We start from the raw sequence: 72,089 nt of genomic DNA, 5'->3' as shown, positions 1-72,089 counted from the left end.
GACAGATACAGCTATGGTATTAAAAAACACATCGCTGTTTACACAGTATAAATAATCTTGATATTTTATTTCTTTTTTAAGGTACCACTAAGTGAATTTGAATTTTCTTGGTCAAAAATTTCAGACATCCAGTCTCAGGTATGAAATGACTTAATACTACAGCTGCTCTGAATATCTGTGTTATAATTTACATGGAGAATGTTAGTTTATAATGACTGCAGTTTAAAAATATGCATGCTTGTTTGGAAAAATTCCTGTAGATTAGTATGGGGCAGTAAATCCTCCTGTTGTATTGTCCCTTGATGACAGTAAAGCGATAAAATGTTTTGAAATTGGAGATTAATTCTAATATCCAGTACTAAATTGTCATAATTATACAGAATGAATTTGCTTGTAAGAATTGGTTTTATTTGCATTACATTGCAAAACCATGGTGATATAAACCGGATTTCAACTTTTGAACAGATTGTTGTTCTCTAGCATAGCAAACAGGGTTTCGGTGGCTTTTATTGAATGGTTACGTATATTCAGATTAATCGCAAGTAGCACGTGCTTTATGAGATTATTTACTCAAAGACTTCAGTGTGCAGAACGAGATCCCATAGCAACACTTGCAGATGCTAGTACATACTCCAGCTGGATTTTTAACTGCCTGATGTTGTTAAAGTCCAGTATCAGCTACACCTGCTTTGTGTTCCAGTGCTATAAATACAGCCATGGAGCACAAAGTTGGATAGAATGACTTAGATATTTCTGTAGTTGTGAATTTCCATTGTTTAGTTCTATGAATCATTCTTTTCATAAGAGCACTGTAAAGCTTCTTTGCATTAATTTAAATTTGAAATAGCAAGTACAAGAAGCAGTGACAGGCCTTGCAGAAAGATGTTCTTAGTTAAGAATAATTAGGGGATAACGATGTCTAATGTAACTTATTTTTCATGTGCTGAATTAAATGTATGTTAAACATCAAATGAGACATTTGGATCTAAAGAGTATTGGGAAATCAGCCCTCAACTAGTAAAACTTCTCAGTCGACACTACTGAATCTGCATTTTTGTCTTAGAATTAATACTGCACATTTTACAATTCATAATAGAGAAGACTATACATAGATTTACATGGAATGGTGCAGTTTAGATGTCTGACTTCAAAGTATACTGTTGCAATCTGTTAATTCTGAATACACATGGTGTCATAGTGTGGCTGCAGTTGTATACTCCTTCTGGACTAACTTGTCTGGGACAACCCAAGTTAATATTTGTGTGAATTTTCGTATTGCTGAGGCTTTGTGCTGTAATTCAGCTTCAGGCTTTTTTGTCCCTCTATTTGTTTATTAAAGCGCTCTGATATATTTATGTGCACTCACCCATCATGGGGCAATTTTTCTGAAGTGAATAGTAAATGTCACTGCAACCCACACAGTAAATAATTTGCTTGAATGTAATTTATACATGTGTTATAGCTATAATTGGATATGTCTTTTGGGTTTGGCTTTTTTTTCCCTCACCAGCTGGAGAAACTGATTGAGAAGAACTACTTCCTTCACAAGTCAGCCCAGGAAGCGTACAAAGCTTACATCAGAGCTTATGACTCCCATTCGCTGAAGCAGATCTATGATGTCAATAACTTGGATCTTCCCAAAGTCAGCCTTTCATTTGGCTTTAAAGTTCCTCCATTTGTCGACCTCAGTATCCTTTTACTGCAGCGTTTCAAAGCTGAATTTCTGCTTTATAAATGTTAAATGCAACTTACTGAAGTTCCTATGCTGCTTCAAATTCTGATTTTTTTTTTCTGTTAATCACATAAATGCATCATGCTCCAACCATGGTTTATCAAAGAAAATGCTAAATAGCAAATATTAAAGCTGCAAAAATGGCCTACAACTGTCCATGGTTTAGTGCATGTACATGCTGTACGTGCTTTAGTTGCTGCAGGGTAGCAGATACTGGAATTCATATGTGTACTTTTCTCCTCCATGCAAAATTATTTTCATTGAAAGGTACAGGCTTAAGTTTAATAACCATGGAATATTGAAAAAGAGGAGAAAGAGCATGAAATAGAAGACTCCATCTAGATTTCTGTCAAGCCTGCCAGGGGATGGAATTTGAAGCAGTAGTATTTTAGCCAACTCAGCCAACCGGAGAAATAAAAGCATTATTTAGAACCACAAGCACAAAGTTCTAGTTTTGCCCATGGTTATGCAACTCAACTTTTTGTATAATGCTGCTATTTTTTTCTCACATTAATAACTCATACCTAAAAAGCAACATTTCAAATGATTCCTTTAAGTTCTTTAACCAATAAAATTCCAGATGTGCACAGCAACCACGGCAGAAGACTACAGAAAAGAGGTGGAGGTGGAGGATTTGGTTACCAGAAATCGAAGAACGTCCACAAAGCTAAAATTTTCAAACACATTAGCAAGAAATCAGACAAACGGCAGTTTTCTCGTTAATCGTACATTCATTAAAACGCCTTTTAGCATTGGAATAGACTTCAGTTCAGGAAGACTCTTTGGAAGGGAGACTAAAGATAGGGAGAATATGGCCTGCTAACTTTGCTATACTTGTTGTAAGGAAGATGGTTGAATGTAATTATCTGAAGTCAATAGTACAGAGTTTTTTATTAAAGAAAGAAAAAGTACTTCTAGGATTTATAGAAGAATTTGCTTTATGTTTACCCTTTTTTCTGTGCACACCTCTGAAATTTTTTGAATAAATGCAAGGACAGATTATAGTGTGAGATTAAAAAAAATATTTTGCTCACATAAATCATTGCAAGGGTTTTTAGTGCTACAGAACTCTGCTTCGTCCATCAAACATGCTGAAGAATATAGCAAGATTCCTTTAGAACAGAAAATACTTATGAATAAAGGCTGTATGAACTTGTGATTGATTTCGGTCATGGTATCTGTATAACAAGTACAGTGTCCAACATTAAACAAAAAAAAATCTCTTATACCACATCTGGGACATGCTTAATACTGTCACTTTTAATGTGATAAAATGGTAACATTCTAGTGAAATGCTTGGTTTTCCTTCATGTTCTCTTTAAACCTAAATTTATCCATCTTGTAATGGCTAGTGTACTCTCTTATGAATATGCAAAGAAAATTAAGAAAAGCAGATGCATAAATTGGAAGCACTCAGCCCAGATAATGTTTGTTCAAATGCTCCATCACTTCAGTGCAAATTTTTGCAGTTGTATCTTGTAAGTTAGAAAATTGAATTGCTTTGTAGTCTTAATTTATCAGATCAGTGATGGGCAAAATCAAAGGTAGTACCACAGTATTGAGCCGAGCTGATGGGCACAGCCAGTGACCACCTGTCTGACCATGTGCTGTGCAGCCAGACCTGCTTGGGCTTAGAAGCAAATCAGAATTCCTGCTGCTTCTCTGTGCAGGTAAAAATCTCCTTCGTCGAGAACTGCTTTGATCACTTCTCATTGTTCTGGGAAGAGAAGGCTGACTGCTTTCCTAGCAGCTAGAGAACCTCCAGCTCTACCTCATTTTTTTTCTTTGGGAGAGCTGATGCACTACCAATTTCTGAAGTCTGATAGGAGGACAACAGAAAAACGGGTTTGGCAGGAGTCTTCACAACTCCCTGGTAATTTTGATTTGCATTTTCTTACATAGCCTAATACAAATAAATCTTTGACATAATCTCATCCAAGAGATGAAAAGACCAGATGGTATTGTTCTAGAGTAGTACTAGCCTGCCCCTCCCCGCCCCCCCCCCCCCAAAAAAAAGGAAGCGCTAACACTGTTACTTAAACATTATTAATGTATAGTGGCTGCAACAGTCTGACGTAACTACATAGTCTGCTATTTCACACTGTAATTTCCTGGTTAAGCAGAAGAGAAATTCCCAAGCTGACACTGAGCATTGAAAGAGAAGAACTTTGGCGTCCTGCCTTGTGCAGATGTAGTTACCTTTCTCTTTGTTTATGGAATCATAAATGAAAAATGGCTTGTGATGAAATATCTGTGTGTATCAGGCAGTATCTATTCTACTACAGTATTGCAAGAAGTTTAAAAGATTGTCAAACAGATTGGAAATCTAACGTTTCCTTTGCAGTTTACCCTGTTATCAATCTTGTGAGCAGTTAATAGACCTCAGCCATCAGATTCTCAAGGCTTGTCTCATAACGGTGACTGATCAGTTGGGAACTAATACCACGTGCCTTGAGAAATCGCCGTCTTTCTCTGAGAACCTTGACAAAGAAATTGGACTCTCTAAACCACTTAAGGGGGTGATCAGAACTGTCCTGCTTGAACTGAAAGATTTTTTTGACAGTTGTTGGAACAGACCCATAAAGGAGAATTCCATTGCCGAGATACTGCTCATAATCATGAAAAATCTTGCCATGATGTGAGTTTCCTGCATCGTAATGCTGCCGAGTTATGGACAAGCACAAGACTAGTCAGAAAGTGTCACCATCAAATTTTTCAAGGTGAGTATCACATTTATTGACACTGTAGAGCAAGAATAATTGAGAACCAGATAATACCTACTTAGGTCTGCTGTAAATAAGTATATTTATATTTTGGCAGTAATTAGCCTTTTTGTTTCATGTATGAGTTGATAATTTAAGTAAGCTGCCAAAGCTTTAGATACTGTAATGATTTGCTTTCAAGCCAGTACACTAAGCTCGGGGAATCAAGCTCTCACAGGAAGGGTGAAAAGGTCTACATGATTAAAAAAAACAACATTTGAGTAGAGGTCTCCAGTTTCTTCCCGCTATGAAGGAAGGCGCAGTACTGACAGGACACAGCACAGGTCTGTGACTTCTGGTTTTAGTTGTACCACTGTCCTCTTTAGGACATAGTTGTCCAGTTACTTCAATCCCCCAAAACTTAAAAGGGATTTTACAGAGATCTAAAAACCTGACAACTAGAAAAGAGCCAGTTATTAGCTCTTAAAAGGTGTGGTTTTGTTTTTTTTTTAAAAAAAAAAAAAAAAAAAAAAAACTAAAATAACAATTCTCAAGCGTAGAATCAACTGGCTAGACATACAGAAAAAAATCTGCCTCTGCTCTTGTGCCCTACCAGCTTGATTTCCTCAGGGTTTTACCTGCTTGGCTTAGCAGGGGAATTCATGCAACTGTTTCTGATGCTTTTGTTGGCTCCAGATTTATAGGAGGTGTTGAGCTGTGGCAATAAGAATCCAGCACTTTGCTTCTCAAAAATTTTCTGGCTTGCATCAAAATCATAAATACTATAATGTTGCTTGTGTCAAATCTCTTTATTGCACTGACACATAAGGAAGATACTACCTTTTTTTTTTTCTCCTTGTAGCCACCACAATAAACATTCGATATGGAGTTGTGAGGAGAGGTAGAGGAAGGATGCCATTAAAAGAATGGAAGACAAATGGAAAATCAGGGAGCTGTCTAGACACACGCTCATTTTGTTATATTGGTGTCATCCAGCTTCAGAAACTGCATGCACCTTCCCAAAAAAATCTGAGCATCCTCTACAGTCCATCTTCCCAAACACTTTTGTAAGCTACAACACTGAAAAACAGAAACAGCTACTATTTTTTTCCCAGTTGTTCAGAATTAAAAAGAAAATAATAGGCTCTGCAAAATCCTGTATAACAGTTTCAAAACCTCTTCCAAATGCTCCTGTCTGTTTTGGCTGGTATCTGAAGACGTTTAGCCGCTCAGGGTTTGCTGAGCTCCTCTGTGAGTGGTTGCAATCACCTATGAACGTTGAAAATTACAGGAATATTAAATGTGTTACTCTACATAACTAAACCTAGCGGTTCCCTCGTACGGATTGACAGACCATGTGAATTTGTAGGAGCTATTGAGTTTTCTTTATAAGCTGTGGATAAGTGTTCTTGAATTACTTTCTCATTAAGAAAACCCTCTCTGTATGGGAAAACAGAGTTGAGTAGCAGGTAAGTTCTGTGCGGCACCTTTCACTACTTGTCATTAAGAGACCTGAAAATGAATTTATGAAGGTATATAGTAATACTAATACCTACAAAATGTAATTTGAGAGCATAAATATAACCTAAAATGATACTGCTTTTTGTTAAAAAAAAAAAAAAGGCAAAAAACCCTACCATAAAGCAACTTAATATTTCCATGGAAGTTGTATTAACTGACATCTTTATATTCCTGTCTTAATTGTGGCAGAATAAGTGTTAGCCAAATGGCTTGTAGTACTATAAGGGATAATTCGTTAATACTAGAAAAAGAATCCTTGACCTGTACTAAGCCCTAGCTGCAGCTGGCCTGTAACAAAAGTATATGAAGTACTAAATGATTACTTAAACATTGTATTTTCAACTCTTTTCTGGTGCTTTGCAAGTATGTGGTACTATAACTTTATGTAAAATCTCCCTAATATTTTTGTTCCACTTTCTACAGAAATTCAGCAAGGGATTATTTATAAATAAGTAGAATAGAATAGAATAGAATAGAATAGAATAGAATAGAATAGAATAGAATAGAATAGAATAGAATAGAATAGAATAGAATAGAATAGAATAGAATAGATTAGATTTTCAGTTGGGAGGGACCTACATTGACTGTCTGCTCAAGGTGTGGCCACATCAATGCTATTTCAAGTGCGATCTAATCAATAAGGTACACAGGTTTTAATTAATCTTAAACTCATTTGAATAATTCTTTGAGTATGCTCATGAAACTTGTCTGTTCAAAAGAATTACACACATAAATAAACCACACACACACACACATTCTAGACTTGTACTCATGATAAATTCACACCAAGACCTTGCTTTACATTCACTCTACATTATAATGGCAGTGGAATTAATTAGTAGTAATAGGTGGCCCCTATGGGGAATGTTTTGTGAACACTTTGTCCAAGGGAAGAAGGCTGTTTCTACAAAACCTGAGACAAATGTGAAGAGTTGCTGCACAAGTTTGAAGTAAGTTAGACTAAGAATCAAAGGCATTTGGGCGCCACAACTGTCTCAGACACCAGTTAAAATAGAATTCAATAGATGTGGACTCGTGAGTAAGTTTGAATCTAACACTTTGAAATATTAAAATCCACAAGTAGAAAGCATGTCTTGTACCTAGTCAATAATTAAACCAGTCTGTCTCCTCAAGATTACAGGTGGTAGCAGAAACCAGTAGTCAAGGTCCAACAAACTAGATTTACTCAATTATAGATTACAGTCTATTAGTTATTGGTCTGTTGTTTTGGGAAAGGGTTGGTTTGGGTGGGTTTTTTTGTTTTATGTGGGTCCTCTAACAGGAGGAAAACATAATGTTAGCAAATCTGCTACTAAATCTCCTTTGTATTAAATTGTTTGCCTTAGCTGTATTAGGGTTTATTATCTGTTAGCATGTACACGCACACCCCAGTGGTAAATCTAATTCACGCAGGTACACAGATCTTTGCCGACTACCTCTTGTGTTAGAAAACCTTGCGATTAGTGGCTCACATCCTCATAGGTTACATAAAACTGATATTTGAATGGAGATCATTCTGTCAAAGATTTGTTCATTGTTAATAAAATCAATACTAGCTAGCATTTATGTGACATATAGATTCACCATCACATTTTCAATCATAAAAATAGGGAACCAGCTGTCAAAGGGCTTCTGAGGGTTTGTCTTCTCTTGAGCTGAAAATCTTTCTATTTATTTATCAAATTAATTGCAGGATTTATAAAAATGAGTTTGCTGAAAAATGCTTTATGAAGGAGGCTGGTTTTCCATTAAAGAGCTAGCAGAGAACAGAGGATGGAATAAAACTGCATCTACTAGAATCTCTCATAGGACTTATATCAAAAACAGAAAATGGAAAATGAGTCAAGACAGTCACATTCAGCCCCTTTGTAACGGTCTAAAAATAATCTGCTTCTATCTCTAACAGATAAAAGCAACTCCTGAAAAATGTAAAATTTATTTAAATTTTATATATTTGCTATAAAAATACCACAACACTTACATAATGAGTTGAAATTTGGTTATCTGGATGAATCATCATCCTCCAAAGTTGTTCCTAAGCAGTATTCTGTCCTTGAAAGTGCTTGAAAACCGAGAGCTGTAATGACATGGGCCTGGGAAGCTGCTGGCCGGTAAAAACAACCACTTCTTTAGCACAACTGTACAGAGAAAAGCTTCAACAGGAATTATGAGGCTGTGAGGAGGATTAAGCTAAATTAAGATCTTTCAGACTGGCAGAAAGGGAAAAAAAAGATGAGGAGACCAAGGAGATTCATTTTGATGTTGGCCACCAGAAGAGTGAGTGTTGCAGGCGGCGTTTGGTAAGGTGATAAGGACTAGGAAATATGCTTTGCAATTCCTCATCTCTGTCAGAAGCCCTTTTCTCAGCCATTCTCAGGTAACCAGGGAAAAGTGAGAAAAGTTGCAAAGGAAGATGTGAAGTATTTCTACTCTTCAACTTCTAAGTAGATTACTATTCCTTTTGTGTTTTATATCCCTCGGGCTGCTCGGCCCACAAAGCTCCAAACATCCAGATGGAACAATGAGGTTATTTTGTATTTACCACTAATTCCATCATATATCTTCAAGTCCTTAGTCACATATTTATTTGCTTATTTTAAGAGCAATGAAACAGCTGGTGATATCTTCCGAGGATACACACTGCTGTACTTTGTTGAGAGAAGACACTGTGAAGATGCAGACTCTAGTTTAAGTCATTGAAGAGTATCAGTGAATCAAACAGGATTTTCATTGTTTTCATTTCACTTTGACAGGACAACTACTTGTAACACTAACTACATAAAAGTAAACTAGGTCCTTTAGAAAATGTATTTTTGTTTTGTCTGTTTCTTTGGGTTGTCTTTGGTTGGTTGGGTTTTGTTTGTTTTGGTTTTGGTTGGTTGTTTTTAATCATTTCATGCAATATTTACTTTCTTTTCTGTTATTTACAATACATTAATACCTGCAAGTCTCCTCATTTTTTAAAATTCCCTCTTCTCTTTTCCAAAGCATGCCCTGGTTTCCAAGACACTGTAACGTGTTGCCATAGCAATCTTTGAGGAGCACTAAGCCTTTGCATTCACAGGACAAGCAGCAGTAGGGTAATTATCAAGAAAGAATAAATCCCTTTGAGACTTATTCAAGCCTCTGTATCGCAGGACTAGGTTATTTCAGCCCAGTGGGAGGAAGAAGTGGGAGATTTCAATGCATTTGATGTGTGAATGGGAATGTGACTATCTGGATGTGGCACATAACATACACATAATAAGCAAGAGTAGAGGGATGGACTCATGGCTTCTAGGAAAGTAAGACTTTGAGATCATGGGCAGCTTTAATGGTGCCCCACACAGAGTCTGCAACTCACACATGAAGTAACTTCACATCAGAAAAAGCCTCAATTCCTGCAGCAGCAAACTGGCCCATTTGGGCCCCTAAACATGAAACTTCTGCAGTTAGTCTGAGTCCTGTATTCTTTGTTTACAAGTCTTTCTTTCATAGCTGAGTTATTCAAATTGTGACAAGATTCTTGTATTCCTTTATTAAGTTCATAGAATCGGACTGACAAATGTTGAAACATTTAGAAGTTAAAGGGCTTTTTTAAACTGGGTTTGGGTGCCTTTTAGAGGAATGAAGTGTTGTTCAGTAATTCTTTTGCTGCCATTTTAAAAGTGGCATTAACTAACGAGAAGAGACACAAATTAGAAAAGAGCAATATAAAGACAAAGCATGCAAAGCTTCTTGTGAAGCAGTCACACGCTGTTTGCCATCTCCAACAAATTTTTACTAGTGTCCTATTGTTTCAGATACTGCTTTAGGCTTAACTTGCAGCAGTGTTGCAAAAAGGCTTTTCTTTATAAGCTCCGTCAGATTCTGCCTATTGGAAGCTCAGGTGGCAAAATGCAAGACATTTAGCACTCAGAAGTCCTTCTAATCATAAAAGCTGATAAGTAATGCAGATAATTTACTCTTTGCTGCTAGCTAACACTAGAGCGCTTGTTAGGAAAGGAAAAACTAACATAAAACTAAAAAGCCTGGGAAATAATTTTTTGCTTTATTGTTCATGTGGTGAGTGAAGCAGCATCCAAAAGTTAACCAAACAAAATAGCCTGATTTATTCTGATTATTCTGTCTCTGTCTTCTGTAATATTTCATCGTTGCACCAGCTTTTGAAGTTGGGCCCTCTGAGTAAAGCCAGTTGGACCCTGCCTGCTCTGGGTAACATAGTGGTGCTGTGAGAGGTTTGTGCTTTGTCAGATGATGCTGTTTCTTCAATGAATGTGAATGCAAGTGAAGAACACTGATTTGAGCAGCATGCATTTAGATGGGACTATTCTCACCCCCAAAATATTCCTCCTCTACCTCAAAAATGAACAACCAACCTCCTGTCCCCAAACTCTGCTTTGTCACAGCCTGTGATTGTAGATGTGCTATTTGCAAGGAAACAAATGTCACTGATCTTTGATCTTATGTTCATCGTCAACATTTGATCAATTTCCAACACCTTTGGAGAGCTCCTGACAGCACCGTATGACCTGGTAAGGGAAAAGAGTCTGTGTTTTGTCCAGCAACTCCAATTGAAATTGTGCTGGCAATGGTCTAAGTGGGTGGAAATGCTTATTATAGGTTGTAAAAGGATCCCAGGAATAAAATCATGCTGGGATAAAGAGTACTTCCCAAAGACCTTCGATACAACCCACTAAGCACACCTTAAATAGAATACCCAGGTTATGATCCTGTTGCAGTACTTGTCACCATTTTCTAGTCAGGAGGTGACAAGGCTCCATGTCTCCTTCTCCATGTCTCGCCATGTCTCCATCACCCTGTTAACATCCACTACAGGCTTTAAAAGACGTTGTGTAAAAGGTTTAAAATTATTTTTGAAACACCCCAATTTTGAGGATAGTGACTGCAAGGAGCGGGGAGGCAGCCGTCTTTTCAGAGGCCTTAGTAAAGAGACCATAAAACTGCCCCAAAACTGACGTAAAGGTGATGTTCCCGGCCACTTGAAAATTTAAGAGATTTTCAGCGATGCTTTCTTTTTTTTTAAAACTGGAAAATAAAAGATCAATTTAAATGCTCTAGACTGGAAATAGCTCGTGTTCAGCACTAACACCGTCACTCACCTTGCGGGCGGTGCTCGGCGCCCCGGGGGCAGCGCTCAGAGGAACATGGCGGGCGGGGCCGTGAGGAGCCGCGGCTGTCCGGCCGCCCCACGGGGGCCGTGGGGAGAACCCAGCGCAGGCGGCGCCGCTCCCCGCACCGCAAGTGCTCCATACCGCCCCCGAGGCGGCCGCTGGGGCGGGGCAGGAGCGGCGGTGCCGCCCTCGCCGCGGTCCCGCCGAGCCTGTTCGCCAGTTCGGCGGCGCCGCAGCCGCTCGCTATGGGCGTGAGGAGCGGCGGGCGCGGGCTGCGCTGAGGCGGCGGCACATGGCGGGCGGCCGCTGAGCGCCGGCCCGGGGCGGGCTCCCACCGCCGGCAGCGGGGCTGGGGACGGGGAAGGGGGAGAGCGCCCGTGTGCAGCGAGGGGCTGTGTCCCTATGCCAGGCATGGCGGAGACCCTGAGTCCCTGCACCCCGCGGGGCCAGTGTCAGGCCAACATGGGTGCAAACACCTCCTCAGCCAACGTGGGCACCAACGCCTCTTCGGCTGCCTCTGCGCTGGTGGGCGGCAGCACGTGGAGGGGCTGGGAGCCCTTCTCCATCTTCACCATCCTCATCCTCACCCTGCTGGTGCTCCTGACTGTGGCCACCTTCCTCTGGAACCTGCTGGTGCTGGCGACCATCCTGCGAGTGAAGGCTTTCCACCGGGTGCCCCACAACCTCGTGGCCTCCATGGCGGTGTCGGACGTGCTGGTGGCCGCCCTGGTGATGCCGCTGAGCTTGGTGAAGGAGCTGTCGGCCGGGCGGCGGTGGCGGCTGGGCCGGGAGCTGTGCCTCGTGTGGGTCTGCTTCGACGTGCTGTGCTGCACGGCCAGCATCTGGAACGTGACGGCCATCGCCCTGGACCGCTACTGGTCCATCACCCGCCACCTGGACTACACGCTGCTCACCCGCCGCCGCATCTCCAACGTCATGATTGCGCTCACCTGGGTGCTCTCCGCTGCCATCTCCCTCGCCCCCCTTTTCGGCTGGGGGGAGACCTACAGCCCCGAGCAGGAGCGCTGCCAGGTCAGCCAGGAACCCTCCTACGCCATCGTCTCCACCGGCGGGGCTTTCTACCTGCCCCTCTGCGTGGTGCTCTTCGTCTACTGGAAGATCTACAAAGCGGCCAAGTTCCGCGTGGGAGGCCGCAGGAGGAACGCCGTGGTGCCGCTGCCCGAGGCTGCCCAGGTAAGGGTGGGGTGCGGGGAAGGGTCCCCACTGTCCCCCCCAGGCACCTGTGCTCTTGTGTCTTGTCTGTCACCCCTGCATGGGTGGTTTCAGCACAGTGAGAGAACTGAGATTGTGCCCTGGGGCTCTCGTGTGAATTTAGCTGTGCTACAGACTAGACATGAGCCATAGTTAGACAGTCCAGAAGTGCCACTCTTGGAGAAGAGTTTTATTCCTTTTTCTTTTAAAAAATGTGCTATAAGTGGCAGGTGCATTCACTGCCAGTCTCAAGAGCCATTTAGAAATCATCTCTTTAGTTTGAATTTACCATTCCTTGGGGTTTTTTTTCCCCCCTGTATCTTTTGACGGTGGTGTTGGGGTAAACGAAGACATAAACAGATCCCCATGTTGTGTACAGAGTAAATGTGTGCACTTTTATCTGCCAGCACAGACTTTGTGTGGGGTCTATCGCTGTCTGAATAGATTTTAATAAGCAGATTATACACTTTATTTATGTGCTTGGGCTATTTTACCTTCAGTATAGGGAATGTACTGCTCGCTGCATAGTACTGAAGCAATGAGTAATGGTTTCTGTTTTTAAATTACTATCTATCTTAAAAACCATCTCCTCCTTCTTCTTACCCCGAACATTGCCTGTAATCCCGCAAAGCCCTGTTCATGGGGGACACCTCATTCATTCTGGGGACACAACTTGTTAAAGGGAAGGCTGTCACCCTGCAGAAGGGTTGGAGTCGGCCCCTTCTGTCCTGTTAAGTTAGGGTCTCTGCGTGATGATGCTGTTACCCCTGCCATGTCACCAAGGTGCTCGGTAGTATTCTCTGTAAACTCTGCTTTCTGTCACATACTCTTACTCTCACACCTGTCTGTGAAAATGATTCTTTAACAGTGTGGTTTTGTAATTGCATGTTGTACTTGGTAAGTCCAGTCCCTTCTCAGTGACAAAAGTTAAGTTGTGACAATTAGTTAGAAACACATAAAGAGACATGGAACATTTTCTGTTCAACTTGGGCTAAACCTTCAGAGCCTCACTCCTCTGCTAAATCCCTCTAACTTTCGTTTGGAGTCATGGTAAGAAACATGTTATTATGGTCATGAATAAAAGTCTGTAGATTGTTTCCCCTGATTCTAGCAAGAGATAACAGCACTGGCAATTATAGGCAGTCAGACTTGCAGATTTGTGTCCTGAAGTTTTGAAGATGTTTACAATATAAACTGATCTATGAAGCTGTCTTCTCTGCAAAAGCAGAAAATGTGTTAGAAAAGGAGAATGTCTCCACTAGTGGCATTTTTTCCCCCCTGTGGCCTTCATCCCCTTGTTTGCACCTAATTTATTTCCAAGTTGTTATAAGTATGATGGATGTATTGCTTGTAGTTAATCTTTCCAAGCACAAAAGCTAACTGAATATTTACAGTGGTTTTGCATGCCTTACCTTTTACATACACACATACTCATACAGACTGGTTGGAATCTAAAATTTTGGGAAGCTAAATGAGCTGACGCGTTGCTGCTTAAATTTTAGCCTGTTCAGAGACACATTGTTGGTATGTCAGTTTCAACAAGAAAAAGTCTGGCTCCTAATTGTCATAGTTCTGTCTGCAAAAGCTCCTGCGTGGGCACAGCTGGGCTGGCAGGTAGGTGCTTTTTGCTGATGCAGTGTCTAGGAACTGGTTTAGGCTGTACTGACAAAAGAGCTCCTGCCACTGTGAGCTGAATACTCATTTTGGAGGGATTGCCAGTATAAAACTATTGCAATACCAGCACATGCTCAAGCCAGTAGTTCTTCATATTCCTTATATTGGTTGTGATTGACATATTAACTTCTTTTATAACAGTGATTCTTGCATCTGCAGTTGGTAAGTTGTGGTAACCCTCCCCATTGTCCCAGCACCTTTATTTGCTGACTTAGGACAGTTTTGTGATTCACATGCACATCTTTACTCAGCATCTAAAGGGAGAGCTGATGCCCAGCTGCATGTGTATACGTGAAATAAACCTGTGGATCAAGGGAGCCGTCATTCACGGTATGTTTTTGCAAGTTAAGAGACTGAGACTTATTCACTTTTACCCTGATCCCATTTAAGCTTATAGGAGCAGGATCCATCATGTTCAAAGAAACAGCGGCAGTTCCCCAGTGAATTCTGGAAAAGAATCATCAGGTACATCACTACTGTTCCTTTGCCAAAACTGATTTGTTTTTTAAGAAGCCAACACAAAGATAATGTTGCCAGGGTAAGTGGCAAACCTAGGAAGGTGATCCAGCTTTGCTCTTCACACCCAGGGGTAATTAGGTGTGTAATTAGTGTCAGCCCTGTCCGCTCTGATGGGGCAAATTCTGTTCAACCTCTCTTGTTTTGCTCATCAATTCACTCTAATTTTCTGTTTCTTTCTCACCTAATGTCTGTCTTTCATCCCCCCCCTGTCTGAGAATGTTCACCCTGCAACGCTTTTCTTTTGTCACTCTCACTCTGGGTGTGAAGTGCCCTCTATATCTACGCCAGTTCTCACCCCAGATGTCCTGTGCTACTTGATCGCGGTAACGTTAGAGCAGCTTTCTGCAGCTGATGCCAAAAGCTGGCAGTGCTTCCCAGGCTAGAGGCAAGCAGAAGCAGCAGTGATCCCTGCTGGGAGACAGGGCTGTGTTGTGCCCAGCAATCAGCTGTCAGTGCTGAGTTGGAACTGTGTGCCAGGGCTGTGGTTTGTGGCCTGAGGTATACCCAGCAGTGTAGCTGGTTAATACTAGCAAGTTAATTTAAGCAGGAAAATATATGAGGTCATAGTATTCATATGCCAGTAGAAATGCCTTGAAGAAACTGATGCACCAAGTGGAACAATTATGCTGATACCTTGATGTTTTTGTGCAGTGATTTTCAGCCAACAGAGACAGGTGCCAAAGTGCTTTGCAGGTTGCCCCTGTGCTGATGTATATATATATTTATATAGAGAGAGTGCAGTTGTCTTTGAGCTGAGAGCTGGCATACGTTTGTTATGTTTCTATACGCTTATAGAAGTACAGAGTAGAGTAGTTACAAAATAACTATTTTGAGTAACTTTTGGTTAAAATTTTACTTGTGTTTTTGAAAAACACTTTTTAAAGTCTGAAAAAACTTCAGGTGAGGGAGATGGACATGTAACATCTGAGGTCTTTCTAGTTTTAATGACAGCTTGTTTCTTACTTTCCCTTGAAACAAAAAAAAAAGCAAAATTGGAACTCTTAAATAAGGCTAGTGCTTTTATAATTATTTGTTTGCTAATAATGAAACTCCTTAAAAGTGAATTCTACAGTCAATACTGATGTCAGTGAACATGTAAAAATCCTAGTGATGTAGCATCACTGACAGCTATATTGTCACACTTTGTTGACAGTAGGTAATAATTCCCTCTGTAAATAGCCCAATTGAAATAAATTAGACTGCTTGAAAACCAGCAGATACTTTTAAATCAATGAAGTCACATGTAGCCTAGGTTTTGCCCAGCAAGAACAAGGATGGCAGAATCTGAATGTCAGGTTTACTTGCATGTAGCAATTACAGTGTCAGGATTAAATCTCCATGTGAGGAGTTAAAAATCAAGTTCTCTTGAGGGTTGGTTTTTTGTTGTTTTGTTTTTGTCTTTCTCCTGTCTCAAAGTGATTAGGTCTGACCCAAGCTTTATCAGTTTTGTGAGAGTCCTTCCCATTACTTAGTATCAAGCCCCGGAGGTCCAACAGTGCAGTGCTGTTCTGCACCTTGGACCATTCAGCCTCTCCAACCCACATAACCAGTCACGACAATACGGGAGAGAAAACAGATTCTCCTTCTCTGAAGAAGTCACGGGCCTTCTATTTCTTATTTCTACCTCTGTACAAGCAGATGGGTCAGGAAACAAAGTGCAACTCTCTGCAAGAGTGGCAGAAGATACCAGATAGGAGAAAGGTGAGACAGGAAGCAAAACAGAGTGGCAGAGTTTCCTGGGAGAAATGCAGAACTATTCGTGTTTACAGCAAAAGAAAAGACCTGAGAGAAAGCAGGTGTTCTTTTCCCTATCAGATGTACTGTTTGTCATATTGGTGGAGCATCCAAGAAAGTGTAGACATTCCTGTGTTTTGATCCTTTGTTGTGCATTTCAGTTTCTTATGTTCTTGTTCAAAGAACAGGAAATGTGCCAAAGCTGTGCTGAGGCAGTAATGATTTTTTTCTTTGCTGGATCACATTGTAACAGGCAAAACTCCGAATTTGTGGTAGTAAGCCAGATTTGATTGATGTTTATTATCTTCACTGTTGTTTAAATCAGAAGTTACTGTAGACCCTGGAGGTATAGTACAAACACATACACAGTACCTGCCATGAAGGACCAGTAATAACAATCATTAAAGCTCTACGAAACATTTCAAATGAAGGGATTTCATCAGAAGCTCCTTGGTGGCATGTTTTTTGTAGCGCTGTTAGGAACACAGAACTTGGGAACGTACAGCTCTAGGAACATACAGCCACTCAATACTAGTAATTTCCTGGGGACAGACAAACAACAGAAGTGGCATTGAACTGTAACTGCTGCTTAAGAAGCAGAAGAATGAATCTGAAACTAAACCAAACTCCTTTGTGTCTGTAGAAGAATTTGTATTTGAGAGCTCTTTTCCTTCATTTAATTCTATGACACTCTCACTGGAAAGCAGCTGTCTCTGCACTTCTCAGAGCCTGTTGTCCTGGAAATAGCTGGTGTCACAAATTCAGAACCTAATTCTGGCCTTAGAGGAGCAGTCCTTTCATACCAGCATCTTTCCCTGCTGCTTCTGACTTGCAGAGGGAAGGAAGTCTGTGCCCAAGGCAGAGTGTGCTGCCAGCCGCTGAGCGAGAACAGCATGTGACACTGTGCAGAGATGCTCACATATGAAAGATGTCCCCGGGATAAGCTGGGACATCTTCATGGATTGTTTTAATTTACAGTCTGTGACCCCTGTACAGCACAGCCTGCTTGTTAGCACTTACCAGTAGGCCCAAAATGGGGGGAAAGGTTTTATATTGGCCTTGTCCTTTGTTTCATGTCGCACAGGGAAAATGGTCACATATCGTGATTTATGTTAGAAACTGGAGTAATGTACAGCCTCCAGGACTGGCACTGGAAACTGCAGATTTGGTATAGTCAGATGTGTTTAGTTCAAGAAAATCACAACTGGCAGGGCTGGGAAGCAGCCACATAATCTTTTTGGCCTGTGCTTTTGTTCAGACAGTGCCAAATTACAGTGGATTACCCCATGCCCATGTAAGGGGGGAATCCTGCAGCATGGTTCCCCTGCCAGCACCATGTACTGCAACAGCATTTGCCTACAGTTTACTTTCCATGTACTTCGTGTGGGTTGGCTCATACCAAACAGCCTTGACAACGTTGTCTTGGGGGCTGATAGCTGTAGCAAGGATAATCTTGTACCAACCAGGCCAGGAAGATGAGTCAGGTCTGCAGCAAATCATAAAGAGAGCAATGAAAATAATTTGAAATTATAATGAAAGGTTGGACTTCCCCAGCTTTGTAGTTGGCGTTGATACATATTTTCTGATATGAACAGCACTTCAGATTAAATCCATGTTTAATTTTAAAAATCTAGTGGACTTGGCTCTTGATCAATCGGTCCCCACAGCAGGGATGAGATGCTGGCAGTCCTTGTAGCAGGTGTATGTGGTGACCAGGCAGGGAAGGAGCACAGGATGGAAAAGCTGATGCATTCACAGGGGCACTGAGTAGAAACCCTCTGTAAAGTCCGGTCCCTCTCATGATGGTGGAGAGCCAACTGAGGGAGGGTTGTTTGTAGCTTATGTGGCTTTCACACAGCTGCCAAGGTTTAAAGGAAAGGGGTTGTCAGGTGTTGGAACAGGCTGCCCAGGGAAATGGTGGAGTCACCATCCCTGGAGGTGTTTAAAAGGCTTTTAGATGAGGTTCTTAGGGACATGGTTTAGTGCTAGAGTTAGGTTGTGGTTGGACTCGATGATCCTGAGGGTTTCTTCCAACTGAAATTATTCTATGATTCTGTGATTCTAAATCCTTCTCTAAGTCCTGTTGAAGATACAGGCTGAAAGACCTTTTTGAGCAGGGATACTAGTTGTGTTTTCAAGAACACCTTGTGTATCCTTTTCAAAGGATTTCTTAGGGAAAAATGACGCAAAATATCTCCAGTCTGCCAGGGATATTCACACAGTTTACTTAATGAAAGGTTCCATGGGAGATCCCATTACTTTTCCTAAAGCACCAGGCTGCTATTTGCACTTTTATTATTATTACTGTTATTACAACATTAATCAGAAGTCCTAGGCAGAAATAGTCAAAAATTAATTGAAACAACAACAACATATATAACGACAGAGAAAGTAGCAATTATGTAGATAGGAAGACAACTGCTGTCCTGTAATTTACAAAGATGCCATGATATGTTTTTACTTGCTGTTTATTATTCAGAGGCCTGATCTAACAACCAGTGGAGTTTGTGGAAATTCCTCTAATTTCAGTTGGGGCTTGACCAGGCTGTAAATGTGTGCTTCATTAGGGAAAACACCAGAGGACTGTGGTACCTTCTGTCAAAATAAATAACTTTTTCTCACAATATGAAAATAAGTGGTAAGATTCCCTACTAGTAAATTCTGCAGTTGTCACAAGCCTTCTAAAACCTGAAGTACTGAAAAAGGTCTGATTTGATGATGGCACACTGCAAGCTCTATCTTTCAAGTAAGAGTTGAATGTTAAATGTCGCAGCAAACTATGCCCAGTGTTAGTGACAAAGTCCTTTGTGTGGCTCTTCCCAAGAGGCATATTTATGTAGCTATTCCTTAGGGCCAAGATGTAATCTTTCAGGGTTGCTTGTCACAAATTTGTCCTCGTGCCATACATTCGTCCCTTTTTGCAGAGTGTGATTAAGGATGTGCAGAGCAAGTCCTTCTGCAGACAAATGGTATGATCCTTGCTACATGAGGGGTGTCCCATTTTAATTGTCAGGACAGATGTCATTTTCATTTTCCTCCATTATTTGCCTGTGCCCATAATTTGCTACTCTTACATTCTGCAGCCGTGTCTCATGTCTGAGGCTGAAGCCAGGGATATCCATCTTGAAGAGTGATTGTGTAGTCATTGCCAGTGTTTCCGTCTCTGAGTTACTCTGCTCATATTAAACAGCGGCTCTCCATCTATTATAAAGCTTGCACAAAGGTGGCACACGCCTGTGGAATATGTAGCTAATTTAACAACAAGCCATCTTTGGAGTGGTGTCAAGGTCTTGCAGTGCCTGTGGATTAGCACTTAGGCAAATTGTAGAGCCTCAGGTTGCATCCTTGAACTATTTATTTTATTGCGCTGTCTTCATAACTGTAGTGCCTAGAAGAACCTTAAACTCACAGATACCTTAATCTGCAGATTAAAATCACAAGGGAGTATAATATTTTTCTGGATAGATTCTAAGCACACCAATAACTTGTGTCCAGAGCTGTTTGCCGTAGTCCCGCTGCCTCCCAGAGCTCTGGGCTGTACCCACTGTGCAGATGAACATCTTGCCCTGAGAGAGGAGGCAAGAGCTGATGTTTTCCTCTCTCCTGTGTAACTTCTGTTGAAGCCAGAGTTTGAACTGAAGGCTGATTGAAATGGAGCTTTTCTGGCAACAGAGTACTTTTTGGGAGAATACCAAGTAGATCTGAGTGAAATAAAGGGCAGCTGACAGAAGAGAGAAAATGAGGACCAGAAAACGCTGCTTCTCCAGCAAAGCTTTTCTTTGATTACTACCAGAGTATTTTATAAGCTAATTCAAAATGGTAGCACAGTACCTGGGGATACGTCATTCCAGGTGCTCCCTTATGCTCCCACTATCATATGCGGTGTTGGCACTGTGGCCAGACTGCAGCTGGTGCGATACGCTGCTCTGTCCCTCTCCAGGAGGGAGAAGTGCCTGTGATGAGGTAGCTTCTGTCAAGGAAGAGCAGAAGGTACATGTGTTCTGTCTTTCATAAGGGACTCCTCTTGATGGGTTTGCTTTCCACTGAAATACTTCAAAAGTATCAATTTTATTTCGGACATTTATTATTTGGGGGGAGGGATAATGAAATATTGGCATTTTCCATAGATCAGGCACATTTCTTAAAACTTTCCTTTAATTGAAATCCCGTTCTTTCATTTTAAAAGGTTCTGATGGAAATTTTTTCCCGAATATATAGCTGAGTTTTTTGGGGGCATGTTCTTCCCCTTCTGCAGAACAAGTGGTAGTGCCAAGCTCCCGCACCCACCAGGGATGAGATTTTGAGCTGAAGAATATAGCTTTATCTTGTCAAAGAGCAAGGCATTTGTTGCAGATCCCTCCCTAATACCTTAGGGAAATGACCCAAAGGGCCTGCAATGGAGTGAAATTAATTTATGATTCAGGCTGGAGAAACTGTGAAGCAGTGTACAAGAGCCTGGATTAGGAATGGGCAGAAGGCACGTGCCCTTGTTATCCTTCCTTTTTCCCACTAGGTATCAAGGCATCTAATAAAACAAAATGAAAAAGAATGCCTACAAAATACATGGCATCAGTTACTCTTTATTTAGCTCTGTTTGTCAGTCACAGTCAACAGCTTTTCCAACATAATGAGAAGTCTGGTAATTTTGGCACTCTGGGGTATTTTCATTCTTTTAGCATGGAAGGAACAGAGTTGGGGCCTTTTGTGGTAGGTGCACAGATGTCGTGCTGTCATTTAAAAGTAATACTTCACTCAAACAAATTGTCTTGGTAAGAATCCATGTTTGCTTTTGTTTTGAGGTGAAGGAAGCTTCGCGTGAACCACAGATGGTGTTTACAGCTCGTCATGCAGCTATCACCTTCCAGACAGATGGAGAAACATGGAGAGAACAGAAAGAGAAAAAGGCAGCTCTGATGGTTGGCATCTTAATTGGAGTTTTCGTACTGTGCTGGATCCCTTTCTTCATCACAGAATTAGTAAGTCCCCTCTGTTCCTGCAACATCCCACCCGTCTGGAAAAGCATCTTTCTTTGGCTTGGCTACTCCAATTCTTTCTTTAATCCTCTCATTTATACAGCATTTAACAAAAATTACAACAATGCCTTCAAGAACCTTTTTGTAAAGCAGAGATAAAAGGGGACACAGGAGACAATTATTATTGCATAACACAGAGATTTCTTGAGGAAAACACGCCTGGGATATGTACAGTTTTCATGTGCAAGAGCTACTTGAGGGGATTTAGGAACAATGAAGAAGAAGATGGAACATGTTTGGAGATAAACCAGTTTACAGTTCCCCCTTGGAAACACATATATGCTGCTCCAGGGTTTGGCAAAGAAGATGGAAGCAGTGAATCCCTCTCGCCTGCTCTTTGAATGAACACGTGCTCAGATCTGCAAGGGAAGGGCTGTAGGTGTCTGACACCATGACCGGCAGATCTAACTGAACTGATCTCATCTAACCAGCTGCAGGTGCCATTCTGTGGTTCACTCATCATTAGCAAAGGCACCAGTGGGAACTGCTAATTGAGAAATACTGAAATGTTTGTGATATGGGCAGGATACTGGCTTCCTTTTTGAGATTTATCTGGAAGGGAATAAACATGCTGTATTCAATCAGTTGTTGAATTGGTGTGAAATTAAAATGGATGACTCAGCAACTCAAAACCACACCCTCATATGATTGAAGGGCTGTGTGTTTTCTAGCAAGCAGCAGTCCTGGATGGGAAGTCTTGGGAAATAAGGTCAGTTATGGGGGTTAAGTGAATTTTTAGAGCTAAGTGTAAAATAATTCAAGAACGTACTCACACCACTTGCACAGGAGGAGGAGGACCTACCGTGGAGTGTTCACCTGCATTGTATTCTCTCACTCTGCAGGCCTCAGGCTGTCCATGTTTTCTGAAAGCCAGGTGAACTCCAGATAGACACCTGATTGCTTCAAGAAGGACCGTGTACATTATTATTTCATTCTAGCATAAAACTAAGTGTGCATTTGTGTTACAAACACCAAAGAGGCTGTTTTCAATCACCAGGTTTGCTGGCAGCAAGACAGTGCCACTTGACAGCAGTAGGTAAGGATCTGCACTCTCTGGGGTCCTTGCACCATAAAGGTTGTGCTCATCACCCTATGTGACTAAATTCCACAATTTGTCAGCCTGCATCAACTTTATCCTACTATAACAAAGGATATTGATGCCATCAGGTCTAAGTGACTCCAAAACCTCCAGAGTGACTCAAACCCAAGCCTAAAATTGTTTTTTTCCAAGATCTAACAGCTCTGTTCCAACAATATATACATAAATAAGTTAAAAGATATTTCCATGCATACTGCTCAGTCTGTCTCTCTCCCTCTTTGTTCCTCTAATGGGTTTTACTTCCTCCTCTTCCCCAAGGGGTGATGCTGACAGTACCTCTGAGTATTTCTGGCATGGCAGCTTTGTACTGTCACAAAGTCCCAGCACCATCCCCCACTGCCTCCTAAAGCTTCTTTAGGTACCATAAGGGCAAGACATCACAGCTCTGGTGGGTCTGGGCAGAATTGCAGGTCCTTTTGAAGCTGAGGTTTGACCTTTTACACTCCCTTTCTCTGCCAGTTTTTTGTTTTCTGATGCTTAAGCAACCCTTTGATTCAAAGCGTACTCCCAGGCAAACCACACAAAACCGCACAGAATGACTTAAAACTCACGAATTGCAGCTCCAACACTATACACCACTGGCATCTTGATCTCACCACACTGCTTCACACTTGGCCTAATCTCTGACAGTTACCAAGCTAATGGGCATCACATTGATGGAAGTCCTGACCATGAAGCTCCTACCAGAGCCTTGGTATCCCGGTGTTCTCTCAGGCCACAGCAGCTCAGCTCAGTGTTTCCCCCAGCTTGGGACTGACATACTTAACAGCCACGTCAGAGAGGTACTATCAAGTCTCTTGTATTCTGAAAAACAGAAAAATGATGCAACTTTTACTTGTTTAACTGTAAAGCAGAGTTTACTGCAGTGAAGCCTAAAATGATTCATGTAGCTGGTGATGTCAGTTTGCACTTAGTGTCAGGTATATGGGCAACTTAGACCAAGGCAAGTTCCAGCACCTTTCTAAATAAGTAATTTTAACAAATGCTGTCAAGGCGTGCGTCCCTCCAGTGTTTCATCTCATGGGTAGAGTGGCTGGTGAGATCAGGTGCTGCTGCACTTCACACCCTGCAGTACTGTGAAATTCCAGTAGGACCTGCTGTGTCTGCAGCCACAGCCACCTGTGTACCTTAAGTACTTGCAGAGGATGCTACTTCTCTCGATTTCCGTAGGAATTAAGAAATTTTAATAGCCCAGAATTTCAAACAATTGTTATATAGTGGCTCTGACTTTTAAATGCCAACTTCAATAACTCCCTTGTGAATCTCAATTGCCTGTATTTGGAATAGCTACCGTTCAGACTAGTGTTTGGAGGTTTAGTTAAACTGGAATGAAGACACATATGTAAGAGTATAAAAGTTACTAAACCCTGCAGGCCTTATTTGGAACCATTGATACGTTTTTCAAGTGAACAGAATTTTTCATCTAAGGTAGTCAGTGCTCTAAAAACTTAAAAATCTAAACAGATGACATGGAAGGAGAAAATGAAGAGGTCCTCTTAAGCTGGTTGTTGAAGAGCATACAAACCCGTACATGGCCACTCCTGAAGTTTCCGATAATCACGCTTTGGCCAATTTTTAGTGCCTGTACCACATCTGCCAGGTAAGACAAGCCATTGCAAGCATGCAGATCTAATGCCGGTCCTGCTGTGCCAAAGTGAAGGCACATCACAGTCTGCGGCTGCAGCAGCAGCGATGCTTGTTCCAACTGTACATGCCAGCTGACTGGTGGAACACCAGGCTCCGCTTCTGGTGCGGGAACCCTTCCAAGAAGGGACACAGAATTTGAAGGTATGTTTTACTATGGCTTGTTATCTGGAACTTGAGGAAACACCACAAAACTAGAAGGCTGCTGTGCAGTTCCCTGTGATTGCACACTTGCACTGGTGTTACTGGAAATGCTGAAGATGGCAGCGGAGCTGTCTGCAGCTCGCTTGAGAACTGGTAACAGGGCTACTGACGCAGCCTCCACCTCCTCAAAGACAAATTTAGCTTCCTTAGGAGGTGAATCTGAGCCTCTGTACTTTTACGGCGAGAAGTGCTCAAGATAACTAGTTTAGTGCTCTGCCCACCCAAGCATCTGTGACAGCAGCGAGTTGTCACAGACTGACAGGCTGCCACCAAAAGCAGCCTGGCTTCACACTCACCCAGAGGCGACAAGAAACAAGCGAAGCTTTCATTTCACTGCAGTGCAGTTTTAGAAAGCTCCTAACAAAATCTGCTTCCCCCACTGGCTCTGTGCACACCTGTGTTCAGAAGATGGGCAGCCCACATTCAGGATATAAAGTCCTGGATTTTTATCACTTCGATCACTCAAAATCTGACCTTAGCATGGGAGGAAGAAATACATTATCTGGGGTTCTGGTCTGACCTGCTGGATGCTGCTGTTTCCTGCCTAAAGCCAGCAAAAGCATTAGCAGCCTCTGGGCACCACAGGGCGTTTTACCTACAGCTCTGTGTGCCAGACCCAGGAACTTCATGCAATGGGAACATCACTGCATATAGTCATTGACCTTGATTAAAAAAAGTTGGAACTGTGGATAATTTTCTACCTCCCTTGGTACTTTATTTCTGTGGTTAATTACTCTCATTATTAAAGCTTGCGACTTTGATAGAAAAAAGAGGAAAGAGTAAAATCAAGCATGCAAGCATTCCCCTTTCTGGCACTTAAAGCATTAGAGTTTAGATCTTACATTACCCCTGGCTTTGAGATGGACCAACAAAAATACAGAAAGTACAACTCCCAGGTGAACTAAAATAAATCATCCAGTATCTTGAATATCCAAATAGAAAAAAAAATCAGGTGTTCTAAAGAAACATCATTTGGCAGTGCTTATATGTACACTCATTTATTTCCCCATATACAAGTTGCCAGTTTGGAGTACACCAGTCATCTCTGCTTGCACACAGTGGACTACTAGTTTTAGTTTTATATCTTGACACTGAATGTGCTCCTAGAACTCCTCACTGGAGCCTACTGCTCAGCAGAAAAGCATTGCTGTACCCTGCAGCAAGGCTCGGAGAACCCTGCAGCTGTAATGAAAATGATCTGTTGGAATCCACAGACTGTGCAGAAATCCAAAGGCTCTGGAAGATGAATGTGAACAGAAAAACGCAAAGAACTTTCTATGCTACTCACTCCATGAAACCCACATCTATGCTACTGCTTCCACAATTAAAGCTCTTCCATAATTTATTATTGGACCCAGGAGCTCCTGATCTTTCAACCAGACTTCAGTGTCTCCTTCCAAATAGCTGTTTGACATGAGAATTCCCAGGCTCTTCCTCCATGAATATTGCTGCAAACAGAGATGAAGGGTTTGGCCCTGAGAACACATGCTGACAAACCCCTGTTAGCAGCACCTCAGGCTACAGGGCAGTCACCAAGACACCAGGTACGACCAGCAGCTGGTGATGGGAACATGCTGCTGTAGACACCACATGAATAAACAGGCTTGTGTTCCTAAGTTTTTTTAGATATAAGACTATCCTAAGAGCATGTCATCTACCACTCAAGTGAGTAAATTGGATAATGCCTTGTACAAGCACCCTACTTCCATCTCTGATTTAGCAAAGCTGATGGGTGTCCCGACACAGCTCTCCAGCTGTTCGGCATGAGTGCCAGGAGCTGTACAAAGTGGGACCTAAAGGAGGTAATACCCTTTCTCTTGTGCAATTTTACATTTTCTAAGAAACTTAGCAAAGTTCTGCTATCTCCTACATGGCTGGGTACACCTGTACCATAGTGCCTCCACAAAGAGTGCAACGTGATACTTTGTTGCACAGTAAAATGCTTTTCCATGTCATCTATTTCTCTCCCATCAAATACTGATTGCTTCAGGAACCTACACGCTAAGGTCACACTTCAATAAGCAGACTTTTCACAAAATAAAGAGAAGAAACCTTAAAAAAAAAAAAAATTGTCACATTTTAACTTGCCTTCAAAGATTTTCTTTTATTCAAATGAGTAGTGAGTTGGTGCAGTACTCTATCCATTCTGAGATACTGTAACAAAAAGAGTGGCTGGATTTTGTCATGCTTGGATTAAGTGTATATCACCGATGTCAATCTCAAAAGATATTTTACAAGTGCACTTGAGGAACTACATCTAGACAAAGCTGTCATGGTCTAAAAGGTAAGTGTATGCCTTAAGCTCGGGACTGTCTCACCTTCTGAAACAAAGTGCAGACTACTTTACAGCAGTTTATTCATTAGCATATCAAAATGATTTATTGAAATGCAAACTAAAGCTCTGAACATACTCTATCAGACAAAAAAAGTTTTGCTATGAGTCCTGTAAATGTTATTTTACAAGCCTGGTAACACCAAATGTATTCAGGGCAAGACCTTTCTTTTTGAACAGTCAAAGAAATTCAGCAATACTGAAATAAAATTTTGAGAAACTCTTCACTCCTACCTTGCAACCAGCTGAAATGGAGAATCAGACAGATTCTGTTTGCTATAGGTTTGTATAGTCCTTTGCATACACTCATCTGTACGTGCAGAATTTAGTGCCTCAGCTGCACAGCTTCAGTCACCAAACTGTGGACATTAAAAATATTTTTCATTCTGTAGATCAAAAAACTAATGCAAAAAGACCTTACACCTCTAGCAAAGACTTGGTACCCATTGAAGCTGAGTGACTTATAGGAAAATAACTACTTTAAGGCACTGCCCTCCTTTCTTTGAAAACTCTACTTAGAATTTCTCTCCCAACATTGCCCTTCACTTGAACAAATAGCTGTCATCGTTTTACTGGCAGCCAAAATTAACTCACTTGTTTCTGTGTAGTAGGACTGTCATGTTTATAGTGTCAAAGCATCTTGGATACAGTTCCCCAAAATCACCTTCCCACGAGTAGCCACAGCATGACGTGTACTTGTTCCTCCATACTAAAACCTACTGGGGACAGCCTGATCTAGTGGTTAAGCCTGACAATCATCAAGTTAAGCAGGAGGAGGAACAACGTTGGCTGTTGGCAGAAGTGTCTCTTTCATTTTGATTCCTCCCCAGGTATGAGAAGCAGGGGTGCCCCCAACATACGCACCCTGTGACAGAAAGGAACTGCCGATGTCACTTTTTCCATACCTCTCCAGCTTCTTTCCTCTCACTTTCACATTGGGATCTGAAAGCAAAGACACTGCCTGGCTGGCCTGCATTTCCATCTATTGTAGAAAGAAATGGCCTCGTTATAGGTAATTATAATCTGGACACTGATTTATTTTCTGTGAGCAGTAACTGGATCTTCACAAGTCCCAGGTTTATATCTTAATCAAAAATCACTAGCTCCTGGCCAGAGCAATGGCTCTAATGTTTTTATATTCCATGTTGAAGTTTCCAGGTTACTGTGTTCACAACAGGTAAGCATGAAGTTTAACATTATACTGAACAAATAATAACATCACTTATTCTACATGTGACTTCATTACTTACCCTACCTAGGAGATTTTGCTTGATTCTAAAGCAATATTGACAAAAACCATAAAACACAAATTGAAATGTCCATTCAAGTTATTTAAAAAAATAATACTTCTAAAAAGAAGGGCATGGTATGCAAATATATCACAGCTTGAATCCACAAACAGGTTATCCTGGTGCCAAAGTTAAATTATCCAATTTACAAATTAGAAAGAGAATTATCATTTTTATAGGGGACAAAGTCTGTATACATAAATAATGTCTCCTAATATCACAGGTGACTAGAGAAATTCTGCAAGTAGCACTCACTGAAAATTTCCTTCTTTGAAGGTACTTGGAACAGAATTTTGCCTTCATTATTTCAGGAGCTCCAGGAAGACTGACTTTTTGAACATATACAGGAGGAGCAGCCTGTATCTGTTCAGTCACTAACTAGTGTGGCAGATTACGGTACAAACCAGCTCAGCAGAAAGATTTTGTTTCTGTTTGTACTGAAGGAATGGGAAGAACATTTCAGGTGGTCACAAACCCATTTATGTCTCATTTATGGGAAGGGAGATCCCACTGAACCTACTGTACCACAGGTGTGGTAGCTCACTGCATCTTACCTGGACAGAACGTCAACAATCCCCTTATGAAGGCTTAACAAATGCATATGCTTCTCCTTTTTCAATGCTACAGGGTCTGCATAAATTCACATGCTAATATCAAACATTCAAAAGGAGTGGAATCTGGTATTGTGGGTTGATGAACCTGTACAGTATCCACTGAGAATTCTGTATCTTAAGTAGATGCCTATGGAAGACAAACACAACCTTCCATGGATCTCCTTTGCATGTACCAGGTTTGATAGTTTGTGCCAAATACAAAACACCAAGCTTACCAAAAGCAGCAAGAGAAAACATTACCGTTTGCTACATGACACACAAAAACATCCTTGTGAATGAATATTGACACAATGCATCTTCAAAATACACTCGTAATTCAAACGCTCCTAAAGCAAGTGCCACCTTAAAAACACAATAGCAGAAGGTCGCTGGATTCCAAACATTCTTTATTTTGTATTCGCTGCCATAGAAAGTAATGGATCAGCACTGGCATCAGCGTTATGAGGAAAAAAGAACCTGGTTTTTCTTCTGAAGATGTGATCTACATTAAGAAGTCAGTCCAAAATCCTGATGTTAAGTACAAAAAGAAACTGTTTGAATTATAAAATACTGTATATACAGATATAAAAATGTTTCAGAAAGTGTTCAACAAAGTTTCTTAACTCCCAAGGGCAAGTCCTCAGCAGGATAAATAGGATGTTGTCTTCAAAGGTGAGCATCAGTTCATTTGAGCCGAATGTCTGAAACTTTTTCCTCCCATATTACAGGTGACACAGACTTTGATTTTCATCCCAGCCAGGGATAACATGATGGTCCTAGTGATAAAGGTGTTTTTTCCTGAAACTATTAACAAGCATACTCTCTCTATATAAAAATGAAATTTCAAATAAATTTATACAACAGCTAGACTTTATAAAAATATAGATTTATAATTTTACATGAAGAATTATCCAAGGTAAGTTTCCTTTTCCTTATCTCTTAACCATTAGAAATTAATTTTTATCCTTTGAAACCTTATCTAAGTGTAGAGTGTAAATTAAAATAATGTGAAGTTACTAGATAATGATGAGAGTTTCAAGAATCTCATTGTGGTGGGTATTTTTGGCCGAAATTAACAAACCACTGCATTCTGCAGTGCTCATGTCATGGTACTGGACATATTACACAGTACATACCTATTTATTCCAGAATTCCAACCTAATTCAGTGTTAAAACCCAAATAATAAGCATCCTCATTGTCCTTACTGTGGGCAAAAAAGCAAACCCCAATAAATAAAATTAGACAATATTCTATTTTGCTGTACTGCGTTAACTCTTTACTGTGTACTGGAGGCAATAATGAATAATACAGCCATGTGTTGAAGGAATGTAAAACTGAATACATACTGGAAAGGAACAGACTTTTACAGCTGTGTGTATATATTTTTATATATATCTATCTATATATATATCTACATTGCAGTTATAAATGTCACCTCACAAAAGAGATTCAAGGGACTGAACAATCATCTGTGAACTTCACCAGCTGGCCTTCTTTCTTCAGGAAGAACTGGCTTTCAGCTTGGACAGCAGCATTTCGTTCTTACGGCATTCCTGTTAACAGATACAGGTAAGCATGTAGTTGCTCTTAACTCTACTAGTTATATCTTCACATCAGCAAAACCAAACCCTTTTATTCTGAAAGACTTCCAAAATCCAAAGTACAGGGTGTTTCAAAAAGATGGTCCCAATTTGAAATACTATTATCTCTGGAACCACAACCTGCCCGTGAATGAAACTCTTACAGCCTGTACAGCAGGTGGAGGGAATGCAGAGCAGTTATAAAAAGGTTACTAAATCTCGATAAATCATTAAATTGTAAATTTTTGTGTAATTGTAACATGCTGGGTCCATGTTTTTGAAACACCCTCTAGTCTGGAGTGAGTGATGAGCTGAAGATCCATCCATGATGTTATTCCAATGGCAATATTGATTAAACTTTATGACATTCAAGCCAAAGAGAATGTTGATTGACCATTCATCTAATGTTGTTACAAGTAGCTAGAGCAAATCCACCTTTTTGCTTATATATTGAATAAATCTGAAACTGAGATTACTTTTAGGTGATCTGGAACTCCACAAGACTGCTTGCAAACAAGTCAGTGTTCATGGAACAACTCTAAGTCAAGAAATATATTTACCTAAGTATATACCGCCCGTTTTCAACACCACAACCATGACACGATTTATTTTTAAGGACAGCAAGGCTGAGTAGAAGTTCCCTCCCAAGGCAGTGAAATAAAAAATGGCTTATTTATGCTTTAAAAAAAATATTCTACCTAACTTCTACAACAAGGACACAAAATTCTCGATGTCAGAAAAGTAGCTGAACAGTCCCTGTCCCTCTCCCAAAGTACATTGTCTGAAACAGGAAGGAACTCTCTCAGAACAAAACAGGACAAATTACAGAAAAATGTTTTTCCTCAGTCATCCAAAGCCAAATGACAGTTTTGCCTTGCAGAACTACTTTGTCATTCATTATCACAGAAACAATAATCAACAGAATTCCATTACGATGAAAAGCTCAGGAAAGGCTGAATCAATGAAGTGTTCAACAGTGATTTCACAGTGCTTAGAAAACAAGGCTGATTCCTAAAGGTATTTTTAACTACTGGCACTGGATTACCTCCCTTATTTACACACATTTCCACAACCCTCTTTGCTCTAATACCTAACTGCTCACGGATCTTCAAGAGAAACCTAAATATACAGCTTGCTGAGTAACAAATTCATCCTTCCCCTGTTCCATGGAGGGGTGCTGGTCTATCAGCAAGAAAAGTTTTCAGAATCCAAAATCAGAGTCCAAGAATCATGTGGCAATAACCACCAAGAGACAGCGCAAACACGGTGCATGCACGAGTCAAGCCAAAAGGGGTCACTGAATATTTGCCAGTTTATGTTAGCAAAAATGTTCTTACCTCTTTAAATTCTTTCACTGTTTTGAAGTAAAGCCGTTGTTTCTCTAGAAGTTCTAAGTATTCATCATTCAACTGATCTCTCCGCATTTTGTTTTCTTGCTTCTTCTTTTCCATCTGTTGGTATACAGGAAAGAGAGGAGATCATACACTGCATAAGGAATACACACAGATGCATATGCTTTATAAGGAACAACTACCTAATATAGGCGATGGGAGACAGATGCTTCATAAACGATACCCCTGGTTTGTGCTTTAAATATGATGAACATTTAGGCCAGCTCTTAAAAACAAAATTAAAAAGCTAATGCTGTAGTCTCAGTACCAGTGGCACTATAGGTAGCATTCAGAATTAAACTAAGGTTCACATTTCTGCCAGCCAAGAATCTTGCACTGAACAATCCTCCCTCAACAATTAAATTGAAATTAATTAAGTTTTTGATGCAACACAGATCTTGATTTGGTTGTTCATGTTAATTGTATCAAACAGGGAGGGCAGGAGACATCTTTACCTTCCTGTGCAATGCTGTACTTGCTCAAGACCCACCCACTAGAAATCTCTCTCCTCCTTGTACAAACATAGCTTAAGACCCTAAAAGTGAAGAGGATTGGCTCTTTATTCTAGAACAGACTGCCTTCCTCTCAGGGGTAGTTCTAATTAAGTTCTTCCATCACAGACAAATTTGCTGCTAGTCTAGAGGGTAAATTTTCCCTCCCTCCCTCTGGTGTTAGGGCACAACCACATCAAAAAAACCTGTTGTTCTCCTCTCCCACAAAGTTATTTTTGCCTTCTCTCTGACAGGCTTTTGCGTCCTGAATTGTGACAGGGAAAACTGCAATTCCAAAAACTGCAAGAATCTCCTAAAGCCCAAACAAGCAGGTACAACAGCAGAACTTGCTGCACTTCTAGAATTATGTATCAGCATTGATTTAATTGATTATGCCTAAAGGAAAAGAGCAGATCCCAGACTTTGCCTGAGTATGAAAACTGCTAACAAGGTACATCTCCTTTACAAAGCCAGCTGCTCTCCAAATCATCAGGGAAACTCTCCTAACATAACTTAGTAGGTTTTTAAACTTATGTTTGACGAAGCAAAAGCATTACGTGTGTTAATGCAGAAATGCTGGACCTTCTTCAGCAGCAGAAAGCAGCTTTTATCAGCTCCAGCTGCCTGAAACATAAGTCTGACTGGAAGAATTTTCCTTGACATAGGTGACATACAGCTGCTTCAAGCATCTACATTACTGCACTGCCAATAATAGAGCTAAGGGACATAAGCTTCCTGCCCAGAGAGAAGCATTATAATACCTCTGTTCTACTCTATTCATTAACACTTCAAGGGTGAGCAGTTTCTTATGGATGTGAAAATAAGTAATAAGCGTTAGTTGCTTGCTTAATTTGCACCTCCCGTAATGGATTTTTCCACACACAGTTATTATCTAAGAGGCTTTTGTGAAATCCTTCCCAGGTTCTAGCAAAGGATGTGAGAAGAGTCTCAGACCTTCATTCGATTCTGTTTGATGCCTTCTACAATCTGTTCCATCTGCCGTAAAAACTGCTCACGAGAACCAGAAGATGCCATTGCTCTGGAAAGGAAAAAAGAGAACTGACAGGGATGTGGGACAACATGCCTTATCTACAGCTGTCTTGCATATTTACCCACATTGGTTAGTGGTCTATGTAAAAACTGATTTCGGGTAACAGCACAGCTCTTCAGCTGGTATAAATTATCAAAGAGATGGGAACAGAGATTACAGAGCTCATCACAAGTGTTCTCCCTATCAGTTCAAGCTGCTCCTTTCTCTCACGTGTCGTACAGAAATAAATGGCTATTAACTAACCAAAGGCACAAACTTTTAAGAAAAGCAGCTGTTGTGAATATTAAGAAGGTGAATAGAGGACTCATAGATCAGTAAATATTTAAAAAAAATAATTTTGTGCCCTAATAGGGAAAGCCCAGAAGTAATTTTAGACTTGTATCTTGAAAAGATTAAGAAAAATAAAACAGAGAAGATATAACCCCTCCTTCAAGTACACCCACCCAACAACAACAACCAATCCAAACCCCAGCTGTCAGTTACAGCATTGGTTTCTACTGACTGGACAGAATCCAAAAGATCTCATCACTGAGCAAAACAGATCTACAGTCCCTGCCATGAAGGAAAACATCTGAAACTCCTTTCATTTTACTTAAAAGTTTTGGATATCACAGGACACAAGTGTATAAAAGAGATAAGTAATTACTCTGAAAAAAAAAACCCAGAAGCTTGTAATTTCACAACAGAATTATAATTGGAATAATTGTTTAAAACTGTTAAACTGCCATCTCCTCCTCCCATGACTCTAATGAATTGTACTGCTCTGACAAAAATTCATACTGGAGCTTTTTTTGTTAAGTCAAAAAAAAACACAGAAAAAAACCCTGCTGGCTGCATCATAGACTGATATTTGATCTCCAGCTTCCAAGAGAACCATGATTTTACCTAAAGAATTCACACTTCCATCAAAACCTTTAAATACAGAGTTAGTCTATAATAAACATGTCTGAAATACGTCAGAGTCTAATGTTTTATACATAATGTAATAACCACAACTTCACAAAATGGAGAAAACTATTTAAATTAATGCCAGGAAAATTATGACTGAATGATTTCTTTCCACAACTACAACTGAAGAGCCAGATATTAAAAACGTATGTTGGCTATAAAAGTTTGGTAATTCCAAGCATTTGATTTCCCAAACATTGGCTTAAACAGAATTAATAAACTACTTTATTAAAACATTTTATGTTAAGAAAAAGGTTTTTTTAGATTCTATAGCTCATGCCCAATCCCATTTTTCCAACCAAACATGTTACTTATTTAAACTATCAAGAGAAAAATGACCATTACTTACTGATGAAAGTTGTCGTAAATGGAATTCAGTAAGTTAACCTGTGAATTAGGGAAAGAAAATATACATTTATCCTTTCTGGTGTGAGTTTTCACAGCAAATAAAATTAAATTCAAGTTGAAAATATGACTATATAGATATTGCCCTGACAAGCAGTCAGCTGTGTGAAAATCAGCATGAGCTTTCTTTTGGAGAGAAACCATGATCCCTCTGTATTATTATAGTAAAATCTGTGCCAGCGAATGAGCCACAGAAAGCAGAACCAAGTATTGGACCACAGCTGAGATTTTTAATTTTATGGATGCCCAATTACACCACTGATAATTTTGCAGTGTGATGACTTCCCAAACTAAAGCGATGAAGTAAACCAGCGCATACATCTGTTCAACATGTGTTGAAACTTGATATACAAGGAACTTCCAAAAATATTCATCCAGCATTCAACAGCAACGATGCGCAAGTGTATCTTGTAGCCATGTCAGGTTTGCATAATTAGTCTTACTTGGAGTGATAAAGTAGAACAGTTTCACTTTGGTATATCCCTGACCCTGCTTACAAGCCAGACAGGATTGCAAATGAAGAAACATCCTTAAAAAAACACCCTGCCAAACAAAAATCAAAACCCCAGCAATAACTCCCCACTGCCCAACAAAAAACCCCAGATTTTATTACCAGTACTGAAGATACAAGTTTTGAAGTATTAGCAGCATAGCTCTGTCAAGGAGCTGCAACTTAGCTCATCAGCCTAAGCAAAACATTGCATAATGAAAAAAAGAAAAATACAACCCTTTCCCCCTCCCAAAAAAAAGAACAGCAACAAAAAGACAACAACAAACACACACAAATTTTTCTCTGAGACTGGAACTAGTATGTCCATCCAGTGCTGTGAAGCAGTGCAGGAGCAGCAAGGGAATTCCTGCCCTGCTTGTTTTTATTGTACCGGTGAGTTTTACAGGTTCCCCCAACAGCCACGCATCATTACCCGCTTTGCTGATATGTATTTTACAGGCTGTTAAAAGATGAACTTCTAAAAAGTCCAAAATGGCACTTCACGTACATAGCTTCTACTATGAGTTACTACTAACATTGCACTGAATCAAAACAGAAATGGAAATGTATAACAACATCGCAGGAATATTTTTTTGCTCTTGGTATAAACTGCCCATACTAATTAAACTATATACTGAATATTTTCTGTGTAACCACCTTTGATTTTTTTTTTATTGCTTTCGACATATTGCTGAGAACACTAAAATTCACCAAGTAGCCATTAATGTGATTCTCTCTCTTGGCTTTGAATACTTCTTGCAAGTCTCCTGTGGTTAAACCTTCCAAGCAGTTCCTCCTTTTGATGAATATTTGAAAGCGTTCTGCACTAAACAGACCTGAGCGTTGCAAACACAATCACCTGCCCCCCTGCTCCAGAAAGCTAAACTTTTAAGTTCCTTAAGAATTCTTGTTACTTAGAGGAAAGAAATTTTTGCATGACCCATCAATATTTGCTGAGCCCACATCCTTGCCTCAACATACTTCCAATAAGCATGTGTTTAAGGACTTAATTATACTTTATACCACAACACATTCATGCAATGAAAAGAAGTACTGCACAACTGTTGCATAGTAAGAGTACTGGTGTGTTACATTACAATCAGTAAAATCAGTGTATAAACCCTAAAAATCAAAGACACCATGAAAATAATGAGTTTAAAATCATTTTAAAAGTGAATATTTAAAAAAATATTATTAAAACTATCAAACATATGCACAGAGGCCTTTCATGTCAGAACTATAGCCTTTATAGCCAAAATTCCACTGTATAACAATTCCTGCTCTTGTTATTTTAAAGTAATTATGCTCAGTGTATTTTATGAAAGGGTTTATTTGTGGGGAAGAAAAGAAAAAGGAGGGGGGTGGGGCAAGAAAAAGCATAAGCATATTCCAGAAGTCTTTGTGATGCACAGATGCCAAAGGCATCTTTTGTATGTTACTTAACAATATTTACTTGCTGAAACCTTGGTTCTAATATTAAAAGCAACACAAGGAAACCTCAACTGTATTATCTATTTAACAAAGTTAAGACTGCATCAGAAGACATTCAGCCTTCTCTTTCTTGTGACTGACATCAAGATAAAAGAATCCCTTGATCAGTTTATTTGCCTTTTAAAATTATATCCACAGAAGTGAAGCTTGGAACCAAAAAGAAAACCAAAAACAAAAAAACACCCCAACCAAACCTGTAAAGCAGGTACTGAATTATATTGGCAAGAGTACTCCCAGTTCATACAACAATGCAATACATCTGCTGTCTATTCTGTCAGATGTTTGTTATGTGCCCATTTCAAAAACAATCTCTAAGCTTTTCAAAATTGTTGGCTTGCCCTCAAAATAAGAAATAATTAAAAAAACACAACCAAACATGTACTGAACTCGAACCTAGGGGAGAAGTTTAAGTTAAATGAATTCCACAGGTGCTACTTAACGTAGTATTTTAAATCTGGTATATTGTTATCTGCAACCTGTTGTATTATATATTATGAATAAGGAAATAAAAACCAATGCTATAACCAGTAAAATAAATTGACCAAAAAGAGGGTAACTTGGTCCTGTGATACCAAGACAGAGATCTTTGCTAATCAAATGTTACTCATTTTGTGAACACAATCAGTAGTTTAAGCATGCTGTACTAAGAGCAATTCTTTTACACCACAGACAATTTTGCCTTCAGCATTAGAACTATTCCTAGGAATCAACTGTTTAATATTTACTTACAAAGACTGTTAACTCTGCTGTGATATGACTGAATATGGTGAAAGCCAAGTAAAAACTCGATCTCCTCCACAGACTGAATATTTAGAGAACAGTAATAACATTTTCTTACCTCCTTTTCCAAATATACTTTCTTATCATCCAGTGTATTATAAAGAGTAAAGAACTGCTTCGTTTCTTTGTGAGTTGCTGAGACTGCAAACAAAAAAGGGTAGAATAATAAAAGAGCATGAGGTGAAATGGAATCTGTAAAAATACATCGCAGGCTTTATATACTTTCCACTATCAGTAACAGAACACGCGCTTTAATGCATTCTGGAAGAGTATTCCCTCTGCATGTAAATCTCCAGCAGGGTTTAGCGCTCTCTGGTTTTACGAGAACACCACAGCTTAGTGTTTAAATTAAGCCTCAGCTGCTGACAGTCCTTTATGTGAACATATGTTGGCACTATCAGCTGGGTTTCCTCACCGCTGTCTGTTCATCCTTCCTTCAGAAGCTTTATCCTCTCACCACACAGATAATCTGATAGATTCCACTGCTTTTACTGTTTTAAAGCCTTTTTTCTCTTCTTGAATTAATATATATGCTGATAGGATTAAATACTACTTTCTTTTCAAATAACACTTTCTGGTTTAGGTGATTATAGCAGATGTTGGTCATAGCTCAGTGAGGAAGGGAAGGCTCAGACATGCATTCCCTTTGGGCCTACAAGATGATGACCAATACTCAAATCTGCTAAGTGTTCATCTATTCTTTAGTTCTTCAATGCCTAAGGACACCTAAGATGCTTCAAAGAAGGAGTTCAACAGCAACAGACAATTGGTAAAAGTTATTATGGCTAACATATTAAGCACTGTCTAGAATCCTGAACATGGCAAAAAAAATGTACGGGTTAAAAAAGATCAACCTGAGTGAAATCATGCTCATTTTATTAAACTCTAAAGGCTAACATGTTTTCACCTTTAAATAAAACCTTTCCTGAACTGATACGCTGGACTAAGCTTTTGAATGGAACCATTTACCAACAGCATGACCTCCGTCATGACATCATTGAACATCCAAATTCTTAAAGAAATCCCAGCTTTTGGTTTGTACAATCCTGGTCGCCAGCTGAAGCCCAGAGGCAACCCACAGCTCAAAGTTAAATGTTTTAGTGACAGAATGCCAGCAGTGGCTACTTCTGCAGTAGTCAGATGTTTGGGACCAAAGAGCTTTCTCATCACCACAGCATGACTGACACATGTTCTGCACGTGCTGTAGCCTCGAGAAACACACCAAGTACCAGGAGCCTGAAAGCACTGAGAAATTCAGGAAAGCCTGAGATAGGCTGTTCAATGTGTTCCACAAAGGTTTTCCAAATGCTGAAGTCAGGCTTCTTCCTGAAAAACTGCATGAACACAAGGATCACCAACAGGTTTACTTCAGGCGTCCTCTCTTAATTGGTGTGGTTTTTGCAGGACTGCTGCCAAACAGAAGAGGCTTTTCCCAAACCATTTCCTTCACGTAGCTCTTCCCTTTCTTGCAGCACCTCTGGGAGTCACAAATCCTCTATGAGTGAATTCCATATACCAACTCAGAAGAAAACTTTTCAGGATTTCCACTGGGTTAGAAAGTTGTACCAGCTTACAGAGCCTTATCGGCACATGTAAGGTAAGACAGACAAAGAAAGAATAGGAGGAAGCAGCCAGTTGACTCAGTGATTCTCTTGAAACCACAGCTTAAGGTTTTCAAGGTTCAGCTAGGTCAAAAACAAAGCAGGGAATATTGGAACTTAAAAGCATTCTATTACAGAATTACAGAATTGCTGAGGTTGGAAGGCATCGCTGAAGATTCTTTTGTCCAACACCCCTTGGATCAAAGTTAAAAAAAAACAGGTCTCGGCAACTCTGAAAATCATGTGAGTCCAACTAAATGAAAAGCCTCTAAAAAATATCACAATTCACAGAAAGATTTGCTAGGGATTTTCAGCTCATTTTTCCAAAAGCTTAGCCTGTGCAATGTAGGTTCCCAGCCATGACTGAGCTGTGTGTTATACTAAGACCCCTAAAATTCAAAGCATCTTAAATCTACCCCAAAGCTACACAAGTCTCTTTGACCATAATCTTTCTGTACTTCATACATAAATGAAGCCCCCATCTTCTGAGCAGGCAGATGCTCTGACCACAGGTTATTTGTCTGAATTCATTTCGACATGACAGAGAAAATGATCTGTAGAAAACTGAATGCAAGACAACAAAGTTGTCTTTATAGCTGGACTTGATTAAATAAACTGCATGGCAGGTAAGAAGGAAAGCGGGAAAAGGAAGTACTGGGTCTGTAGTCACTGCAAAGTCCGTCTGTTCCATGCACTGAGTCAGACAACACGTGCGGAACGTAGCACAAGACTGTGTCACTAGAGATGCTTCAACAGGGCAAGGGGTTTGAATTGAAGTTAAATAACAATTTTAGAACCGCACAACCTTCAAGAGCTCAGTTCACATACATATTTAAAATGTAGAATATCTTGAAAACATTAGCTAGTTCTTGATAGAAACTTATTTCAGCTTATGCTAATACATAAGCTACATTAAACATACATTGATGAGTATACTGGTCTGTTATCAGTCTAATGGAACAACTTTAACATTTTATTCAGTTTGCATGTTCCATTCCATACCATCCATGCACAGCAAACAAGTCAACCGAGCACATTTCCTCATTTTATAACTTTGTATCATAAAAAAAAGTGAAAGACAATTTGTACTCTGATCCTGCAAAGATATTGCTATTTATAAATCAAAAATGAAAGAAAACAATCCCTTGAAGAAATCGCCTTTACTTTCTATTTTTTGACACAGTTTGGTCAATAAAAGCAAGGAAAGCACTCTAATGTTAACAGCAATAAATTAAACTCAAATTTACAGCAACCTCATTTGTAATCGGTGAATTAAGGACTTTATAAACATACTGGTCATTAACCTAAGTGACTGAACCTGTTGCAGACAAAACTTACTCCAGAGATCTTGTGCATTAAAGTTTCACCCTCAGGAAAATTCTTATAAGCAGCTTATAAAACCTTGAAAATAGGGTCTATAACATGAATACCAAAAGACCCTTAAAATACCACAAAATTAGTAAGTGCTGTTGTTACATGCCATATGCTTAAAATGCAACTGCCCTCCCTTTAGGGCTTTAGCCTTCAGCAGGATCGTCCTGCTTGATATACATACCCTGACTGTAAAGTTCAATAAATCTCTTCTGATACTGTGTTAGCTCAGCTCGGCTCGGTACTTCATCAATCTTGCGCTGTAAAATGGCTATTTCTCTGTTTCTTCGTGCCTGAATAGAAAGTTAGGAGGGGAGAAAAGAAAGCCTCTTCTTGTTCTCTTCTTAAAATGGATGAAGTCCCCCCCAGCAATATTTTGTTACTAAATAATTAATTTTAAAAAGTGTTGGCTGAGGCTCAACCTTTTTTTTAATTGATTTGTGACAGATTTTTTTTTTAAATTAGAACAATTAAAAAGTATTAGAAGTTACAAGGAAAACATCAATAATTTTGTACAAGAACATTTACAGAGTTACTCACCAATAACAGGCGGATCTTTTGAAGTTTATCTTTCTCAGTTTTGTACTGTCGTTCTATAATCCTATTCGGCTCCTAGAATTTGAGAACCCAAAACAACTGTGCATTACAGTAGCATATGAGAGCTGCAGTGCAAAAATGTGCAGACTGGGTTTGTTTTCTATATTTGTCTGACTTCCATTTAATGGCTTCCAAAACAACACCACCACTTGCTGTTATTTTTTTTTTAATGATTCATAATCACTATTAAAACCTGAAATCTTTTACTGTAAACAAGTGCATTTTGCTAGCTTTTAAGCCTTTGATATTTTACCTTTTAAGATTTGTCACTAGTTTTTCCTCTGCTTTACAACAGGCCCACTTTAAATGAAGATATGTAGCGGAAGATTGTCTGTACTCCTTGTCTGAATGTTTATAGTTTGATTCAGTGGTGGGGCTAAGGATAAACGTGGTCCAGGAGAAAACATAAACCCTCTGACACACATGCTAGATATCCTGAATTGTAGACTTTAAGATAATTCTTTCTTCTTTAAAAAATTAAGCTTTAGGTTTACATTTTAATTTTTTCATGCTGTGTTTAGGACAGAAGAATCATGGAACTTGTAATCCACCTCATTTCAGAGGCATAAATGTATCAAGTGCTTACTCACTGAAAATACATGTAACTCAAGCTTTTCCTTTTCTGTTCATTCATTATTCATTGCCATCAGTCTGGATGCACTTGTGTCATAGCCTAACTTCTGACAGCTGCTCATGGCATACAATGCACTGAGCCACTCAAAACTTGTGCTTTCATCCTTCAAATAAATTCACTTTTAAGAAAAACACAACCAAAACAAACATGCTTTCTGAGGAAGACCTGGTTTTGTCAGAGGTATGCACTGCTCTTAACATCCAGAGATTCTTCTCCAGTACTACAAAGAAGTAAATAAAAGGCACAAAAGCAGCTACGAGTTAGCCCCATGGGTTCTGCAAGAATAATGAAGAACACTACAGCTATTTTCAGTTTGCTGTATTTCTATGTTTATTAGCCTGAACTGTGGCTTTAACAGTGTGGGAAAATAGAATGTTTCAGAGATTACAACAGATACCTTGATGCTTATGAGAATGCGCCAAGTCAGAAGGACCTAAAACAGTATTTTAAAACACGAATTGAAAATAAAAACTAGATTTTTGTTATTACCTGTTCCTCCCCATTTTCTGCTGCCTCAGCTTTCAAATTCTCAATATTTTGTTGAAGTCTCTCCATTTCTTCCTTTAAAAAAAAAAAACAACAAACCACACTTTAAATTTGTAAGACTGAACAGCATTCCATGCTTAAGGGTAAGGCATCCGTTATTACTCATTACATAAAGCTGTCTGCTTTCAAATACAGGAAAAGATTTGTTTCTTACTTGCAAATAAGATCCAGCTAAGACAATCAATGAGTGACATGGAGAATTAAACTGAGGAAGCAAAGGAATATTACAACAGCAATAGCATGACATGGCACTACAACAATGGCTTTTGTAAAAATGAACAAAATTACTTGCAAGTTAGTTTCCACTACAACCCTTTAGAGCTTTCCAAGGATTATGTATGGGAAGACGAGGTTCCTGTGCTCAGTCTCTGCCTCAGGGCGCTGTTTATTTCTTTTCGTTCTATTAAATCTCATCCATTATTGTTTAAATGGAAGAGAATGAAAACAATTTGCTCTGATCATATTTCTAAGCAGTCCATAAACACAGCAGTAAACCAGAGAGCAAAACATAGTAATTAAGCAGTAAAACTGAAACATGCCCTCCATATTGCAATAGCTTCATCTCAGTCTCATCCCTTATGGTGGTTGCTCCAAAGCTCAGGGCCTTCAGGACCCCCGTATTTGGCACGGAACCCCTCCCCAGCTCACTGTTGGCTGCACTACCCAAGCACAGACAACCCATTTCAGACTGAACAGCACAGAATGGTGTTCAGCACAGCCCAATCTCAACCTTACGTTTCAGTGCTCCCTAACAACCCAGCCCAAGTTGCTCTCAGCAGACTGGGAATGAGAAGAGCCATTGCTGTGAGCAGCACAGGGCTGATCTGGCATTCTGTGTCTAGGAACTGCCCTTTATTAAAGAGCCCCAGCCACAACAGAACATTGACCATCACATTAATCCAGATGCTTTGGCAGCTTCCTTACAGCTCCTGACTCAGGGCAGACGGCAAGGCCTGGTGGTCAATCCAGCTCCGACCTTCTTGGTCATCAACCTTGTTGCCGATATGATCCACTGCAGGTCTGGGCAACTGTCTGTAATTCTGCCACAAATCGTGCTTGTGGCAATATAAAATATAAACCCAGAAATACCAGTAAATGGGGGAGAAGGGAGACAGATGATGGACAGGGACAGATAACACGATGACAAATCACGAACAATTATAATGCTTATTTACCAAATTTTACATGAATTCTTAGATAAGAAACTAAAACTTACTCTACAGTGTGCTTTGAACTCTTGCTCCTGGCTTTTTAGGTTTTCATTCATGGCCACCAGTGCTCGCAGACTCTGTAATACGCTAAATTTGAAGATCCAGTAAACCCCATTAGATTTTTAGTTCTAATTTAAACAGATGGAGAACTAAAAGACATTAGAAGAAGCTTAGTTCTAAATAAATTTCCAATAAAATCTGTGTAAACCAAAAGAAAAAAAAAGTATCACCACTGATATACCAAGCTCAAAATAAAAATGCAGTATTACACTGAGTATTTAGATGGTTTTGTGATGTTCTGACTTCATTATGGTGAAAGTTTTGAGACAGCGTCCTATTTAATATATGTGAGATGAAGGCTTCAAATATGAATAAAACCAGGAAGGCCTCATCTACTTATCAAATGTGTCTAGGATCCTTCTTCTTTAAACACCTGCAATTATTTTCAACTAGAGATCGATGTTTTTCATTCTGAGTACTATGCTAGTATTTTCCTGTCTTTGGAAAGCAAGCTGGAGAATTGTTTAATTTTTAAATTCTAGTTATTTGTTTAGATTGACCAAAAAAAAGAAACATTGTATGATTCATTTTAAACCCACAATTTTCCAGAATTTCAAAGATGACAAAGAAAGAAACTTACCTAGAATCTGCTTGGGATTCTATTGTTTCTAAGGCTGCCAATTCTTTGTCCAGTTTTTCACCGTAACTCTTAACCTAAGGGTTGCAATTAATAATAAACTGAAATACACTTCCACACATCAAATGATTAATTGTACTCAGCTTTCCACACGACAGCATCAGGGAGTTGTCAAACACCTTCACCATTTAATACATCGCAAACTTCTCAAAAATGAATCAGTTGAACCAGCGCACAGAAAAACAAAGGAAGATTACCTCAGTTAATGTCTTTTTTGCTTCTGTACATTTTGCCTGCAGATCAGCACATTTAGCTTGCAACTATTACAAAAGAGAAAGAAAAGAGTCTGATTCTATATTCACACTAATTACACCTGTAATGAAGAAGAGCAATATTGGAGCTGTTAACATTGGTTGTCTACTAAACAATAGGTCAACCATCACAAACCCTGTCTGCTTGTCACCAACTCTCAGAGCATCTGATTGCAGGAATTCTGATTGAATATTTAATTAATAACCGCAAACATTTTCCACCTAACCTTCTAGATGTGTTAGGCCTCAGAATAAACAGCAGCTTTTACAAAATGGATGCCCACAGATGGTAACTTAATGGACAGATCTCTGCAAAATTGCTCAACGATATTTAGCCCTGTTACACCAGCTTAGTTTCACTGCAGGCTCCAGAAGAGCCACATTTTGTGCTTCTCCAAATAAGTCAGCGTGACTCAAGACTTGCATAGAAGTGCCATGGCACCATAACAGTCATGCCCATACCAAATAAGCAAGCTGGTTTATGGATTTTCTTTTGTCTTAATTATGAGAAATCTAATAAGAAGACAATTAGCAAAACACCACTAAATATTTCACTTGTCAAATAATTTACAGAGGTTAACTTTAGAAGAACATCCTTCTCTAAAGTCCTTATGATTTAAGATAACGCTGCAAACAGTAAGAACAAAAAAAGGACACGGGTTACAAAAGTGGAGCAGAAGTGCTGCAAATAAAGAAATGCACATTTGGCTTTCTGTTCATGCTGGTTGAGTTTGCTGTTCACAACACGGAGCTGTGACTCAACACTCCACTCACCTCTTTCTGCAGCCGAATTTATAAAAAGAAAGCTTTTTCATCGTTTTTTGTATTATTCACCAATAAGCTGAAATATAAGTAGTTGTAAAAAAAATAACTACAACTTAATCCTGCAGTCCACATCTCATGAAAATTGACATAGAAAGAACTATTTGTTATGAGAACTCTTGCCAAAACTTATCGCAGTATTGAAGTCAGAACTTCACAAAAATTTTTGAAAGGGGGTCTTGACTGTCTCTCATTTCAAAAGCTGCCTTTGGCAAGAGGGGAAAAACAACTAAAAACCACAAACACCAGCCAGGACATTTTATTTTACTGAAGTGATAAAGGGATTATATCCGGCTTATAGGTGCCAGTACTTTCTTCCATACAAGAACATAGCACTGAGACTGTTATGTATGGTAAACAAGCAACACAATTAAAGGGCCTCAACTGTTCAAATGTCAAGTAATAGGATACCAGATTTAGAAAATACTTAAGTTTTCCTGTGGATTATGAAGCTTGTTTGGCAGTTAAAGGCAGATCTGTAATGAAGTAAGGACTCTACTATTTTTGTGTGGTTTACAACCATGTTTCCTCCCCACCCTGAACAGCTTTCTTCTTCTCAGCAGTATGTGGAAAGCAAGCAAATATATTCATTCATATGCCAGGGGAAAATGCTAAAGGAAATTACTTGCACCAGGCATGAAAATGGAATCCACCAAATGTATATCTAGCTACAGGCATATTCTGTATTACTAATTCAGCAACCATAGAATCTACAGAATTGTAGCACAGTAACAGCCATCTGCTATAGAAAAAATACTTTTTGAACATGTCAGTCACTGAGACTGCATCCAGAAATTGGCAGATCCTTTCTGCTTTGCAGATCATAACGGCACAACACAGAACAGCTGCAAAAGCCACCCACAACTGCTCAGCTCATTTACCAGCCTCTCTTACTCCTCAGCTAGGCAAGAAAGCTCAAGGAAACAGAGAAGCGTGCTAGTGCAACGTTGAAGCTTTTCATTTTCTGAAACCTGAGCTAGCTGGTGCAGTTATAATAATGTAATAACGCTATTATTACTACACAATTATACCCAGGTTGTCCTCCCCAAAATGAAGCTCGAGCTGACTGCCTCCAAGAGCATAAACTGCTGCCGGTCATAACAACAAAGCTCCTTATCTGGGACAAGTTTGCAACCCACTGGCTCAGAGGGGATGAGGAGAGACCCCGCATCTGTCCCCATTCCACAACACACACACAGCACATCTGCTTCTCCCTCCATATTTAGGTGTCTTAGAGCCTTGGTGCTTTCAAGGAAGAGTTAAAGTGTGATGGAAATGTACTGAAATGACTTAGGATACAGTGAACATCCTCTTTTCCCCCCACTTCTGAAATTCCAAAGATTTCATTCTGCAATGTGTCTTTCTACTTCAGGAAAAAACCTCAAACCAACATGGGAATTCAGGCAGGATTTAACTGTCTGTAAAAGTCCATATTATGATTTTGAAAGCCTGACACTTCAGCCTGCATTTAAATGCCAGGTATTGTCAATATTTTCTTACTAACAGTTGTAAGTTGTTTTTGACATAAACAGACATAGAAAATTCATATTATCAAAGTGTTGTAAGAATACAAACTCAAGTAAAAAAAGAAGTATGATTAATTTCAGCATAGCATAGTATCATAATTCTAATATATCGTAAAACTTTCCAATATTTCACTCTAGAATGGAGCTGAATTGTCACACATGCAGTTTACATTCAACATACAAAATAATCATTGTAGAGTTACCATGAAAACCTGCTATTTTTAACAGATGGGGCATGCCAGAGGGCAAAGAAACAGAAAAGCATCTGTTTAAGAAGAAACAGACTAGACCAGCACGTTCCAAATGAAACTCATTCTAATGTGTACCAGTTAAAACACTGTCATAGTCTATCCTTTCAAGGTCCTTTTTTTGTGAGAAGTAAATTAAGAAGAACCTGTACCCATTCTTCACAAAGCTTTTTATTAAACTTGGAAAAAAGCAGAAGGCAGAAACATAGAACAGGATAGTCATCTAGTCATTTTTGTGCATAAGTTTTATTTCTATCCTTTTATTTAAACTTAGTATTACTTGAATGTTAGTCAGACTGCAAAAAATGTTTCACAACATACACTTTACTGAAAGGGAATTTATTTAAAGGACATTCATCCCCTTAATACGTAAAGACTTTAATGCACTGTTAGAGACTATTTCATTCTCCTTAAAAACAAAACAAAACAAAAACCCAACAAACCAGCAAACACAAAGACAGGTCTGGTAAGTGGCTGAGCAGGCAGGTTTAATATCTAGTGCTCTCATAGTTATGCCATAGTACGTTAAGCTTTCAAAGCCATCATTCTTTTACCTCTGTTGTTTGTAAGACTGGACACATTGCTGTCTCATAAGATGCACCATACAGATACCTATCTTTTGAAGCCCCTGTACCCCAAACAGTCAATGTGTAAAACCAGTTAAGATGTGAGGGCTTAGGATGTTTCTGACAAGAGCAGAGCAAAACAAACCAGAAAACAGCTGAAGGCTGCTGGAGCAGTGCTGTACTTGACAGAGGATCAGCCACAGAAGTCATCACCAACAATTTTTCCTCAAGTAGTGTTTGTTTTTTGGCAAGCTCTTCCCATTTCTGACTCTGATGCAATATGTTTTCATCAGATTCTGCAAGCTAAAGATGGCATGGTGCCAATTACAGCAGCATGCATAATTAAAAGCAGCATTTCATTAAACGCATAGCTTTTCCACTTTTATACTTTTCTGGGTTTAAATGCCAATAGCGTAAGTAGGTTTAAATACAGGAATGGTAGTTCTTATACATAGTGAACAGAACAGTCACAAATTCAAGAGCCTTTTCCCCTTAAAACCAATGTGATGATGTGAACCAAGCAGTGACTGTGCAAAAACCCCTGCAACAAACACACACCCTATCTTAGTCACTGAGACAAAGTGGCTCATTTAAAAGGGCAGGAAGGGATAAAGTGTCATTTATACCACACTTTAGAGTAACCCCTAAATTGTCTCTTGAAACTGTGAAAAGAGCATTCAGCACTACAGCTAGCAAGTCAAATGGAGACGCTTCCTCTGTTTTTCTTCAAGAGATGTATGAAAAAAAAAAGAAAAGCAAGGTTTCCTTAGCTAGCCCCCTCCTTGCAGACAGGGCTACACAATTTTTTGAATATAAAACCAGCCACGTTGTCTTAGTAATAAATGTGCAAGCAAGACATTCAGAAATGCTGAGATGAATGTTCAGCATGACAAATTGCTGGTACAGAAGATAGCTTGCAAATCTTTTCTGGACGGCAAAAACTTTGTGATCAACCACATTCATCAATGTTTTCTTCTTTATTAGACACACAATATTTACCTCTTCCAGGAGTTTGGTTTTCTGCAAAATCTGCTTATTCAGAGATGCCACCTTCCTTCTGTGTTGTTGGGCAGCTCCAAGCCTTTCTGGTCGCTCCTCAGCAGAAAGCTCAGATTGCTAAAACAAACCATAACAACAGCCCGCTGAACCTCCTGCCATTACTTGTTGTTTCTTTAGTAGCTCAGAAAATGCCAAAGTGGGACACACCTGTGATATTCCTTATCAAGGACTATGTCCCACTGTCCAACAGGAAAGAATGACTTACCAATTTATCTTGCAGCAAGACAAGGAAGTAGCCAAACGACTGAATTATAACCCAAAGATAACAGGTAAAGTAAGCTAAAAATAAAGTCAGGTGCCCTGGGACGGGTGGAACATACTAGTGTATACTAGAAGAAAGATAATTTTTTGCATCAGCATTACAGTTACACCTGGCAGAGTCCTTAAATGGAAAGAATACAAACATACTAAAAAACACCTTAAGCATTGCTGTTTACTGAACTTGAATCAGAGCTGCTCCATACTCCAAGAAGTAGATCCAGAACTTCCAAAGGCCTTGAACTATTGTGTATTTAGATTCTGAAATACTGGCTTTGATGCATCTTTATGCTGAATGACAATTACATACTCAGTGTGGTAGATACATGTGCCACTCTAAGCTTTTTTGTGTGTGTGCTCATGCTATGGACACCAGTCTTTGAACAGTACTCGATCCAGCATGCACTGCCAAGAAAGTGTCACAAACACATAATGAAGACAGCAATCTGCATCCAGTCTCCTGTTCTCTCTGAACTGTGAAAGGAAAGCTGCCAGAAATATTCTTTACCAGGAGTAACATTTTTAACAGAAATTGTATATTTGCAGTAGGCAAAAGAATTATTAAAAAAAATCAGTGAGAGAAGTCTATGTGATTATTTGCCTAAACATTATTTTTACCTTTTGAAAGTCCTCACTTTAATACTTACATCCACCTGTTTTGGTAATTTGCCTCATGTACTCAAACTTCTTTTTCCAGTTAATCCATTTTCTAATATTTTGTTACAAATACAGTTAATTTTCAACTAGTTCAGGTGCTAACGTGCATAGTCTGTCCTGTCAAGATTTTTGGGAAGCGAGGAACAACACTGGAATCTTCCAGTTGAGCCAGCAAGTTAACACAGCAGCAGAAAGGAGGGGCAAATGCAGAAAACTGTGTGCATTGATCGTCTGCAAAAATACCGTCTAGTAAGAAAGCTCCTGGCACACGGCAACATCAGATACTGCTTGCCAGTACCTTCACTGGGCCTGTGGATTCTATTAAGACTGGTGGACAAATAAGCACTGCTGTATTCTTCAGACTAGGTAAAGTTACAAGGGATTAAAACTATTGGAACTACATCTAATCATTGCTGATGCTTCACTAAACTATTTGATAACATCCCTAATTCTCTATTCCTGGTGCATGCACGCACACACAGAAATCTTTTTTTTTTTTTTGGTCACATCCAATAGACTTGAAAAACGATATATTTTTGGTTTGACTTAAATCAGTTCTCACTTTCTAGAGTATTAATCATCGTTCTACTATAATAGTCAAGGTCCTGCTGCCTTCTCTCAGAACAGAAGAAATGTAACATTGAAATATGATCCTTGGGCTTCTGTTCTTCCAATCCTTTATTATAAAAGAAAGGCCAAGAATTTGCTATAGACTCTGTTGAGTTATAGGGTTTATCTCCCAAATGGGAAAGCTCCATGCCTCATATGTGTCAACAAAAGGAAAGAAATATGAGAAGACTATTGGACAAATAAGAGCGGCCTATAACTCATATCTGGCAGTGATGTATTGTATGTATTAATTGCTTGAAGAGCCAGATTTTCATTTCATATTACTGTAAAAACAATCACAGCTGAACACAATAAATGGAGCTAATGTATACAGTTAATTGCCTTGACTTCTAAAGCAACCAAGGTTTGTTTTTGATGATAGTAGATTCAGAACGAGAGATGCAGGGCATGACTGATACTTGGAGCCCAATGTAACATCCCTGTGTCTGAACATCTGAGTGAAGGAGGTCAAGATTTTTCTCTGGCTTGGCCCACAGAACTGTATTTCTGTGCTTAACACTGAACGTTTTAAACTGTTTAGGCCTCTGGTTGAAACAGGTATCAACTCAGGTCCTTATTTATTCATGAAAATATTTAAGCAGGTGCTTAAACCCAAACTACTCATGAATGCAATTCACAAATATGTGCTATCAAAGCAGAAGCTTATGCATGTTTAAATCTCATTAAGACACTTTCTTGAATCCTGACTGTGCTGTTATCCACAGCATATGTGAAACAGTGTTGTTTCAAAAGAATCATGTCAATTAAGTTGGAAGCTTAAGGCCTAAATTCACAAGCTATCAAACACAACTTGGTAAAACATAAGCAGGTAACACACTCACCTTTTCAGCATATTCTGACACTATCTGCTTGATCTCATCTGACTGGAGTCCAACAATCTGGCCAACTGTGCTTGCTGTCAACTTGCCCTGCAATTGTATCAAGAAAACAGTTGAAGTTTTGGAACTGCCCGTGCTTTTTATGTGGCAATTTCCCCAAGCCCTGATTTTAACAGAAATGAACAAGGCCTTTACACTGGGTAAAAATCTCTAATGATTAAAAAAACAAAAAACACCAAAACATTCCACTCCCCCAAAAAAATTTTGCTGATGGAAATTACTTACTCACAACCTTTTAGGAAATTTGAATTCAGACTTTCAAAAACTTACTTCTACTTGTATTCTATATACTGAATTTTTCATGCATAGTAGTAAAACTCACTTTTAGACCATATTTTTAGCCACACTATAACAATGCATATGAGTGAAAGAATGGACCTTTCAAATCAGATGCATGTAAAAAACAACTTTCAAGTAGAACTGAATTCTACAGTGGATTTCAGTAGAAAGCATGTCAATCAACTTTGAGAATAGATTAATTACCACCTTTTCTTCTGTGACTTCAGCATAAACAGAAACAATGCTTAACTACTGAATTTCTTCCCAGTTCTCTCATTCAGAAATCAAAATGTAAGAAATTTCAAAATTGCCACAGCCTGAAAGTTCCATCGTATCATTAACTACAACCAATTACGAAAACAAGATACATATCCAGTATTTTTGGTGTCCTAGACTAATGGTAATGTTTATAAGTATTTATGAGTGCTTTGAATAACACCTTGAAACACATACAATTTTCCTCCACTCTCCCCAATAAAATGATTATTCCTCCAGATATCTTCACAAGATGAATAAAATAAGCCCATACTGCATCTTGGATAGCTGCACTGTGATGTCTTCCCCTTGAAACTCTCCTTGCAGAAACCATTTGAAAGAGGCACTTATTTATATATAATCTTTGCAAGGCAAATTATTAATTCATCAGCCTCATGGAAACTATTGTCTTCTTAATTCGACCATCTTTTCTTGCGCTCCCTTCACAAAAATTCAAATGCAGTCATTCCAAGACTTCAGACTCACCATTAACTCAATTTTAGGAATAATTACCATAACCATCATTTAAACAAAGCTGTATCAGTTTTAATTGCTGCTTACCTCTTCTGTTGCCATTGCAGCCATTCCAGTCATCAGAGTTTTAATGCGAAGCTAGAGTAAAATATGAGAAATTACATATAACAATTTATCTTTTATTATTTAACTTATTTCTGCCTCGTGACAGGGACACACATATACAATTAGTATCCTATAACATGTGTTTTAATGCATGTAATGGGACACTAAGTCTACAAAAGTTAAAGAAGAGGTGGTTAAAGTTACCAAACAAAGGACAATTCTTTCTAACAGTACAGGTTCACTCAGACTACTCAGCTCCCACTACCAGTTGGAAACTGACCTCTTAAAATGCTCAGATTCCAAAACAAAAGTTGAATTTTTGGTATTAAACATCAACAAACATTTAGTGCAGCAGACCTCTTCAGCAGCCTGAAGGTCATCTTCATCACAAGGCTCAGATTTTCCTGCTGTTCCAAGTCCTGGAGGTAGCGCAATTTTTTTATCTTCGGCCTTTTAAAGAAAAATTAAGAAAATTTTATCTGTAGTTCTAGTAATGTAAAGTAGAAAGAAATGCAACAAGTAGAAAACTGGAATACAGCTGTTCTGTTTTTATGAAAATATTTCAGCTACTCTAACATCCTCATATTCCAAATCATGCCAACCGAGGCGTAACCCTCACAGATTTCCTAAGTATTCCAGCTGTTCAAGTCAGCGTCTCTGGCTGCTACGGACACATCTGGTGCAAAGATCCCTTATTCCACAACCTTCTAAGAACTACCAACCTCACAAGGCAACTGGTTACTCCAGAATATGATGTCTGCTATACATGAGAAAGCTGATTTTTTTTTAATAAATCATTTTTTTATAGCTTAATATAGTTCAATACTGGTATGACAACATTAAAAAGTGTAAAACTGCCTAGTTCAGCCAGAAGAATTCATACCACTAAAACGGTGAGAACTACTGACAGACAGACTAGGTCACTCTACTGCACCACTAACCTGACTATTTAATCTTCCACTTCTGCCTCACTGGTGACTCAATTCACACAAAAATACGATAACCTTCTAATACACAATACTCTAAAGTCAGTAAAACTTTGGAAGAAACAAATTAACTCTATAACCATGACTGCAGCATGGCAGTAATTTTGAGGGGGAAAAGATGTATGCCTAGATTAGGAAGCATCTCCATTTATAACATTTAAATGCTAAATTTGTATGTAGAATATTCACATAATGAAGAGGGTAATCTTAATGTACTCAATGTATTGCTGTGTCTGTGACATGCTTAATGCATTTCTTCATTATCTCTGTCTGTAATAAAAACTTTCAGCCAAAGTAATATCTGCGCTGAAATAATAAAACTGCAAATACTCTGACAAGGACATTTTATGATTCTACAGTCATTAAAAGCACAGCAAGGATGCTACTTTTCAAGAGGCACTGTGATTTATTTGTGGCATGCTCTCATGTTTCTCTATCACATTAAATAACTTGTTATGTAACAAATGCCTACAAAATTTCTTACCAAGCTGAATAGCTCTTTAAAAAGAAAAGGAAAACCCCTTTAACAGAACATTATAGATCACTTAATTAAAAGATACTCACTAAACAGACAGAATATGTCATTACCTCACATTAAAAAAGAAACAAAACACCCAAAGCCCCTTCTAAGTGAAAATTTTTTGCAAAATGTGATCTCTGAGTAGAGATGAATGAAACCCTCTAAAAAAGGAGATAATAATCAATTGCATCTTCGGTGGTATGCAGATCTTTAGTTCCAGTTAGCCATTTTTAAGAGATGTTAATAACAGAAGGTATGGCTCTTTATTCTGTTGTATTCCTTTAAGATCTTACAGTAACCAACAGTTCAACAAAAACAATGCCATTCTTCCCACAATTTGAGTATTTAAAATTAGTGTATTTTTACCTGTTCTGTTTTTCCTGCTTGTCTACTAAATCCGTATCTCCTAAAAGAACAACAGGAACATGAAATAAATACATTGTTCTTTACAACTGCCACAAATACACTGTTTATCAGTTGCCAATATAAGAAATAAACTAAAAAGTGAATTATTTATGAAAACCAACAGCCAGGTTCAAGTTAGTTTTGGAATGCTTCAAATAAACCAAATAAACAGGTACTGCAGCATATTTACAGAATAATTTCAGCTCCATCTAATCCTTCGATCACGATTTGTAAATCCAGACTGGCCATAAAATATTGTCACATAAAGCTCATGAAAGGGAAAAGCGATGCCCTCTTTCCAGTCGGAAGTCAATCCTGAGCTATTAGCCATATACTCCTGAATTCTGGAAGTGCCTCAGAAAGCTGTCAGTGTAATCTGTACACCCAAAAAAACATTCATGCTTGTGTGCTGTGAGGAATCTGCAATTTCTTTCTGAAGCATGACATTCAGAGCTTTAAATATATACTCAAATAAACATTTTTACATCTGTTTTTGTTCAGGGAGAGGAAAAATTGACATTTGAGTTATGTTGTTTGGAAATATCTTAAAAAACAGGTAGAAAGAAATTTTGGATATGAGCAATTATCTTCAGTATTACGAAGCACTAAATTACATTGATATGAAGCGATGTTTCCAACTGACTTATAGCTACAATTGTCTAAATTGTAGAAGCAGGACTACTTACAAGCCTTTTATGGCTAAAAGTTAATCATTTGTATATGAAGTTTATGCAATGTCAGAAGAGGTCTGCTGAGTAACAGGACACCCAGATGTCTCCCAATAGTCTCATTCCATCAGGAACACACAGAGAGTTTCATCCCATTTCAATGGAAAATAAACTGAATTATGTTATTTTGCCCATGCTGCCCTCACAAAATACCACCATGAATTCAAGGGGAAGATTATAAACAATCTGCAACCAGGACACCTACTGATTTCAACTGTGTGTCAAGACAAATGTGTAGAAAGAGTAAAAGGAAGGTTCTCAAAATAATGAGACCAAAAAAAATACCAAACCACACAACCACCAAAACACCATCAAATAATAATGTCATTTGCACTTGTTAAGAGCTCTGACAGCAGACAAGCTCCTCATTTCACTCAACTATTAAAAGAGAATTGGAAAGAGAAACTAAAACCAGAAACTCTGGAAAACTATTTTTATGCGTTCAGAGAGCTCAGCAAACCAGAGTAACTTCCAAAAATAATGGATAAGTGCAAACCTTGGTAACTTTGTCTCTATATGGACGTTTGCAGGAAGTAAGGAGACAAATCACTAAACCAGGATTCAGCCTCCTGATGTAGCAACCACATCAGAACTACAAAAAGAAGCAATAAAAACTTCAGCTCCTCTTTTCCCCCACTTTCCTGGACTGCTTGCAAAAGGGCAATATTGACTGACAGATGCTACCTAGAAGCATCATGAATTTAAGCCATTTTTGTGAAGTCAAGGACAAGCATGTTAAATAAACATACCCTAATAGTACTGTAAGTCAGAACTTGGGCTCTCATTGTACAAAACATTGGTCCCACACATAAGGACTGTCCAGTCCCCAGAGAACTTACAGGTTAAGCAAACCAAATCTGAAACCAGACAGGAGTAAATTTGAAACAGTTTGATGGCAAAGTAGCAGAAAAAAACCCACAATCCAAATCTTTTATGGAATGCTTTTAAATGCACACAATACAAAACCCTAATGCAGCCGTTCACCTGCCATATTCCAGAAGCGTAGCATGAACCTTTGATTCCTCATCTAGCAGCTCTTCAGCTCCCTTCTGACGTTTATATTTTCTCTGGGGTTTGTAAACCTCCTGTAAAACAGTGAATTAATTCAGAGCTTGTAAAAGGCTTTTCTAAAATAAACGCAGAATTGCTATCTAGAGTAATAGATACACTGTTCCCTTTCCAACATCATCACCAAATAACCAGCATCAAAAGCAACATCCCACTCTTCTGATGTGTTTTACATTTGTATCTTTTAAATACTTCGAGGGCCAGGCTCAGAATGCTTAAAAAAATACATTACAAAAACAATAGTTGAAATCAAAACTTGGGCTTTCCATATATACATTTAACTTCAGAAAATCCTATTCCCATGGGATAAAAGATTCAATGCAAGTTTCAAAGAGTCTAGAAGAAAATAAAAGATGATGATGATCTGACTTTCTGTACAACACAAACTATTATTTTCAACAAGCAATTCCTGCACCATAACACTGCTGAAACAGCTTTCAATCTTCTTCAAAAACATGATCCCAAAGTAGAGATTTCACACAAATCAAAATAGAGTATCCCTTGGCAAGTGTGTCCTGAATTTGTCAGTTACCCTTTGCAGTTTTTACTTCATTTCTACTCTGAATTTCTGTCAACTTTGTGTCCAGCTATTAAATCTTGCTGCATTTTTGCCTGTAACACGAAAAAGCTTTTTATGATCAAGAGTCTCACACAAAATGTGTTTTCACAGTTACACAAAAGTAATGTAAGTCACAAAAGTAATTACAGCTTTTATGGTGGCATTCTGTATTGTACCTGTGCTATGTGGTGTGTAGGCATCATACCATATAAGCATTAGTCTTGGCACCAGATAACTGAGTAGCTGAACAAAACCCCTGCAAGATAATCTCAATTCACTAGATAGTCACTTTTCAGTGCCTTTACTTCTTATTCCAAAACCCATTATTGATATTTAATATCCCTTTTTCTAGCCTTTGGGTCAGATCATGACCATTAATCTCATTGTATTTCCCCCTTGAGAGCAGGGTCAGTCCTTAGACCAGTGTTATAATAATGAATTCAGACAATAGACTAATCTTTCACACTTGCTGGTCCTCTTCTAGGAAAGTGGATTTCTCTTCCAATTCCAATGCATAATGATTTAAAGGTGACCTGAAAAAGAACCTTCATCTTATAGCTGCCTTCTCCTCCTTCAAGTTCCTATACATAGACAGGAAAGCTTGTGCAGTTTCTCCCCTGAAAATTCACTGTGTGTTCCTCTAGATTGCACTCATGCCTTAAGAGATCTCATGAACTAATCTTGCATTAAGAAGATCTGGTGTCAGCTATAGTGGATATAATCCTGACAGAGCTCATATCTTTAAGGAACAGGTGTTTGTCTAACGATACTCTCAGCAGTGATGAACAAGTGTCAAAAGTTTATCGACCATGGAGATGCACCTAGAGATCTGTGATCCGGAGGAGAAGACAGAATACACTTCCATCAGCCCTGCAGATAGATCCAAACTGGGGAGAGCAGTCAGTGTTCTCAAAGGCAGGAGAGGGATTGGGAGATACTTAGACCGGTGAGCTGAGTGGTGCAAAATACTATCAAACTTTTAAGACTGGGGTCTCACGAGCTTTGGAAAGGCTTTGGAAGTGTCCCATTCAAAGCGTACCCAACCTTCCCATCACTTCGCAAATGCTGGCAAGATGGTAACAAAAATTTTAAAAAGTAGCAAACTGTTGGAGTCATAAATGGTGAAGTGACAAAGTCACAAACAGGGAAATTAGAAAGCAAGGACAGCACCTCAAGCTGCTAGCTAGGCATCTGAGTTCAGGTGAGACAGTGACACTGCCTATGTATTTTACAAGCCATTCCTGGTAGCAATAATGAATAAACTTTCAAAAAATATAAACAAGCAGTTTACTCGAGAGTCCATCTTAAGAGGAAGAAAACAAACTATACCACCGTTCCCAACCAACATTTGCTACTTGAAGAAAACATTTCCAAAGTACGGTGTGTATTTTCATTGCTAATTACAGGAAGTAAAAAAGACAAGTTCTGAAATGCAAATATTCAAATTAAAGAGATCATCCATATTTTGATTCATTTCAAGATAAACAGTCCAACTGCTGACAGTGTCAAATAATCAGACTGCTGAGGATTTAATAGACTGTGAGCAATCTTGTGACTTGTGTTTGACAGAGTGCAACTCCACACCCTCTGTGCAAGCAGTTGATATGGTTTACCTACTTACTCATACAGTGAACGCCTAAAAGTTCTCAATCTGATATGTTGGCATTTGAGACCTGTTGTAAGAATGAAGCTTGACATGTAACTTAATTGGGACCTTCTCATGAGAAAATTCAGGATTGGCTGCATCAAGCAGCATTAACCAGCACCATTTCATTACTAAAACCACTCGCTTCTTGATCATAAAAATCTAACATACTTACAAAGATATCAGTAACAGTTTTGATAGCCTTCTCTTTTCTTTGCATGAATTCATCATCCTGAAAGACATTAATAGAGGTGATTAAAAATACCAGGAATGGAGATTAAAAACCATTGTCATGAGTTTACCAAACACTGTTGTCAAACAGTTTCTAACTGCGCTGCCCAATTATTTGGTGAAATGTTAGTGATTTCCTCTAACACAGGAAAGTATTTGCTTCTCTTGTCAGATTGGTAGGTAGGTCTCTAAAACTGTATCCAGATCAGCAGTCCCTCTGCTCATACACTACCTGACACAAATGTAATCCCAGCCCACTACTGGGATCTCAATTACTACACTACGAAGAAATGAAGTTGAAATGGACTTAATGTGGAAAAGTTTCCCCTACTGTTTCTAGGTATTAAAAACAATATAAAATTAAAAATTAAAAAAAAAAAAAAAAAAAAAATCCAAAGCACCCCAGGCTAATAGCAACTGTTTCCCAACACTACGAAAATCTACCTTTAATGCTGTTACTGAATTAGAGGCAAAACTTGGGTTCTAGGTTTCCAAAATGGAATTGCCTTGGGATATGCATGAACAGAACTGATGGCTCTGCAATACAGGCACAAATCCAAGCTCATTTGATCTGTCCTCTTACACCAAGGAAACTTCCTATCATTACTGCAGAATAGGAAGAAGAGAGGATGACAACACTGTTCTAAGCATGTAACTTCAAAGTGGGCAGCACATGACTGTTATCAGATGGAGAAGGAATGTGATCAAGGCATTTCAAACAGTGCAAAATTATTCTTACCACTACACTTCCAGATAAAACCGAACCTCTCACTCCTCTGGCAACCGTATTTTACAGAGACAAATGTATTTCCTTTTAACCCAAACCTACCCCTCTCTGTCTTTCCCCAAGTTCAGTTTTTGAATGAAGTTTTCTAGGAATCTAGTTATCAAGAACAAATTTTGAAGTTTGGATACAGGAAGACAAAGAGTTGACTTTGAGAGCTCTAAAACAAACCCTAAATTATAGAGCATAAACAGCATTTCAATTCTCATTTAGCTAGATGAGCTTCTCTACAAAACAGCGGGTGTTTCTGAACACATTTTAGGCAATGTAGCTCCAGTCACACGGTTAGCCCAGATACACTCCACAGAGCTCCATAAGCAAGTTACCTGGCAAGACGGACTGACAGAGAAGCACCAAATATTGCAGAAAACTAAAGCAACTATTAAGCAAAAGTTAACCAGTACATATAAACTCTCTGTCATAACAACTTAACGTTTATTTTTTTTCCCCAGATGAACATGTGCACGGATTCCTCTAGGACCGATTAACAAAATGGTAGCAAAAGCAACTCTGGTATATTGTGCTGATTTCAGAGCTGTGAAGCTGGTACTGCACCTCAGCTTCTGCCATAATAGAAACAAGAGCTGACTTGATCTTTTACCTCCGGTAGCCTGTGAGTTTTTTGAAATTGTGATATAGAATAAGAACGGATATAGTCTCCCATTTCTTCCCTTGTTTCTATTGCACGTTTCACCAGCCACTGAAAGAAAAAAAAGAAAAGTTTGTAGCAGTGGAAAGGGAAGAACAACAGCAGCAAACACCAAACTACTGCATAATTCTTTTTAATACATGATAAAAGCTAGAAGCATATTTTAAGCACACAAACAAGAACATTTATTTCTAAACATGGTAACTCAGGGACCTACTGACAAAATGATCCAGTACTAGCTATTTGATAAACTTCACATTTACTCTTCTACATACTAAAAAGCTCATCAGAGCAATCAGATAATGTGTAAGCTAAGAAAACACAGGGCTTTTCTTATAATCAAACCTAAATATTCTTCAACCTGTTGAACTATACTGTACCATCCAAACCTCAATGAGCCATAACATTCAAACTACAGTGGGATTCAATGGTCCAGAAAGATCAAACTGCCTTCCCTTACGAGTTCCTTGAATCAGAGTCTGGTATCCCAAAAAAACTCTTTTCTGAATGCTATTTGTAAATAGTGTATTGTAAAATTAGTAATTTCATTGCATGACTTCATACTGAATTGCTTTTATATTCTAATCATTTTCTTATAGTAAGGATAGAAAGAAAATTCTATCGCAAATTTCAACTACTAGAAGTTCTTAGTCAAGAAATTTATAAACAAAAGCATATGAAATTTCCACAAGCATAAGAAAAGTTCATTGGAATTTGGCCAATATGAATTTCTGTAATCCAAATATTTGTATCTTCAACAAAATCATTCCAAAAAGGAAATGAAGAGCATATGTGGAATAGAAACGGATGTGTATCACTTCAAGGATTATTCTTTTAGCTTGCATCTTTAAGGAGGGGAGGAGAAAATACACCCTCCCAAAAAAACCCTGAAGTGCCTTCCCAAAAATTTGAGTTGCATAAAGCCTACATCCTAGAAGAAGAAATCCACAACTAAAGCTAAAAATACATTTTAACAAAGTGTACTTTACCACACTAAGTACTTATCTACAGTATTAGTTTTTATTACTTGTTAAGCATTAAGAAAATTACATTATCAAAATACAGAATAATACATAACATAGAAAACCACAGCAGTAGTTCACAAAACAAAGGAACGTTCACTTTCTGGCTTTTTGTTTTCACCTAGACCATGGAAGAGCCAGCACACCTCACAGCCCACCAGACCAATAGCACAGCTGTACCATCCAGCACAACGTACATCCCATTCCACATTCAAAAAAATCAAAACTACTGAACCCTAAAAAGCTATCAATGCCATCCTTCTACTGAGCAGGCCACACAGAATTAATAAAAAATCCCTCTGTTCTAGGAAGTGTGGCATTTACAGCACTTACACAAAAATGTGATTATACTTTACATGCACACAGGTTCATCCCTCTCTTCTCCAAACAAGTCCTTTGGAGCAGACTTTAAAACAAACGGTGTTTTTTACACAGTCCATGGGCTATCGTATGGTCATGTATCTGCAAAGCAAACTTGAACTGTCCACAGTGCCCACCCTTGATCAGTTTGAGCCGGAGGAGATGGGCAGGAGCTCTGCTGGAATTTGAACTATTAGAAGTTGAACAGAAAATATTCTGGGCTCTCAGTGACAGGACCCAGCACCGAACCTGTCTTGTATCATTTGTCCGTTATACTCTGACAGAAGACACCACTTGGAGCAAAACCTTATCTCATTAAGCTTGGCCATACCCCAGACAGAAGACATTACAGCTAGGTTACATGTATTTATATCAAATTTTCCTACTATAGATCACTTCTTGTTTTCAAAAACTACAGCGCCACTGTGAAAAGATGTATCTGCAAGCCTATGAAGTGTTCAAGAAGAACCACATGCCCATATAACAAAAAAGACGATTTCTGACATTTATGAGACCACACAAAAAGCCACAAGAGATTGAAGTACATTTTAAGTAACGTTGGAGAAGATAAATCTTGTGGGCTGTTGACAGCCTGTGCAGGAGGTCACATAAGAGATCAGATCAATCTTGGATCCAAGTCTGAACCAGCAACAGCTTTCTGTGCCATAACCATGAACCCCTGGAAAGTGAGGGGAAGACGATGACAACAAGGAGATGAAAATGCAGACTATTAATTACAAAGCACATCTCATCACTACGCTGCATATGCACTTTTCTAAGAACGTAAGCAGAATTTACTATGAAGAACAGCACCGTTTCTGCCCACTGGAATCTTTTTTACTCTTTTTTTTCTTAAGTTCTGCTACATTCTCTGGCAGTGAGCCAACTCAATCTAATTTATTCCTGTAGGGAAGGATCCATCTAAATTCCACCTGTCAAGTTCACCAGACTGGCTTGCACAGCACAAGAGCTATTGGCACACCATGCCAGGTGGAAAAAAGAGCTCCTGTATTACTTGGGGACTGATGTAAGATTTACATATAGCAAGTGAAATCTTGAATTTAACAGGGTATTGAGTGAAGTGTCATTATCAAAATATAATCCCTACATGCCATGGTGTTGTCAGCCTATTATAGCTCTTGCATGGTCTTTTCCAGAACACAGCATACTGGTGACACCAACAAAAGTTTTCTTGAAAGCCCATCTCAGTTGGGATGAAATGGGGAGGCACCAGTACCTGGTACAGGCAGAACTTCACAGGGACCTGATAGAAAGCCACAATTTCTTAAAAAATATCTACATACAAAAAACTAAGCTCATAGAGAAAAATCTTAGGGACATGGTTTAGAGGTGGACTTGACAGTGTTAGGTTAACAGTTACTCGATCTTAAAGGTCTTTTTCAACCAAAATGATTCTATGATTTTATGACTTCTTCACCAAGATATACCATCAACTGGGCAGCTACTGAGAATCACCACACTCAGAGGAATCTAGAAGTCCATTTCCTTCCTGCTTAATTAATGTTTCTCCTCTCCAGAAGCAATATCCCAAATCAGGAATTTGGATGAAACAGGTCAGAGAAAATAATACCCAGTGCTATAGTTTTTACAGCAGGAGTTTATGTTCTCACTTCAGGAGAGGAATTATTTCTCCTGTGAGAGAAGTCTTATATTTGATAAATGTAACCATTCATTAGCATCATTAGGATCAAATGACCGGAGCAAGAAATTAACCTCAGTTGTGATTTTTTTTTTTTTTTTTTTTTTTTTGTGGTAGGAAAATAAAAGTTTAGAAGTAAAAATTCACTTTAACAAGATACAAACTTTCCACCTGTAGGCAGCATCAGCACAGCTTGAAAGCTGTGTAATGGTAGCACACACCACACAGCTTTTTGTGGGGAGTGCAGTTAAGTGGGTTTTGCTCAGGAGTCTCCTACTAGAAGATAACAAGAAAGAGACAGCAGGAAGTTTTTCCTACTTCCTACAAATCGCAATTTAGATTAAACTTTTACTTGCTAAATTCCTTCACAGGCAGGAGGTAAAGAGCTATTTAATGAAAAAGCATCTTGCTTAACAGTCTTCATTTTCCCTATTTATCAAGGATAAATTTATGTGTGCAGATGAAAGTAAAATTAAAAAATGATAATGACACACCAAGGACTCTCAAGATACCACACACAACTGGAACACATCATGTGTTAGCTTAAACCTTAATAAAATGGAGAACTAGGAGCACGCACATGGTCAGCCAGTATTGCTCAACAAACACACAGTAACAGGGTCACACGTCAGAACGATTTATTTTTCCACCCAGATGTTTTCAAGTGATATGAATGAAGGATGAATTATGTTTAAAGAAACAACTGCAATTGGCTTTCACCTTATTCATACATATTCTTTTGATTAAGTGACTATCTCCATAACTTACAGTCTATGTTTAGGCCTATGGAGTAAGATTTTTGTTCTGTTTCCTAGTCTGGCAAAGTAGATTATCACATTCCAAAACAAGCTTAAACTTTAGTTTCTTTAAGCAGACACATTCCATAAAAGGCAGAATCTGAGTCTATTTCAAATAATTTAAGGAGTTTCTTTCATGTTTTTCTTACATGTGGATCAAACGACATTTAAGAATTCTATCATCCATAACGACACTCAATTCTTCAAAAACATTCATTCAAAATACTTCTCTGTGGTTATTCATTCCAAAGTCACATACAGACCCAAACAACAATACAGATCTTCATTACAATTTTTACGCAAGTTTTATGGCTTTTTTCAGCAAAGTATCAATATATCACAAAATTATTACCTGTACAACAGGAAATATATGAATGAAATCCAGTCCCTGGATCTGATGTGGTTCCAAACGATGAGGACACTTCATTTTTGGCAATACCGATACAATTTTTTCAGTTAAGGCGCTATTATAAAACAACAAAACCACACACATATATATGTTACAATTTTTGTCTGTAAATTAGAAATTATTTTTGCAAACACAGTCAGTAGTTGGAAGGTTCCCTCTAGTGGCTTCCATTGCACACAGCTGTAAAAAGCAGCCAAACTTTCATTTACAAAATAGCTTTGACACTGTACTACACATATTATTAGTCTGTGAAGAGGTGATTAAACCCCTCTTGCAGGCTCCTAGCTTGTGATTTAATTTATAATAATACACACATCATTTTAAGATCTGCATGTTTGTTCAGGTGAAATGCCCACATAAGCTCTATCTACAAACACCTTTGCATATCATAATATATGTACCCATGAGGAAACGGTATCTTTAAGTACAGTTATACTAAGTAGAAGATATGCAGTCATATCAAATCCATAATCCGTAATGTCTTCAGAATTTGTTTAGTGGAACTCCCAAAAAAATAGTCTAGCATTACTACTGAAACTTTATGAGTTTAAGCATATATTACACCTAAAAGCTAAATACACAATATACTACACATGGTTTTGAAGCAGGTAAAACTGAATATGCAGACATCTTATTCTACAGCTCAGGTGAAAGCTGGTACAACAATAGGATTACCCAAACACAAGGAATTAATCTACAACAATATCATCCCGTTTCCACTGACTCCCATATTTTAGGGCAATTTTTTTTTGTTGCCTATGCTCTTAAGCACATTTTTAAAGCAGTTGTCAGCACTGAGGATGAACACTGTACTGGGAAAACTAAAACTATTTTTCCATGATGGAAAAAAAATTAGCACTGTGGTCAGTACTGGGCCAGTTATTCTGTACTGCCCAAATGGACAACCAATACTCTGGAAGACCAAAAGGGGAGCAAGAGATATGAGACAAGAGACCAGAGTTTGGGAACAGAGCTTGAAAAGTTACACTTCTTAACAGAAGTGAAAACTCTGCCATAACTCTTATAGGGCAATTTCCACTGCGCCACCATAATAATATTGTACAACATCAAAACAGTAGCACCCCTCAGCAGAATCAAAGCAAATGCAATTAAAAAATACATATATATATATATATTTATCCAATAGATGCAAGATCCTCTCCTAACATATGTTTCCATGTTTATTTCAACTGAGCAATTAAATAATTGGAATAATATTGAGAAAACTCAGCTTTATCTTGAGAACATCACAGAAGCACTGAGCCACCACCAATATAAGCATTACATGGACATCAAAACAGCCCATGCTTGTGTGACTCTGAGCAATTTAGATTTACAAATAAATCATTGTTGCTGTTTTGGGAGAGGAGCCTGGGTTTTGTTTTGCCAGTCAGCTGGAAAGATAACAGAACATTTTCAGAACAACTTAACTATTTCCTATCCTGCTGTTCTTAAGGATAACAAAGATGGCAATTTTAAGATCTAGCACCACCATCTCCATTCCTAGTCTCTACTAACTCTGTGCACTTAGCAATGCTTTATGTACTTGGTTATCCTTGATGATTTAAGTGTCTCCATGTTTAATTGCAATAACCACAAATTTTTATTTTTAAATGTGTTACAGTCTTGCCAATGCTAAATGACTGTAAATCAAACAGCACAGAAATGTGCTCTTTTCAGCTACACTGAGCAATGAAGTCTCTTCATATAACTTGACAGGACATTCCTACTTCCTGAAATGTTAATTAGGGCTTTTTTAATCACAGAAATGCATAAAGAAATAACGTAGTTTAGAATGTAATCCCTTTCTCAGCATCAACAATTTTTAAATTTTTAATACAGCAATTAGTTGGCTTATGAGCAAATTCCATGCATAAGAAATTAATCAAACCAAAATGGTCTCATTGGGTCACTGTTAGGAAGGAACTCCCGCTCCTCCATATGGGGCAGTTAACTCTTTTGACAACAGCGCCATGCCTTAAATTCTGTTTGCCGATGCCTGCAATTCCACCCCAGAACCATAAAGGAGAATCAGAGGTTATTTACACAGCAAAACCACAGACACAGAGAACTTAAGGAAGGTCTTCTAATGCTGCGCTCCAGCTTCCAGCACTGTGGTCTCCCTCTGCCCTTTGTTTTGGCCTCTGCATCATCCCCTTGTGTGCCAGCACAAGCATCTGTGCAGCTGCATAGAGAACTGGATCCAGGAACTGATTCATGTTACAACTATTTTCCTTTTTTTCGTAGGTTTTAATCTGGATCAGTTCCCAATCCAGTTCGATGTGGAGCCACACAAATGCTTTCACTGCTTAGCAGAGATAGAAGAACACGGCAGCCCAGATGGGAACAGCACTGCCTTGTTTGGAATAAGCTTCTTTCTGGTTTTATAGATTGTGGAACTACAGTCTGAGAAACCCAGAAACCAGTGCAAGGTTTACAAACCAGTGGTCTTGAAAAGCAGGAAGCTTGGGGTAAAAATCCTTCTTATAAACAAGCAGCTATCAGGTGACTTCCCACCCCCCATCCGTTTCTTTTCTAAGAAGGAAAAAAATGCCACACTTGCCATTTCATCAACTTACATTTTTTGACCAATAGTAGAGTTTTCTTGAAACAATAAATCAACATCGATATCAAAGTTGCAAGTAGTGATACACCACGTCATGCCTCCTACCACCTAGCAAAGGAGCAACAGCATGGTTAGTTCCATTTTAATTTGAAGACATAAAAAGGCTTTATTTATTTTAGAAACTACAGCTTAGTATTTTCTCCATCCTCAGTATTCTTATATAGAGACTGAAATAGAGATAGAATACATATGTCAACTTCTACATACAATGTACATATACAAGACAGAAAAAAGAGCAGTTGGTTACATTCTAAATTCTTCTCTTGGCTTCATATATTAATTTTGAAATAGCTCTCAGATTAAAAAATAAATAAAACAAGAGAGTATGTTAAATGTCATGATCTTTAAAAAGTGACCATATCTAAATTTTCTCAGGGATCATAATTTCTGTATTCACTTATTTACCTTGGTATATATACTTTTGCCAAGCACCATATAAACATAGTAATGCATATCACCAGCTCTATGAAAATCTCTATTTCAGGCCCTCTTCCTACAGATCCTTCAGTATATTTAAACTCCTAAGCCATTTCATCAACTCTACATGCATTACATAAATATTTAAAGATAACCTTGCATGAACATATGCAAGATAACCTAAATGTATGCAACAGCAAAGAACAGAGAAAAGGAATTAAAATATGGAATAACTTACCAACATCATACAACAAATTAGGGTGTTCTATACAAGCTTTTGCAACACCTTACCCCTCTCACATTCCCCTCTGAAACACTTTATCAGCATCCCTTTTATACTACCAGATAGATAATTTTCTACAGCAATGCTCATTTTTGTAAAGGTTGGACATTGTCATGAAATGGTAACTTTGCCATTGTATTTAGGCAAGTATAAACCTGTTGCATTCATTTCTACACATAAATGCAACAATATTACATCCTAAGGCGCTCTCCTTGAAAGTACTTTGTGTCTGTATGCCGAGCAGCTGAGGCCAGTAATGCTAAGCAGCTTTAAGAAACTAAAAGTTTTGTATTGCAACGTAAGGCTGCACTATGATCAAAGACACAGCAGAAAACAGTAGAGTCCATTTCTAGGCTGCCGCAGTTGTGTGTTTTCAAAGCTCAGTTCAGGAATTTGTCACAGAGTCAGCACTAACACAATTCAGAAGCCTCTTTTCAACCTGAACTTTGCTCACTGTCAGTATCACACACTTCCTGTCCAGGACAATGAAAGGTTAACATTCATGACATTCTATAGATATGTAAAAACAGCTCCAAAATAATCTCACTAGGCTAACTGTTCCATTCTTTCACACAGCCTCTCAAGACAAATACTTCCTCATTTCTCATGAATGAAAACTCCTTTTTAAAATGACCACGCTATCTCCAAGTATCAAGTCTTTGTAGCTATTCTAACTGCAGCAGAGGGGCAAAATTCCCCATATCTGACCCTTCCTTAGGCTGTAACATGCACAAAAAAGCACACCAGCAATTAGCTTGCATTCAACTGTCTCCTTTAAAACAGGCCCTGCTGCACAAAATTGTTTTTCAAGACTGAGGAAGTACTATCTGTCTGAAACTGGGTCATTTGCAGAATTATTTACACAGGAAAATTTAATATATTCCAAGTGTCTCTTTTTTTTTTTTTTTTAAGTCACCTAGAATTGCTAAACTAACTAGCAAAAAAAAAAAGTAATCCTCATATACTTAAGAAAGCTTTCTAAAAATATTGAATTGGTCTCACCTTGTCAAAGGGTGATAACCCCTTGATTCTTGCTCGAAAATACCCAGCAGCCACCAACAGTTCCAAAATTTCAGTCAACTTGATGTTTTGTTCCTCATCTTCTCTTGTTTCAACCTGACAAGTGAACAGTACAACACTCAGTGTTTTTCTTTCATTCTTCAAATGAACATTTTCCAAACTTTATCTTAATACACATCACAGAAAACCTTGACTTCTATTAGCAACTTGGTTGTTAATTTAAAAGACATTAGAGAAATAGGTAATGCATTTCTATGTGGATTTAATATAACTTTTTTTTTTTCTCCCTGTTAAATACTTTAATCTGCTTTTGCTGTTTAAACTCCTGGCCCCACTGCTTGCCGCCAGTTAGACAGATTGCTCTTATTGCCCTAACGCAGCTAATTTATTCTCCATTTGCGCATTTCTTTCAATTTCAGGGTTCACAAAATCCTACACCTCACATTAACGCTTCTAGGACCTTCTTACAAAGACAGGAGGATAAAGTCACAAAGAATCCCACTTTTTTGGGTAACACGGTTTTAAGCGAACTCAAAGCATGGCAGTAACAAAAAGTAAACTCCGATGGGCAGCCTGGATATTTCGGTGCCCCGAAGCCTCAGCAGCTCAGCACCCTTGGAAAGTGCTTTTGTCCCCATTTGCTAGGATGAAGCCCCACAGCTCCACGGACACACACGATCGAGCAGGGGCTCCCTCAGACCTAGGCCCCAAACGGACTTTAGTTCTCTCCTCAGGTGTCCAAGGGACCCACTCACACACCCTCCCCACCCTTCCCCAAAATCTTTCGGACAGTCTCCTCCTCTCCCTCCCACGGAAAAGCCTGGCAAGCAGAGGGGCCAAGCAGGCACTGGTGCACGGACGGTGACCGCCAGGCGCTGCCCGCAGCCCCACCGGGCCCGGCTCCCGCGGGACCCACCGCACAGGGCCGGGGAAGGCGCGGGGCCGAGCCCGCTGTACGGCCGTGACCCCCGGGCTGCCGGTCAGCGCCCCAGCCCGCGGGGAGGGGCAGGAGCCGGCAGGGAGCCCCAGGACGCCAGTGCAGCGCGGCCGGAGCAATAAGCGGGCGGCCGCGCCTCACCAACGCCGCTCTGCCCGGGGTGGAGGGGCTGGGAGAGACGCCGCTACGGTACCTCCTGGGGGGCCTGGTACTCCTGTCCCCTGGGGACGACCATCGCCCTCCGGCAGCCGGCGCCCGGCCGCTCAGCCTGTCACGTCCGTTCCCCCCGCTGCAACGCCCGGGCGAAGGGGTGTTCCCAAGCCGGCGGCTGCCGGGTTCCCCCGCCCCCGCTCAATGGTTCGCCCGCACCCTCCTTGCGTACAAGCGCATCCGGGCCGTGCCATTCACGGCCAAAGGGGTGCGGGGGAAGGAGGGCGGGGGCTGCGCGGCTCCCCGGCGGCTCATGTGACTGACTGCATGCAGCGCAACCGCCTGAGCGCCGGCTCGCCCCGCCCGCAGTGCCCGCGGCCGGCGCCCCTGGGCCCGCCAGCTGCCCCCGTGCCCCGGGGGGCGGTGGAGGCGGCTCCTGATCGCCCGGGTCCTCCGGCTGACGCCCACTGGTGCCGGGCACTTGGCTTTTGCTGTGCGGGCGCCCGCCCTTTTTTCTTCCTCTTTTTCTTTCACAAGGGGACTTGAGGCCTCTCGGTGGTACAGAGAAGTTACTGAGAGCTCTGTGACCCGAGAGGTGCTTGGATATTAGGAAAAAAATTATTCATGGAAAGCGTTGCCAGGCATTGGAACAGGCTGGCCAGGGAACTGGTGGAGTCACCACCCCTGGAGGTGTTTAAAAGGCGTTTAGACGTGGGGTTTAGGGACATGGTTTAGTGCTAGAGTTAGGTTATGGTTGGACTTGGTGATCCTGAGGGTCTCCTCCAACTGAAACGATTCCATGATTCTATGACTCACGGCCTCTCATGCCCACAGGTCACCCACACTCATTAGCAGCTGCATTTCGTTGGGTCACCCAACAGCTGAGGGGGATTTAACTGGGACCTTTGCACCCCTTAATCCCGTGCTGCCCCTGGGTAGCCTGTCGTGGGGCGGGTGTCCGCACAGCCCTGCTGGGAAGGTGGGTTTGCAGCAGGGGCTGGTTGTGCCGGAGCCCGGCCTCCCACCCCACATCCACCAGCACCCACATTTGCAGGCTGTGGTGCGAGGGGTGCGTGCTGGCAGGGACAGGGCTCTCCTGGAAAGCTGTGCACACACAGCGGTCACCCACACCCCGCTCCAGCTCAGCCATGCTTCGGACTCGGGAATAAAATTACACCAGTGCACAAGGCTTCACTGGGTGAACCCACAGCTCGGAGGCAGAGGAGCCTTTCTTGCTGATGGCGGCTTCAGTAATACCTAGCAGTGGTCTCTCTCGTCCAGTTTCTAGGCTCTTCACCATATACAGAGCATTACAAATATTAAATTCCATGTTAGGCTGCAACTAGGGACATCTCAGGGAGGTGAAGATGCAAGAAAAGCCTGGTGAGAGCATTGTTTCACCCGTTGGAGGGCAGCAGAGCATACACGAGCCAGTCCACACCGACTGCTGCCCTGACGGTGTGATCAAAACAATAATAATAAAAGCAAAAATATGCCAGGCTGGCTCAGGCTGTGTACTGGTGTAACCACAGGCCACGTCTTAATTAGAGTTGCAGAAAACAGTTATGCAGCCCCAGAGGCTAACGTGCTCACCAGAGCAATGCAGGCTTCCTGCTTTTGGACTGCCTTCTCCTCACAGGGAACTGCATGGCTCTAATTTGATTGTCATGGAGGGGAAGATTGAAACAAACAAAAACAGGGCCAAGAAGAAGGGTTGAAACAGAAGAGTGCTAGGAAGGGATGTATGTGACCTTCAGAGGCAGCGGCCAGCGCAGGTTGTGAGATAACTACTGAAAAGAAGCATCAGCTTGGGTAAAAGCTTCCTGAGCCACGATAGGGTCATAAAATTCCTTTTCAATGAAACACATTAAAGAAAAAGGATAAATAAAAAGTGAAGGACAGTATAAAATAGGGGCTTTGGAGGTAACTGAGTAGCAGACCAGGGAGGGAGCAAACCTACCCTGGAAAACCTAACTGTTTCTCTGTCTTTTTAAAGCACACTAAAAGAAAAGAGGGAGATGGGGCTAATTAACTCCCATGACTTTAAAACTCATGCAAATGGCACCCAAACTCACAAAACTGGCCTAAAATGATATACTTACAAAAAGGTAATAGGTTCTTTTAGTTTGCTTTTTATCTTGGCAATCACAAGGACTGGAAATATTTTTATCCTTTACAGTGTATGATTAGGAAATGAAAAGGCACAAAAATACAAAAAATATATCTCTATTGTCATTACAACTCATCTTTGATGACTTGAACCTCAATAAAATACTCCACAAAGGAATTGCTTCCCAATGCTTAATTGTGATGCAAATTCACCCAGTTATCCAGACAGAGCTGTTTTCCCCTATGACATTCGGATAATCAATCTTCTAAATACCAATTAGATTTTTAAAAAGTCCCAAGAGCGGTACCGTCTAAAAAAAAAGAGAAAAGCCTCCTTTCCATCAGATCTTTAGATTTTGTGCTTGCAAATGTCTAGCAGGTTCAGCTTTAGTCTTTCTTTTCCCTTTCCCCGCTCTATTTTAATCCCTGAAGGTTACCCAAATTCTGGCTCTTGGTGCAGCTGCTTTGCACAATCCTTTCTTGATTTTTCAATGTCGTTAATGTTCACTCCACGAAGCTGAGCTGAAGAGCTTCTTCTGTATTTATAACCATACCATGTACTTCGCTGTTCAGTCTGAACTTCTGATAGCGTCAGACGTGGTCACCACTGAAAATCTAGCAAGAGGTTTCACTGCATCTTTTAGCACATATTTGTTTTTTCTCATAATAAGAGTGAAAACATGAGATGGGATTATGACAGCAGCAGCAAGGGCTTCACTCTTTGTTGGCCAGGCACAAATAGGTAAATAAACAGACTTAAGTAATTTTCCAATGTTCTCAATGCTGAGAAGGCCTAAAAGACAAATTTATTTCCAAAAATTCTGCATGACAGATGAAATAATGTAAGTATAACTCCCTGCATAATGGTCCTTTGTACAGTGTTTGTTAGGGTAAAACATTCTTGTATGTATTCCATACAACAAAGTGTCTTGGACAGATCTTGGAGTAAATGGATATAATCTCAGTGATTGCATTGGACTATGGACCTCGGCAATGCCGTGACTGCATCTTCTGAGTTGTATTCCTGTA

General features: G+C 39.5%; 3 protein-coding genes across 4 annotated transcripts in view; 2 read left to right on the top strand and 1 right to left on the bottom strand.

Annotated features, from left to right (window-relative positions):
* Positions 1–2,889, top strand: part of DDX18 (DEAD-box helicase 18) — an 11,968-nt gene extending 9,079 nt beyond the window's left edge. Inside the window, exons 12-14 of the mRNA XM_082056330.1 lie at positions 82–138; positions 1,511–1,688; positions 2,313–2,889. Coding sequence (XP_081912456.1) covers positions 82–138; positions 1,511–1,688; positions 2,313–2,455 — 378 coding nt within the window. The 3' untranslated portion in view covers positions 2,456–2,889. The remainder of the gene's footprint in view (positions 1–81; positions 139–1,510; positions 1,689–2,312) is intronic.
* Positions 2,890–11,480: 8,591 nt separating this feature from the next.
* Positions 11,481–22,383, top strand: LOC309441570 (5-hydroxytryptamine receptor 5A-like; the record flags this gene model as incomplete). The annotated part of the gene is made up of 2 exons (XM_082056371.1): positions 11,481–12,263; positions 21,008–22,383. 2 exons carry the CDS (start codon positions 11,481–11,483, stop codon positions 21,338–21,340), a joined length of 1,116 nt encoding a protein of 371 aa, XP_081912497.1. The 3' UTR covers positions 21,341–22,383.
* Positions 22,384–28,792: 6,409 nt separating this feature from the next.
* On the bottom strand, positions 28,793–69,138 carry CCDC93 (CCC complex scaffolding subunit CCDC93). 2 transcript variants are annotated; one of them, XM_082055577.1, is made up of 23 exons: positions 68,995–69,138; positions 67,847–67,960; positions 66,098–66,192; positions 63,462–63,573; positions 59,223–59,321; positions 57,782–57,838; positions 55,319–55,419; positions 53,568–53,607; positions 52,053–52,145; positions 51,678–51,728; positions 50,526–50,612; positions 48,100–48,216; positions 43,885–43,947; positions 43,631–43,704; positions 42,996–43,077; positions 41,723–41,794; positions 40,543–40,614; positions 40,187–40,295; positions 37,089–37,171; positions 34,214–34,251; positions 32,820–32,904; positions 31,321–31,434; positions 28,793–29,956 (listed from the first exon to the last, which is right to left on the bottom strand). In XM_082055577.1, exons 1-23 carry the CDS (start codon positions 69,034–69,036, stop codon positions 29,903–29,905), a joined length of 1,854 nt encoding a protein of 617 aa, XP_081911703.1. In that variant the 5' UTR covers positions 69,037–69,138; the 3' UTR covers positions 28,793–29,902. The 2 variants fall into 2 exon arrangements, with proteins under 2 accessions (XP_081911703.1, XP_081911704.1); XM_082055578.1 differs by lacking the exon at positions 28,793–29,956 and having other exon boundaries at positions 31,320–31,434; positions 32,820–32,924.
* Positions 69,139–72,089: the final 2,951 nt, after the last annotated feature.

This window comes from Streptopelia decaocto, assembly GCF_964273445.1.
Source record: "Streptopelia decaocto genome assembly, chromosome: 6".
Lineage (NCBI taxonomy): Eukaryota > Metazoa > Chordata > Aves > Columbiformes > Columbidae > Streptopelia > Streptopelia decaocto.
Note: the sequence above shows the minus strand (reverse complement) of the source record. Positions and strands in the feature narration are given on the sequence as shown.

Coding starts and splice junctions, on each gene's coding strand:
- CCDC93 (XM_082055577.1), bottom strand. CDS start 69,036: ATGGTCGTCCCCAGGGGACAGGAGTACCAGGCCCCCCAGGAG. Junction 51,729..52,052: donor ACCTTCAGGCTGCTGAAGAG/GTCTGCTGCACT, acceptor ATTTTACTCTAG/CTTCGCATTAAAACTCTGAT. Junction 40,615..41,722: donor CAGAAAATGGGGAGGAACAG/GTAATAACAAAA, acceptor CTCAAATTCTAG/GAGCCGAATAGGATTATAGA.